The sequence below is a fragment of the Macrobrachium nipponense genome, chromosome 42 (assembly GCF_015104395.2).
Source record: "Macrobrachium nipponense isolate FS-2020 chromosome 42, ASM1510439v2, whole genome shotgun sequence".
Lineage (NCBI taxonomy): Eukaryota > Metazoa > Arthropoda > Malacostraca > Decapoda > Palaemonidae > Macrobrachium > Macrobrachium nipponense.
In genome coordinates this window covers 30,871,244-30,943,332 of record NC_061103.1, presented here as the reverse complement: position 1 = coordinate 30,943,332, position 72,089 = coordinate 30,871,244, and the positions used below count along the sequence as shown (strand labels likewise).

General features: G+C 37.9%; 2 protein-coding genes across 6 annotated transcripts; one reads left to right on the top strand and one right to left on the bottom strand.

The window, feature by feature from the left end:
- Positions 1-20,698: 20,698 nt before the first annotated feature.
- LOC135213045 (organic cation transporter protein-like) lies at positions 20,699-41,387 on the bottom strand. The gene is made up of 13 exons (XM_064246876.1): positions 41,367-41,387; positions 39,856-39,965; positions 36,308-36,467; positions 35,318-35,429; positions 31,408-31,511; positions 30,219-30,373; positions 28,686-28,854; positions 28,048-28,195; positions 27,355-27,437; positions 26,365-26,624; positions 22,315-22,499; positions 21,446-21,597; positions 20,699-20,888 (listed from the first exon to the last, which is right to left on the bottom strand). Exons 2-13 carry the CDS (start codon positions 39,935-39,937, stop codon positions 20,861-20,863), a joined length of 1,638 nt encoding a protein of 545 aa, XP_064102946.1. The 5' UTR covers positions 39,938-39,965; positions 41,367-41,387; the 3' UTR covers positions 20,699-20,860.
- On the top strand, positions 38,128-67,077 carry LOC135213042 (sodium-coupled monocarboxylate transporter 1-like). 5 transcript variants are annotated; one of them, XM_064246869.1, is made up of 12 exons: positions 38,128-39,908; positions 45,623-45,906; positions 47,325-47,458; positions 48,714-48,902; positions 51,589-51,743; positions 53,705-53,845; positions 54,895-55,113; positions 56,860-56,978; positions 57,241-57,395; positions 60,809-61,065; positions 63,419-63,519; positions 64,714-67,077. In XM_064246869.1, the coding sequence occupies exons 2-12, from the start codon at positions 45,693-45,695 to the stop codon at positions 64,905-64,907; spliced, it is 1,878 nt and encodes a 625-aa protein (XP_064102939.1). In that variant the 5' UTR covers positions 38,128-39,908; positions 45,623-45,692; the 3' UTR covers positions 64,908-67,077. The 5 variants fall into 5 exon arrangements, with proteins under 5 accessions (XP_064102939.1, XP_064102938.1, XP_064102937.1 ...); XM_064246868.1 differs by having other exon boundaries at positions 39,864-39,973; XM_064246867.1 differs by lacking the exon at positions 38,128-39,908 and adding an exon at positions 39,926-40,066.
- Positions 67,078-72,089: the final 5,012 nt, after the last annotated feature.

The window sequence follows — 72,089 nt, the reverse complement described above, 5'->3', positions numbered from 1 at the left end:
AGGCCACCAGAAGGACCCTGGAAGGCCACCAGAAGGACCCCAGAAGGCCACCAGAGGGATACCAGAAGGATACCAGAGGGATACCAAATGAGGATTCTGTTAGAATAATCTAGAAGACCGGCTCTGCAGAAAGTTAAGTATGCTATGTCCCTTGATGAAGACTCTTCTAATAGAAGATTTCTGTCAAAGCGGGCAAATAGTCGGATATCTAGATCTATTCTTGCAGATGTCTTCCTCTGGTTATTCTGTTGAAATAATCTAGAAGACCGGCTCTGCAGAAAGTCAAGTATGCTATGTCCCTTGATGAAGACTTCTAATAGAAGATCTCTGTCAAACAGCGGGGCGGAAATAGTCGGATATCTAGATCTATTCTTGCAGATGTCTTCCTTCTGGTAATATGTTGGAGTAATCTAGAAGACTGGCTCTGCAGAAAGTCAAGTATGCTATGTCCCTTGATGCAGACTTCTATTAGAAGATCTCTGTTAAAGCGGTCAAATAGTCAGATATCTAGATCTACTCTTGCAGATGTCTTCCTTCTTGTCATTCTGTTGGAATAATCTAGAAGACCGGCTCTGCAGAAAGTCAAGTATGCTATGTCCCTTGATGCAGACTTCTAATAGAAGATCTTTGTCAAAGCGGTCAAATAGTCGGATATGTAGATCTATTCTTGCAGATGTCTTCCTTCTGGTCATTCTGTTGGCATAATCTAGAAGACCGGCTCTGCAGAAAGTCAAGTATGCTATGTCCCTTGATGAAGACTTCTAATAGAAGATCTCTGTCAAAGCGGGCAAATAGTCGGATATCTAGATCTATTCTTGCAGATATCTTCCTTCTGGTCATTCTGTTGGCATAATCTAGAAGACCGGCTCTGCAGAAAGTCAAGTATGCTATGTCCCTTGATGAAGACTCTTCTAATAGAAGATTTCTGTCAAAGCGGGCAAATAGTCGGATATCTAGATCTATTCTTGCAGATGTCTTCCTCTGGTTATTCTGTTGAAATAATCTAGAAGACCGGCTCTGCAGAAAGTCAAGTATGCTATGTCCCTTGATGAAGACTTCTAATAGAAGATCTCTGTCAAAGCGGGCAAATAGTCGGATATCTAGATCTATATTGCAGATGTCCTTCCTTTGGTAATATGTTGGAGTATCTAGAAAGACTGGCTCTGCAGAAAGTCAAGTATGCTATGTCCCCTTGATGCAGACTTCTATTAGGAAGGATCTGTCAAACGCGGTCAAAATAGTCAGATATCTAGACTACTCTTGCAGATGTCTTCCTTCTTGTCATTCTGTTTTGGAATAATCTAGAGACTGGCTCTGCAAAAGTCAAGTATGCTCTGTACCTTGATGCGATTCTAATAAAGATCTTGTCAAAGACGGGTCCAATAGTCGGATATTATATCTATTCTTGCAGATGTCTTCCTCTGGTTATTGTGTTTGAAATAATCTAAAGACCGGCTCTGCAGAAAAGTCAAGTATGCTATGTTCCTTGATGCAGACTTCTAATAGAAGATCATGTCAAAGTGGGGCAAATAGGTAGATATCTTAGACCTTTCTTCCTTGCAGATGTCTTTCCTTCTGGTCCTTCTGTTGGAGTAATCTAGAAGACCAGCTCTGGCAGAATGTCAGTATGCTATGTCGCCTTGATGAACTTATAATAGAAGATTCTGTCAAAGCGGCAAATAGTCGGATATCTAGATTCTATTCTTGCAGATGTACTTCCTTCTTCGGTAATATCGCTTGGGAAGTAATCTAGAAGATGGCTCCTGCAGAAAAGTCAAGTATGCTTATGTCCCTTGATGCAGACTTCTATTACTTAGAAGATCTCTGTCAAATCGGTCAAATAGTCAGATATCTAGATCTACTCTTGCAGGATGTCTTCCTTTCTTTGTTCATTCTGTTGGAATAATCTAAGAAGGACCGGACTCTGCAGAAAAGTCAAGAGTATGCTATGTTCCCCTTTTGGAAATTTTGGCCAGACTTCTAATAGAAGATCTTTGTCAAAGCGGTCAAATAGTCGGATATCTAGATCTATTCTTGCAGATGTCTTCCTCTGGTTATTGTGTTGAAATAATCTAGAAGACCGGCTCTGCAGAAAGTCAAGTATGCTATGTTCCTTGATGCAGACTTCTAATAGAAGATCACTGTCAAAGTGGGCAAATAGTTAGATATCTAGACCTGCTCTTGCAGATGTCTTCCTTCTGGTCATTCTGTTGGAGTAATCTAGAAGACCAGCTCTGCAGAATGTCAAGTATGCTATGTCCCTTGATGAAGACTTCTAATAGAAGATCTCTGTCAAAGCGGGCAAATAGTCGGATATCTAGATCTATTTTTGCAGATGTCTTTCTTCTGGTCATTCTGTTGGAGTAATCTAGAACACTGGCTCTGCAGAAAGTCAAGTATGCTATGTCCCTTGATGCAGGCTTCTAATAGAAGATCTTTGTCAAAGCGGGCAAATAGTCAGATATTTAGATCAACTCTTGCAGATATCTTCCTTCTGGTCATTCTATTGGAATAATCTAGAAGACCAGCTCTGCAGAAAGTCAAGTATGTTATGTCCCTTGATGAAGACTTCTAATAGAAGATCTCTGTCAAAGTTTGCAAATAGTCGGATATCTAGATCTATTCTTGCAGATGTTCGGAGGAAGGAGGCCCAGCTCTCAGGATGAGACAAAGAAGGTAAACGGGAAGAAAGCTGGAAGGACAAAGAAGAGGACGAACACTAAAGGAAACTAGGAAGAAACGACAAGAGAAGCAGTCCCTGATTAACCAACATGGTGGAGGACTTTGACTTATCAACAGTTGGTAATGTCGCATCGTGTTCCAGAGGAGCTGTGATCTTCTCGGCCCATTCAATGGCTTGACTGCAGGATGGGTGTTCACTGCTGCTCCCCCCAGCAGCAACCAGCAATGGGAGGTCCCCCCCACCTCCCACACCCCCATCCTGCAATCATCCTTATCGACTGGGCCAAGAAGATCGCAATGCCTCTGGAACATGACACAGCTTCATCGACTGGTGACCAGTCAGAATCCTGCACTAGGGCTGTTTCTTTATATCTGTGAAGACAAGTCTTGTGATCGTCCTTTTCATCAGTCATCCTCGGCGATTCTCTCATCTGCTTGATGGAGGAAGGAGGAACAAATCTCAGGATGAGAGCCACCAACAGTTGTTTGGAGGAAGGAGGACAAGCTCTCAGGATGAGACCTAACAACTGTTTGGAGGAAGGAGGACCAGCTCTCACTTTGAGAGCCAACAGCTGTTTGGAGGAAGGAGGAAGTCAAGTATGCCATGTCCCTTGATGAAGACTTCTAATAGAAGATCTCTGTCAAAGCGGAAAAATAGTCGGATATCTAGGTCTATTCTTGCAGATGTCTTCCCTCTGGTTATTCTGTTGGAATAATCTAGAAGACCGACTCTGCAGAAAGTCAAGTATGCTATGTCCCTTGATGCAGACTTCTAATAGAATGTCTCTGTCAAAGCGGGCAAATAGTCAGATATCTAGGTCTATTCTTGCAGATGTCTTTCCTCTAGTTATTCTGTTGGAATAATCTAGATCACTGGCACTGCAGAAAGTCAAGTATGCTATTAGCCCCGCAGCCCGGACCATTGAGATACAACGAACGAGATACCGACTGTAACCCCTACCGGTATTTAGGAGTAGACTTGTAAACTGTGAAACTGACTGTCTGCCGAAAATATATGGGTGGCTTACTTTACAAGCACCACTAATTGCTCGTTAGATTTTGGGTCTTTATCCAATATATGAGATACTAGATGAAACTAATATATAATATATCTGCAGACTCTATTGATAATAGAATGACCAGTGACAGGCATTTTGGAGGGTGGGTTCCCCCTGACAGACGCACTGAAAAGGGCGTGTTAATTGGATCTAGATCCAACTTAGGAGATACCGAGTAAAATTTACACTACAATAGCACTGCACATCCTAGAATACTGTGATGGTAATGCAAGACATTTTAGTGGGTGGTTACCCCCTGACAGATACCCCACAACGAGTGGGGAGGGGGAGACAGGATCTGCATCTAACATGGAGATACCAAGTAAAATCTGTACTACAATAGTTCTGCACATCCTAGAGTACTGCGGTGGTAATGACAGACATTTTAGTGGGTAGTTACCCCCTGACAGACACCCCACCACGAGTGGGGGGAAGGGTGAAGTGGAGGGGGAGACAGGATCTCCATCCAACATCGGAGATACCTAGTAAAATTTGTATTACAATAGCATTGCGCATCCTAGAATGCCAGAATGGTAATACCAGACATTTTAGTAGGTGGTTACCCCCTGACAGACACTCCACAACGAGTGGGGAGGGGGAGGGGGAGACAGGAACTGCATCCAACATTGGAGATACCGAGTAAAATTTGTACTACAATAGCACTTCATATCCTAGAATGCTGTGATGGTAATGACAGACATTTTAGTAGGTGGTTTCCCCCTGACAGACGCACCCTAACAGGTGGGGAGGGGGAAGGGCAAGCCCTGATAATGAATGTCTAGATTAGTATAGTGGGCAACTTTTGACCCGTATTATACATTATTGTGATATTTTTAATAAATATTTTTATCCTTTCTATATCCTTTGTTTTTATCTAACACAGTGTTTCCCAACCTTTGGCACTTTGAGGAACCCCTGAGACAATTTTCCTCATCCCAAGGAACCCCAATACACACACACACACACACACATACACACACGCACACACACACTCACACACACACACACACACGTATATATATATAGAATATATATAATATATATAGATATATAGAATTATATATTATATATATTATATATATATATATATATACAAACATATATATATAAGCATTTGTGTTGATTACCTTTAGTAAAACAGAGGGAAAAAATCTCGCACGATATGTTACCATAAAATAAATTATAGGACTACGATTTCTCAGGCCATATTTAACGAAAAATATATACTTATAAATAACAAATAATTAAATAAAACATGAATTTTTACGGATCACCTGGCGATCGTTCACGGGGTTCCGTGGAACCACGGTTGACGATGGCTGATCTAACACAAAAATTATTTATTTGTTTCATATAAATAACAGTCATCTGTAGGCCCATAATAATTCAGTCATATTATTATTTTGTCAAGCAGGCAACTGACTCCAATTATAGTAGGGGAGCCCGGGGCTAGTTGGCTACAGGGGTAAGTTGGCACACTCAAAATGACTTTAAAGTTTACCAATAGGATGGCTCTAATACATATACTGTGTAATTGCCACGTGGTTCCTCAATTACCGGCAAAATTCTATAGAGATAGAACGTAGGAGATCGAATTTATGAGACAATTTTTTATTTTGATGTTAGTAAGTAAATATTTTAATCTTTCTGTTATTTGCTATAACATCTATACATTCATAAAGATTATTTTTCAATTATAGCATAGTTTTCTTATGGTTTAAAGACTCTATGCCATTAAAATAATTAATTCAAGGCTTCTTGGTGTGGACTGGTAAGCTTTTTTGTACCAAATGGTAGGGATGGGGCAAGTTGGCACACTATTTGATAACAATAGTAAGCCTATTTATTTATATGATTTACGTTTTGTTTCTGGATTTTTGAAGGATAATGAGATTAGTGTCCTATCATTTCCTCCACATTGTTCTCACAAGTTGCAGCCCCTGGATTTTAGTGTTTATAAACATCTGAAGAAATGTGTTAACAGGGCATGTGATTAGTGGATGACTGGTAATCCAGGATCAAGTATGCCCATCTGTGACATTCCTGGTAAAGTTTCCTCGGCTTTACCTCTAGCTGTCCTTATTCTGATGTTTTCAATTGGTTTAGGATTGATGGAATTTCAACTTTGAATTAATGACTATTTCAAGATTTTGATTTTACGGGTGGTTATATAACAGATTGAGAGAGATGTCCGAAAAGATACGTGGGCTTCAGATCAGTCATCAGCGTGGTACAGAGTTTAAGAACTGCTCCTGTTGATCCAGAAGAAAGCTCAGCTGAAGAGAGCCTGTGTTTGGTAAGCCAGGAGATGTGTGGGTCCAGTGCAGGGCATGTAACATGTGGGAGCATGAAGACTATGACGAGGATTTATTTCACACCTGCTACAATTACAACTAGATGATGATCTGAAGTAATACTAATGCCTTATATTTTGTATTTTGGAAATTCAGAGGGTATTTTTGCTATTTGATTTAAATGCAATGTAGTAATTTTCTTTTAATTATCAATGTGCCAACTTACCCGGTGGGGCAAGTTGCCACGAAAAGTTATTTTTTTCTAAAGCTTATTGTTATCTTATGTTGAAGGCAAACAACAATTATTTTGCTCTTTGATAAAGACGAATGTTAATATTTTTCAATGGTGGTGAGAATTTTGCAAACATGTTTGTTTTATATTCGTAATAACCAAAATTGTAAAAAGTGTGCCAACTAGCCCCGGTCTCCCCTACTCGCTTTATTTTTGTTTACGAGATGAAAATTAATGTAGCGGTGGTTGGAAGACTGGCACTATAAAGTAGCATATAAGTTCTTATCATTATTAGAGTTATTGCTGTAAAATGTCTATGTACATAACATTTGTTAAATAGAGTTACGCACCCATTAAATAGATAGTAATACATATGTAATATATACGCTATAGTCAGGGTACAGATCATAATAATTGCGCTATAGCCTACTCGGTTTGTTTTATAGAACTACCTTCTTTTGGTTTCAACTGACTTTCATGCTAATGAAATCATGGATACATTTTTGTATTATCAGTTTTATGAATGAATATTGTTGTTACTATAGTCGATTTTTTTCGGCTGGTGTAAAATTCGTCAGATATAATACACCTGGTTGAGGAAGGACACAGAGGATCTCTGTTTTTTAAACAATCTCTCTACACACCAAGTTATTTCGAACATTTCCATTCTCTCAAGAAGATTATGAATAAATACAAGAGCAAACTAGACCAAAAAAAAAAAAAAAGATCACCTAGCATTAATGTAAAGAAAACAAGAGAAATGAAAAATTAGTGCGATTGTCAATTTTTTGTATCGTTAATGTTTAATGAGTCAGTGTTTACGAATTGTTAGGGTTTAGTGAGTAAGCGTTTAGTGAATGTTTATGAGTAAGTGTTTGATGAATGTTTAGGGTTTAGTGACTGTTTAATGTGTTAGTATTCAGTGAATGTTTCCTGAGTCTTTAGGGTTTAGTGAATGTTTTGTGAATGTTATTGAATGTTTATTGTGTAAGTATTCAGTGAATGTTTTGTCTTTAGGGTTTTAGTAAATGTTTTGTGAATGTTAAGTGAACGTTTAGTGAATGTCTTGTGAATGGTAGTGTTTAGTGAATATTTAGTGTGTAAGTATTCAGTGAGTGTTTAGGGTTTTAGTGAAAGTTTTGCGAATTTTAAGTGAACGTTTAGTGAATCTCTTGTGAATGTTAGTGTTTAGCAAATGTTTAGTATGTAAGTGTTTATTAAGTTTTTAATGAGTGGATGTTCATTCACTGTTTAATATTTAATAAGTATTTAGGGTTTAGTAAGCATTCAGTATTTAATGAGTGCTTAGGTTTTAGTGAATGTTTAGTGTTTAATTAATGTTTAGGATTAAGTGACTGTTTAGTGAATGTTTACCGAGTGTTTGGGGTATAATGAGTATTTAGTAAATTTAGTGTTTTAAGTGTTTAGTGAGCATTTAGTGTATAGTGAGTGCCTAGTGAGTGTTGGGTATTCAGAGTATTTTGTGTTATTGAGAGTGTGTGTGAGTGTATGTAAAGTGTGTGTGTGTGTGTGTGTGTGTGTGTATAGTGAATTTATGCATATGTGAGTACTTACTGAGTAAGTGCATTGTGAGTGTTGGTGTTTAGTGATTGTAATACATTACTGTTTAGTTAGTGCTTCGCTACCATATGCAAAGAAAGTCCTGTATTTACACAAGAACCATTTATGCTTGACACTGCTTAGATCCAAGAGCAGATGCTTAGGCCTAACCACAATGGTTGGAGTACTTAGGTGTGTTTTCGTAAGGTAATTTTTCTCTGTGAAATTGGGTCGAATAATAATAATAATAATAATAATAATAATAATAATAATAATAATAATAATAATAATAATAATAAAGATTAAAAAAAGTAATAGTAATAAAATATAGTACTAAGAGCTGGACCGAGACCTTTCAATATGGCCTTCCAAAGTCACTCTTGGCAGGGAGATCGCTACTCCAGTGATTGACGCCCTATGCCTTGCACACAGCTGACATATTTGCACATTCGGTTGTCCGATTTTTATGACTGTTGGAGACGCGTTATAAATCATATTAACAATGGTAAATACATTGAACAGACGTGAGGGTATAATATGATGTTAGTGCCTGTCTACTGGATATAATGAACAAATAAAGAAAAAAATATTACTAGGGAGAAAATTAGCCGAATAATGGTCGTCAAAGCCAGCATCGATAGAATGTATTGAAACATTACATAGGCTGTCTGTGGTGCGTGCGGGCAGGAAGTTAAGAGACAAACGCACTCAGCTGGCTTTAAACATCAAACCTCGTATCATTTTTATTTGAGTTTAGATTTTCTTCCCTGAATATATATGGTACCTGATACTTGGTGATAGTGTACAGATCAATTTGAGTGAGGCAGCCGAAAATAAGTGAACTATTAGATAATTGACATGATATTATAGGCCAACTTAATTTGGGAGTCAGGATCTCCAAGTTGTATGATCAACTTCGGGAGAGGGAATAAAATAGGGGAAAATGTTTTAATCTTTATAGTTAGCTTATCCTGAACAATTCATTCACATTTCCGTTTCCAGTAATTATTTATGTTGTGATACATCATCTCTTTGTGAATGTGCGGGTGTTAAAACGGCTCTTTCTGATGGGACTTTGGTCTTAATATCAATCGAATTCCCATATCCGATAAAAATTTCATTTCATTCACACGAACCAACAGCAACTAAAGAACAATTCAGTTATGGTAAGACACGTTGGGCTACGAACCTCGACATGGCTGCAGTGTCCTAACTATAGGCAAGAAAAGAAAATGACCAAAGACGCTATTAAAATGAGAATACTTATCTTACATTTCTTTTTTTAGATGAATTGAGAGTGGCACCATATGACTGGTTTAATTATTCAAAAATGGCTCAACACACATACTTGTAGCTGTTGCCACTTGTGACCCCCTCCCATTCAGATAAAATACTTTGTGTGAAGTAATAACTCCAAACCAAAGGATAGTGCCAATATTATATATAGTATATATAGTACATATATATATATATATGTGTGTGTGTGTGTGTGATGAAATTAATGAAGTGAAATATTCCAAACTTCAATAGGAATTTTTAAAAATAAATCCGCAGTAATTCTTATCCTGAAACATCACAATATTTCTTGAATTTTACGCTTTTTACATTTTATCAGGCTCACGATTTTCAGATACTTACCATATTTCTAATATTAATATTGCCTATGATAGATTTTGAATTATTTCAAGATGTCCCATCTCTCCCTTCCAATCGTAGGTTATGTCTGTGAAGGGGTAACCACCCACTAAAATGTCTGTCATTTCCATCACAGCATTCTAGGATGTGCAGTGCTATTGTAGTACAAATTTTACTTGGTATCTCCAATGTTGGATGCAGTTCCTGGCTCCCCTCCCCCTCCCTCCCACTCGTTGTGGGGTGTCTGTCAGGGGGTAACCACCCACTAAAATGTCTGGCATTACCATCACAGCATTCTAGGATGTGCAGTGCTATTGTAGTACAAATTTTACTTGTTATCTCCAATGTTGGATGCAGATCCTGTCTCCCCCTCCCCACTCGTTGTGGGGCGTCTGTCAGGGGGTAACCACCCATCACAGTATTCTAGGATGTGCAGTGCTATTGTAGTGTAAATTGTACTCGGTATCTCCTAAGTTGGATCTAGATCCAATTAACCCGCCCTTTTCAGTGCGTCTGTCTGGGGGAACCCACCCTCCAAAATGTCTGTCACTGGTCATTCTATTATCAATAGAGTCTGCAGATATATTATATATTAGTTTCATCTAGTATCTCATATATTGGATCTAGACCCAAAATCTAACGAGCGATTAATGGTGCTTGTAAAGTAAGCCACCCGTATATTTTCGGCAGACGGTCAGTTTCACAGTTTACAAGTCTACTCCTAAATACCAGTAGGGGTTACAGTCGGTATCTCGTTCGTTGTATCTCAATGGTCCGGGCTGCCGCTCTATTTCTTCTTCGTCCTCTTCATCTTCGCGAGTATTTCTTATAATGTTCCCTTTTCTTTGAAAGGGAGAGTATTTTTCCCAATCCACACCTCTAAGAGGGCGGGCACTTCCCTCACCCAATTTTTGCTTTGAGAGGGAAAACATTTTTTTCTTTAAATGAAAACATTCTCCCAGTTTGTTTCTTTGAGACGAAGAGCTGATCTCTTTTCTACTTCTTAGATAGAGAGTAAATTTTCCTGTTCTGTTTTTCGTCACAAAGAACTTTTCCCCTTCAATGCTTCGAGGGAAAGAACGTTCATGATTTTCCTCTTCTGTTCACCGGAAACAAGAGCATTTGTTCTGCTGCATTTTTAAAAGGGATTGCATTTTGTTCTGCTGTATTTCTAAAATAGATTGTGTTTTGTTCTGCTGCATTTTTAAAAGGGATTGCATTTTGTTCTGCTGTATTTCTAAAAGAGATTGTGTTTTGTTCTGCTGCATTGTTAAAAGGGATTGCGTTTTGTTTTGCGTTTTTTGAAGGGATTGTGTATTCCTCTTCTGATTTTGAAGAATTAGAAGGATGACATCTTAGACTTAAAGGTTGAGCATTTACAATTATATTTCTTCGATAGAAAGACCATTTTCCTATTCTGTCTCCTCTGAGGGAACTTATTTTCCTTTTTCTTAAAAAAGATGAAAAGGATGTTGGGGGGGGGGGGGGGGGGGGGGGGGGGGGACCTGACCCAGACCTTTGGGAAACAACCCACCAATCGGATACTGACAAAAAGAGAATAAATAATAATCGAGTAAAACAGACGAATTACCTCTAATGAATTACCCTCATTAAAGAGAGTCGTTTCAAACAACCCCATTTACCTTTTGATATATTCGGCTTGCAGAAAGAATAAATAATTCCCTTTTTATTCGCTCACTGAAGTCGATCTCGCAAACGGGGAACAGGGCGACGCCGGTGAATTCTGTTAAAAGAGATCTTCCTCGTTTCCCCAAATTGGAAAATTAACCCTCACTTATGGGATGAGCTTGCCAATTAATCTTAATTTTTCTGCGTCGTAAATACATATCCGAAGCGCTGTCATTTAGAGGTGATTCTCCTTGATACAATTGATCATCACGAAATTGACGATGAAAGGCAATGGAAGTGGCGTATAAATACGCTAATTTATCATTTAAACGATGAAGCCGAATTTAAACCATTGTGCATTGAATATGTACTGAATTATGAAAAACAACGGGGTAGTACCACACCTATTCTTTGCTATATACACTTCTCTATAATAACGTTCAACAATCATTTTAATTTCTTATTGCTCGCAGTCAGAAACCATCACTGTCAGTCCATCATTTCGTATCCCGATTAGTCCTGATGGAGAGGCGCAACAAATCAAGGACTCTGGAATAAAGCTGTCATCTATCTAGCGACCAAGGAATAGTGAGCTGCGTATTATTTCAAGCTGGTACGACTTAGGCTATAAAAAATTGTTTTTAAGCACCCTTTCGAAGTTCAGTGGCTCGCATTATCCAGCAGTCCGAGGATAATATATATATATATATATATATATATATATATATATATATATATATATATATATATATTCTACATATGTATGTATGTAAGTATGTATTATATCTATGCATATATATATATATATATATATATATATATATATATATATATATATATATATATATGTACTCGTATATGAATTCACATTACATCACCGTGATTCATATACATACCTTAAGCTACAAATGTCCTTTAATATCCAAATCAATCTACCTCGGAATTGATATATTTTCTGATTTTTAACCGAAGGTTTTTTTTTTTTTTAGCTGATAATTTCGCCCAACAAGTGAGTCGATAATGTCACTGCAGTCCTGATTTCTCCTCTGTTTGTCCGCTGGTTCGAATCCACGGGAGGACGAAATTATTATCAACAAAAAAATTCCCCTTCGGTTTACATATATGAAAATAATTAATTCCGGGGTAGAGCGAATTGGATATCAAAGGACATTGTTAGCTTAATGCATGCGTATAAATATATGTGATATATATATATATATATATATATATATATGTGTGTGTATTTATATATATATATTCTATTTATATATTATATATATTATATAATATATATATATATAATATACTATATATATATCTATCTATATATATATATATATATATATATATATATATATATATATACACACACACAGCGTTCAGAAAAAAACATGGAATACAAAACAATTTCCCATAGTACAGATATTTAGGTATACGTATTGACCTTAATCTTGCACCCACGTAAGTAGGATTAGTCCATAATGAAGAGGGGATTGGGTGGCTTTTCAGAAATTCAATTACGGGAATAATCCCAGGGGCTAGATATTTTTCTTCTCTAAGGGAGTCCACCAAGACCTTCTTCCTCTACTATTGAAATATTCTTATTAGAATTCCGATCCCCCAATTTTTGCGATGGTGTCGTAAATTTTCTGTTATGCTGTTAGCTTACAAAACCACCCCATTGGATATGAATTGTAGAGGCTGAAGGGATTATGTCATTCTCTTTGCATTTTATTTGTTTTCCTCCTCTTTAGATTTCAGTTTATGAGAGATTTGTTACAGCAAACCGCTGGCTTACTTTCTGACTTCATGGGAATCATCTCGTGCTAGAGAATTTATTGAGCTGCCTGCCGTTCAAGGTCGGATCTAAGGATTTTATAATCTCACTGTTATTATTATTATTATTTTTTATTTTTTTATTTATTTATTTATTTATTTATTTTTTTGCTCTATCACAGTCCTCCAATTCGACAGGGTGGTAATTATAGTGTGGGGTTCCGGGTTGCATCCTGCCTCCTTAGGAGTCCATCACTTTTCTTACTATGTGCGCCGTTTCTAGGATCACACTCTTCTGCATGAGTCCTGGAGCTACTTCAGCCTCTAGTTTTTTTAGATTCCTTTTCAGGGATCTTGGGGTCGTGCCTAGTGCTCCTATGATTATGGGTACGATTTCCACTGGCATATCCCATATTCTTCTTATTTCTATTTTCAGATCTTGATACTTATCCATTTTTTCCCTCTCTTTCTCTTCAACTCTGGTGTCCCATGGTATTGCGACATCAATGAGTGATACTTTCTTCTTGACTTTGTCAATCAACGTCACGTCTGGTCTATTTGCACGTATCACCCTATCCGTTCTGATACCATAGTCCCAGAGGATCTTTGCCTGATCGTTTTCTATCACTCCCTCAGGTTGGTGCTCGTACCACTTATTACTGCAAGGTAGCTGATGTTTCTTGCACAGGCTCCAGTGGAGGGCTTTTGCCACTGAATCATGCCTCTTTTTGTACTGGTTCTGTGCAAGTGCCGGGCATTCGCTTGCTATGTGGTTTATGGTTTCATTTTTCGTATTGCACTTCCTACATCTGGGAGAGATGTTATTTCCGTCTATCGTTCTTTGAATATATCTGGTTCTTAGGGCCTGATCTTGTGCCGCTGTTATCATTCCTTCAGTTTCCTTCTTTAGCTCTCCCCTCTGTAGCCATTGCCATGTGTCATCGCTGGCTAGTTCTTTAGTCTGTCTCATGTATTGTCCGTGCATTGGTTTGTTGTGCCAGTCCTCTGTTCTGTCCGTCATTCTCCTGTCTCTGTATATTTGTGGGTCTTCGTCTACTTTTATTAGTCCTTCTTCACATGCACTCTTGAGCCACTCGTCTTCACTGGTTTTCAGATATTGCCCCATTGCTCTGTTTTCGATGTTGACGCAGTCCTCTATACTTAGCAGTCCTCTCCCTCCTTCCTTTCGTGTTATGTATAGTCTGTCCGCATTTGCTCTTGGGTGTAGTGCTTTGTGTATTGTTATATGTTTCCTGGTTTTCTGATCTATGATGCGGAGTTCTGCCTTCGTCCATTCCACTATTCCTGCGCTGTATCTGATTACTGGCACTGCCCATGTATTTATGGCTTTTATCATATTTCCGGCGTTGAGTTTTGACTTGAGTATCGCCTTGAGTCTCTGCATATATTCTTTCCTGATCGTGTCCTTCATCTCTTGGTGTTTTATATCCCCTCCTTCCATTATTCCCAGGTATTTGTATCTTGTCTCATCTATGTGTTTGATGTTGCTCCCATCTGGTAGCTTTATCCCTTCAGTTCTCGTTACTTTGCCTTTCTGTATGTTGACTAAGGCGCATTTTTCTATTCCAAACTCCATCCTGATGTCCCCAGATACAATCCTTACAGTCTGGATTAGGGTATCTATTTCCTTGATGCTTTTACCATACAGCTTGATGTCGTCCATGAACATCAGATGGTTGATTCTGTTGCCTCTTTTCTTGAGTTGGTACCCGGCATCCATCTTCATATTATTATTGTTATTATTATTATTATTATTATTATTATTATTATTATTATTATTATTATTATTATTATTATTATTATTATTTCAGTCACACTCAAAATCCATAAACGGTCAGAATTCGCGTCGAAAGACAATATATTTAAAATTTTTCAAAATTTCAAGTTAGAGTAGGACCATAACAGTCGTCAAAATTGTAACCAAGATCTGTTTTTGGGACCGAAATAAATTAGTTAAACGAAAATTTTTCTTACGTTATTAATCCCTCATTTGTTGCATTTGCATGTTTTTTTTTGTAATATTTCCTTTATAATTTGGGCGACTACTTCTTGCTCCTCGCCAGGTAAACTGGATGAAATTGAAGGAGAATATTTCTGACGAATTCGCAGCACCATTTAAGTTTGTGGGTTTTTATGTTCGCGGGATCTAGAGTCTTTCACGAGGGATTAATAGTTACTGTGTGTGGATTCGGTTGACAGTGCTGGAGGACAAATTGTTCCTGAGAATCTCCCTTTCAATACTGACTAGGTTTATGTTGACGAGACATCAGTTTTAAAAAAGATTTCAAAAAACGATTTCAAATCGATTATATATATATATATACGTATATAATTATATATATATATATATATATATATATATAGATATATATATATTATATATATATATACGTATATATATTGTCAGGTTTGCTGATTGTTTTTTTCTTAAATTACCTTGTTGAGTTGTTTGCCTCTCTCTGGTATTTTGAGAATTGTTCACTTGTAGTTTGTTTAGGGAGGCGAGGTGTCATTCGTCTCTCAGTTGTAATTTCAGGTGGTTAGGGCCGTCAGTTTGTTTGTTTGTATAGATGGTGTTTTTACGTTGCATGGAACCAGTGATTATTCAGCAACGGGACCAACGGCTTTACGTGACTTCCGAACCACGTCGAGAGTGAACTTCTATCACCAGAAATACACATCTCTCACTCCTCAATGGAATGGCCGAGAATTGAACCCGCGACCACATATGTGGGAAGCAAACACCAAACCAACCACGCCACTGAGGCGCTTTTTAGGGCCGTCAGTCAACTCTAAGTCGATGCGCTGTAAGCATTACTTCCTTGTAGCGTCCCTTGGCCCTTAGTTACAACCTCTTTGTAGCGTCCCTTGGCCCTTAGTTACAACCTCTTTGTAGCGTCCCTTGGCCCTTAGTTACAACCTCTTTGTAGCGTCCCTTGGCCCTTAGTTACAACCTCTTTGTAGCGTCCCTTGGCCCTTAGTTACAACTTCTTTGTAGCGTTCCCTTACCCTTAGTGGCACTCTTTGTACGCCCTTGGCCCTTAGTTACAACTTCTTTGGTACGTCCCTTGGCCCCTTATTACAACTTCTTTGTAGCGTCCCTTGGCCCTTAGTTGCAACTTCTTTGTAGCGTCCCTTGGCCCTTAGTTACAACTTCTTTGTAGCGTCCCTTGGCCCTTAGTTACAACTTCTTTGTAGCGTCCCTTGGCCCTTAGTTGCAACTTCTTTGTAGCGTCCCTTGGCCCTTAGTTACAACTTCTTTGTAGCGTCCCTTGGCCCTTAGTTACAACTTCTTTGTAGCGTCCCTTGGCCCTTAGTTACAACCTCTTTGTAGCGTCTGGCCCTTAGTTACAACCTCTTTGTAGCGTCCCTTGGCCCTTAGTTTACAACTCTTTTGTAGCGTGCCTTTGCCCTTAGTTACCACTTCCTTTGTAGCGTCCCTTGGCCCTTAGTTACAACTTCTTTGTTAGCGTCTGGCCCTTAGCTACAACTCTTTGTAGCGTCTGGCCCTTAGTTTTAAAACCTCTTTGTAGCGTCCGCTTGGCCCTTAAGTTCAACTTCTTTGATAGCGTGCCCTTGGCCCTTAGTTACAACCTCTTTGTAGCGTCCCTTGGCCCTTAGTTACAACCTCTTTGTAGCGTCCCTTGGCCCTTAGTTACAACTTCTTTGTAGCGTCCCTTGGCCCTTAGTTACAACTTCTTTGTAGCGTCTGGCCCTTAGTTACAACCTCTTTGTAGCGTCTGGCCCTTAGTTACAACCTCTTTGTAGCGTCCCTTGGCCCTTAGTTACAACTTCTTTGTAGCGTCCCTTGCCCTTAGTTGCAACCTCTTTGTTAGAGTCCCTTGGCCCTTAGTTAAACTTCTTGTAGCGTCCCTTTGGCCCTAGTTACAACTTCTTTGTAGCGTCCCTTGGCCTGTTGCAACTTCTTTGGTAGCGTCCCTTGGCCCTGTAGTTACAACTTCTTTTGTAGGTCCTTGGCCTTAGTTCAACTTCTTGTAGGCGTCCCTTGGCCCTTAGTTACAAACTTCTTGTAGCGTCCCTTTGGCCCTTAGTTGCAACCTCTTTGTAGCGTCCCTTGGCCCTTAGTTTACAACTTCTTTGTGCGTCCCCTTGGCCCCTTAGTTACACTTCTTTTTCGCGTCCCTGGCCCTTAGTTGGCAACTTCTTTGTAGGCGTCCCTTGCCCTTAGTTCACTTCTTTGGTAGCGTCCTTGGCCCTTAGTTTGCAACTTCTTTGTAGCGTTGGCGTTCACATTAGGCCGCGCCGCCCTCCCCTCCCCCGCCTCCTTGGCCTTAGTTGCAACTTCTTTGTAGCGTCCTTGGCCCTTAGTTGCAACTTCTTTTGTAGCGTCTGGCCCCTTTATTTACAACCTCTTGTAGCGTCCCTTTGCCCTTCTTTACAACTCTTCCTGTCTCGTCCCCTTGGCCCTTAGTTGGCAACGTCTTGTAGCGTCTGGCCCTTAGTTTCCAACCTCTTTTCTAGCGTCCTGGCCTTAGTTCAACTTCTTTGTAGCGTCCTTGGCCCTTAGTACACTTACTTTGTAGCGTCCCTTGGCCCTTGAGTTACAACTTTCTTTGTAGCGTCCCTTGGCCTTATTAAACTTCTTTGTAGCGTCAGCTTAGGCCCTTAGTGTACAACCTACTTTGTAGCGTCCCTTGGCCCTTAGTTGCAACTTCTTTGTAGCGTCCCTTGGCCCTTAGTTGCAACTTCTTTGTAGCGTCTGGCCCTTAGTTACAACCTCTTTGTAGCGTCTGGCCCTTAGTTACAACCTCTTTGTAGCGTCTGGCCCTTAGTTACAACTTCTTTGTAGCTTCCCTTGGCCCTAGCTTGCACTCTTTCAACGTTCTATTTGTACTGTCAACTTTCATGTTCTGGCCCTTAGTTGCAACTTCTTTGTAGCGTCCCTTGGCCCTTAGTTACAACTTCTTTGTAGCGTCCCTTGGCCCTTAGTTGCAACCTCTTTGTAGCGTCCCTTGGCCCTTAGTTACAACTTCTTTGTAGCGTCCCTTTGGCCCTTAGTTACACTCTTGGTAGCGTCTGGCCCTTAGTTACACTCTTTGTAGCTTCTTTGCTAGTTTCCCAACCGCTTTGTTAGCGTCTGGCCCTTATTACACTCCCTTGGTTACGTCTGGCCCTTAGTTACAACTTCTTTGTAGCGTCCCTTGGCCCTTAGTTGCAACTTCTTTGTAGCGTCCCTTGGCCCTGAGTTACAACTTCTTTGTAGCGTCCCTTGGCCCTTAGTTGCAACTTCTTTGTAGCGTCCCTTGGCCCTTATTGCACCTTCTTGTAGCGTCCCTTGGGCTTAGTTGCAACTTCTTTGTAGCATCGTGCTGGAGTTAACACTTCTTTTGTTAAGCGTCCCTTGGCCCTTAAGTGCCCACATTTTTCTTTGGTAGCGTCCCTTGGCCCTTGAGTACAACTTCTTTGTAGCGTCCCTTGGCCCTTAGTTGCAACTTCTTTGTATCCCGTCTGCTGAGTTCAACTTCTTTGTAGCGTCCCTTGGCCCTTAGTTTGCACAACCTCTTTGTAGCCCGGTCCCTTGCCCTTGGTTACAACTCTTTGTAGCGTCCCTTGGCCCTTAGTTACAACTCTTGTACGTCCCTTGGCCCGTAGTACAAACTCTTTGTAGCGTCCCTTTGGCCTTAGTTTACAACCTCTTTGTAGCGTCCCTTGGCCCTTAGTTACAACCTCTTTGTAGCTTCCCTTGGCCCTTAGCTGCAACCTCTTTTCAACGTCTCTTGGTCCCTGGGTCCAACCCCTTTCATGCCTTTACTGTACGCCTTTTCATATTCTTTTTCTTCCTTCTTACTTTCCAACCCTTCCTGAAAATTGTTTCATAGTGCAGCTGGGAGGTTTTCATCCTACTAAACCTTTAAAACCCTTCTGCTCTCAATTTCCCTTTCAGCGCTGGACGACCTCGTAGGTCCCAGCGCTTGACCTTTGACCTAGATCTTATATTCCATAATATTCTAACGTCCGTAAGGACCTTTGCTCACGAGGCGGATCTTTAAACTGGAAATGGAACCCAGGAAATAAAAATCACCTGATATTCTGAGGCGTCAATTTGATAGTCAAGGCTTTGCTGTGCATAGTAGGTAGAGCGCCTCAGTGGCGTGATCGGTATGGTCTTGACCTGCCACCTCTGTGGCCACGAGTTCGATTCTCGGCCATTCCATTGAGGGGTCAGAGATGTGTATTTCTGGTGATAGAAGTTCACTCTCGACGTGGTTCGGAAGTCACGTAAAGCCGTTGGTCTCGTTGCTGAATAACCACTGGTTCCATGCAACGTAAAAACACCACACAGACAAATAAATACATAGTAGGTAGAAAATTACGGGGGCTTTCAATAATCCGCAAAAATTAATCAGAAACTAATTATATTTGCGTTGTATAACTTATGTTGCCTTCATATACCTTACAACATGAGTCGGCATATTTGATTTGGCATCACCGATCACCGCCGATGCCCTACTTTTTTCGCCATTAAGGAACCGACCGGGACATCAGTTCACCTGATGTATTTGAAGGGTTATCTCTCTCTCTCTCTCTCTCTCTCTCTCTCTCTCTCTCTCTCTCTCTCTCTGTCATGGCCACTTTTTAATGTGGCATCAGTCGTTGCTTCATGAGGAGAATTACTATAGCATCTTTGGTAAAGCTATTTCGTTTGCCCGGTGGAATAAATTGCTGTTAACTTAAATCTCCTGCGGTAGATGATTTGACGGAATTGGACTATGATCAGCTGGCGTGGTCGACAGCTCATTGTAAGCTTCTATGAATATAAAGGACGATACCTAGCTTTCTGTTTTTAAATTAAATATGAATAGTAACAGGCATCGTTACCTCAAGTTTCGATATGAAAGTTATGATCATATCTAGAGAAAACAATACTGAGTTTTGGCTGTTAACGTAATCCTAACGCGGACAGGTCATAGTGCTCTACTCATCATGAAATGGTTAAATGTCATTACTGTGTTTTTCTGGCGTTTTTATTAGCTTCAGCCTTATGACGTCAATTGATTTGTTCTGTGCCTGGCACTGAAAATACAGTTTTACAGATTACATGCCTTATATACCCCTCATATTGTTCTTATTCTTTCCTTTCGATGGGAAATGAAGAAGCTGTAAGTCGTAACAATGACATAAAGTAATTAAGTACTGCAATTAATACTGTGTAATTATATATTGCATTTAATTTTGCATAATTAATATTGCATTTAATTTTGTGTAAGTAATTAAGTATTGCAACTCATCTTGTTTAAGTAATTAAGCATTGCAACTCATCTTGTGGACATTACTCACAAAGTAATCTCATACTTGATGAGTATGAGAGCTAGACAATACTTAGCTTTACCCATGAATACATCATCGTCGTGATTCCATTGAGGTTAACTCAGTATTCTCTTCCTGGCTTACAGCCTGCCCTCTTCCAAGAGGCGGGTCTATCTCCCCCCAAGGGCTTACACCCCAGTCTTGTCCTTCTCGCTCCTCTTTAGCATTTTCTTCAGGCCTGGGCTAGTTAAAGGATTCCCATCCATTCAGCGGCTGCCTTTAGAAATAATGTCAAGCTATGGAGCTTTTATCTTATGTTTTAGAAGCTCTTAAGTTTAGTGTCAGTAAGTTTGTCTTAAATATTCTCATTCATTAAAGTGATTGGCTTTTTAATTTCCATAATTCATCGTCATTTATGGGCTATTATCATATCATCTTCGACTTTATTTCATTTCGTTTCTTCCCTTATATACGACTGAATCTTTTCATATTCTTTTCTGACTATTTATACATAAGGATAATTGAAAACTAAGATAACCACAAATGTTGATTTAATCAACGGAACAAAATGTTTCACGTATCGTACATGGGATAAAAAAATTGTCTTTCATTATATCTTTTTGCAATTTCATTTTGCTCGGTAAAAATCTATTGTAAAAATTCTGCTTTTCAGTAAAACTTGGTGTTTGAAGACCAGATCGTTCTCATGGCGCTGGTGCCGCTCTCCAAGACCTGAAATAAGCAAAAGATGGAATGATGACGTAAGAACACCGAACTACTACTTCTTCTTCAGACTGGGTCTCCAGACCTTTGGTCCCAAGAGGTGAAATTCGAGGCTTCAAGTGATACTTTGTGAAATTTTGTGGTCGTGCGAAATATCAGGTAATTTTGATTTATATATATATATATAATACACACACACATATATATATATATATATTTATATATATATTATATATATATATATTCATTTATATTTCTTAGTTTGTAGTTTGGTTTCTTAAATTGTTTTTGCCGCAGATTTATTACATACTCATATCCTAAGATATCTGCTGTAGCATTTTGCTTACCTTCTGGTGGGTTTGTGCATTATATATATATATATCATATATATATATAGATATATATATATATATTATATATATATATATATACACGAATGTCATGCCTCATTTCATAAATCAAATTTCTTATGTGAATACACAACAAAGTTCAAGTTACCGAGATCAAAGCAAAACTTAATCAAACGCAGGCAACGCTCAGTTGAATACGATACAAGATAAACCTACCTGGAGTAGGCCTTGTCCGCCCTCTCCTCCAAACTGGCAACGGTGTCCGGTAGGGCCACGCCCTGCGTCTCTGGGAGAGTCAGCGTGACAACAGCGGCCACCATGGAAGTCGCACCGAACACCAGGGAGGGTGCCCAGGGGAATGCAATGACCTGGAGGAGGTACAATCCTTTTTCAAATTGTTGCGAGGATAATCAATGTGGAAGATGTGATAGTTAATTTCGCTGATCGGACGATAAATGGCTTTTTGGGATGAAACTGCTAGGCCTATGTTCAGCTTCATCCTGGTTAGCCGTTTGCGACAGTCTGTTGTTGTCAGATGTGTAATTCAACGCTTAAGTTGTTAGTCCTATGTTCATCTTCATCCACAACAATTGGCCTACTGTTAGGTGTATAATTCATCGCCTAGGCCAATTTTGATTATATATGATCCGTTTACGACAGGCCGTTTTTTTCAGGTGTATAATTCAACGCTTAAGTTGTAAGTCCTACACCCACAACAATGGGCCTACTCTTAGGTGTATAATTCACCGCCTAGGCCAATTTTGATATATATATATATATATATATATATATATATATATATATATATATATGTATGTATATATACTATAAACCACTTTCTAGTTTAGCTAAAAGGTTTTCCATCCACTTTGTTAGATATAAGTATAGTTCCTCAACCAAATATAGTCCGAATGTTTTAGGAATTGTATGAGATATGCAAGTAGAACTAATATTTTACAATGACCAAAGTTTTCTTGAATGGCTGATTATATACTCCGACTGTAAAATACACGTACACAAACGAGAGAGAGAGAGAGAGAGGAGAGAGAGAGAGAGAGAGAGAGAGAGAGAGAGTTCGACCTTACGAGCAGCTCAGTAATGAACGGAGAGACGATGGAACCGATCCTGCCCACCATGAAGGAAGTGGAGATCCCTCTGCTTCGCACCTCCGTCGGGAAGAGCTCAGAGGAATAGAATACCACGATCTGGAAAGCCGAGGAGATGGCCACCCGCCCGATCATCGCCAGGGTCATGGTGGTGATGACGTAGTCTGAGGAAATGAGTAGAGTATTTAGTATAGTAGATTGTCAGGGCCGGTGTTTGCCGTTTCGTTAGCTGGCTTAATTAAGGAATCTGTTCTAAGGTACTTTCCCGTCATCTCGTCAATATAAGACTAATAGGATTCAGAGCATTTTTCTGATGTTACCACAAAATACTGAGCAGGTTCCGGGGCCGTTTATTATTATTATTATTATTATTATTATTATTATTATTATTATTATTATCAGGATCCATACAGAGAGAGGTCAACTAACGCGCAGATATGGTTGTGTCAGGGCTGGGAGACTGAGATCACGTGAGTCCCCGCGGCTCACAGTCAAGATATCTTCGGGGGAGCATTTGAATGAAAATATCAAAACAAAATATGTCTTCTGCTTCTATTTTATATTTATCCGGTCTCTGAGGATTTCTGTTATGGTTCTGACCCTATTTTATGTTTATCCTGTCTCTGGGGATCTTTTATAGTCCTTAATCCACAATCTGCTTAGGATCTCGGCATATAAATGCCAACAGTCCAGTACAATGTTTCATTCACTAACACGCAGTTTTGAGGTAAAAGTCTCTGTAAATATAGGTTTCTTGTTTAATCACAATTGTAGAAAAGCTAAGTAACCATGCCAAACAATTGCGCAGTTTATGGTTGTTATAATACGATAAAGAAAAAGATAGTTTAATCAGGACATTTGTTTTTTTCGGTTTCCGAGGGATGAATTTTTAAGAGATGCTTGGATACAAGCATGCCGACGCTCAGACAAGATTAATCCAGATCTTGCCGTGATTTGTTCTGTACATTTCTGCAAAGAAGATATTGCTGAAGACATGAAGTCACGTCTCCTTGGCATCGAAAGACCCTAGAATCAACGGATATTGAAGAGGGATGCAGTTCCATCTCTTTCTCTGCCTAAAGGTAATAATTTATTTTTACTGATTTTCATGAATTTTACGTTGAAACCTAATTTTGCCAGGAAAATAAATATATTTCTCTTAGGAAAAGCATAGAAATTAAGTACAGCATACAACCAAAAGCAAATGATAAAATAAAAAAAAATATCCTTTATCAAGTGAATGAACATTAATGCTCATTTCATGATATAAATAATATGTGTAATTCCTAAATGTTTTTCCTAAGAGAAATATATTTATTTTCCTGGCAAAATTAGGTTTCAACGTAAAATTCATGAGAATCGGTACAAACTACCTTTGGGCAGAGAAAGAGACGGAACTGCATTGGGAGGAGACTGCAAAGTTCGTATCATTAGTTGACGAGTGGTTTGATATCATGAATTCTTGTACTGTTTATGGTGACAAGGCATCCCGAAACGCTTTTGGAATTGATTATGAAATACAGAAAAATGTTTTGCATGAAATGATGGACACCATGAGAACCATGAAGGAGGCAAACTCAGGGTTTAATTGCATGTATAAATTTCAAAAGGGAGTGATTTTGTCATGCAAGTCTCTGATAGGCCTATATGAGATGGTAAAGAAATTATATGGTGTTAAATTCATTCCTACAAGAAGACTGAATCAGGATGTACTTGAACACTTTTTTGGATGTGTACATCAAATGAATGGGCCACATGAAAATCCTAATTCAGTAAACTTCAAATTCTGCTTAAGAAAGTACTTACTAGGGAAAGACATTGCGCTGTTAAGTGAAAAAACACCTACCGAATGCATAGAAGAATTTGATATCCTTAACCAGCAAATGCAAACTGCAGCAAGTGCAATGCGAGACAGCGAGAGAGAACTATCTGATAGAAGAAGAATCTCTTCGATACATTGGAGGCTATATTGTGAAGAAGTTTGGATTAAAATATCCTCATTTGGGAGTTGAGGCATCAGAGGCTAACGAAAAAGAAAAATCATGGCTTAGTACTATTAACATGGGCGGACTTCATGCTCCTTCTGATGATTTCATGTCCCAGTTATCTATCATAAGAGAAATTTTCATTGCTGCTCATGGTGATACTTAAAGAGAAGGCAAAGACTGCATAAAGTCATTAATTTCAGAAATGGAATTATCGGGAGTTGATATTCCCAAAGATGTGATAGCATTTTTTGCTAAAATTTCTGTGTTTTTTCGGATGAGACATCTGAACAAAGCAATTGTGATAGATAAAAAGAAAAAGAAAGTGTCGTAGCATGAAAAAGAAATTTATGAAATTGTGAATATGTTAACTATGTTTTTTTCTTTTTTTGTCTTTTGAAACCGTACAATAAAATATATGATTAAAATAGTTTGTTTTTGTGTCACCTCAATTTTCTCATTTCAGTACTTTAACGACACGATAATTTACTTATAACCAAAATAACGAATATGAAAGTCTTAACTTGAGTTGAGTGTCACTAATGAAACATGAATGTAGAAAAGAAAAAAGACAAGTATCAGGAACGAGTAGATAAGTCAAGATAAAAGAGAGAAAGGAATTAGCGTCCATCATATACTGAGTGCCACCCGCCTCACGGGGGCTCACGTGACGAGGTGCGCGGAATAGGCCTTATTTTCGTCCCACTCTTAACTGACCCCTCCCTCTCTGTATGGATCCTGATGATTATTATTATTATTATATCTTCAGTTGTATTAAAAATAGGAGTGAATAAAAATGACAATCATGGCCACTTGAAATCGCCTATAGTAGATTCACATCAACCGTGCATGTGACGTCTAGGCCAGTCCCTTACGGCGCTCCTGATTGGCTGTTGATAAGCCAATCACAGGGCTGGAAACTCTCAGTCTCTCTCGAGAGTTCACAGAGGCAGGATGTATGTTCCACCTCTCCTGAGGGATACGTCTTTCAGGAGAGGTGGAACATACACCCGGCCTATGTGAACTCTCTCGAGAGACTGAGAGTTTCCAGCCCTGTGGCTGCCTTATCAACAGCCAATCAGGAGCGTAGTAAGGGACTGGCCTAGACGTCAAATGAGATGAGCAAACCAGCCAGATTTTAGCAAGGCGCCTGTGATGACATATGCTCTCATACATAGACCTATCGTTAGAACTTGTATTATAAGTGAATGAATGGTGGTCGAATCTTAGATAAATGCTTTTATTATTAATCTTGAAAAGCGTAAAATCTACTATCTCAATAATTTAAATGACCAGAAATAGCAAAGGTGTCAAATAGCTACCTTCTGGAACCCCACCAACAGCAATAACTCTTTGCTGTCAGCTTGAGCTGTTTGAATTACAACTGAGTTGTATTGTTCAGACTCAAGTATTGTATTATCATAATAGTTTGGAACATTACTTCTAAAAATGTGTATTGGTTTGCTTGAAGTTACGACTTGGGGAATTACGGCAAAAGGCCTAAAGCTTGTTTTCAGTCAGATCACACAGAAAAACCTAGTGATATCTATGTCATCTTCGTTTTGCGAGGAAGCACTCAGTGACACCAGGGAACTTCTTGAAATATGTTTCCAGACGAACACAGGAGAGATAAGTTTGAATAATTCGGTGTATTGGTTAAACGTATTTAGTCAGAGAAGGATTAAGCTGCATCGAGACAATTATAGAGTGTTATAGGGAGCTTGCTTTCAGTCCGAGCGTAAGAAAGACTAACGAATGCCCGCCAACTTTTCAATTCTCAGGTGTCAGGTAAAATCTTCCTTGACTAGTAACTTGGTAAAAAGAAATCTTTTGTAAATTGACAGTTAACTGTAAGCCTTGTTTTCAGTCAAAACAAGAGAAAACTGGAGGGTAACTTACAACTTGTTCACAGAAAGGTCTCAGGCGAAAAAAGTTTTGAGACTCCTTGTTATTACTCTGTTATCAATCAAAATTCAGGGTAAAACTCAAGAGAACTCTAGTAAAAGGCCCACTCTCAACCCACAAACAACGAATAAAACCAGACCTTTAGGAGTAGGAATTAAAGACAGAAGCATTAATCCACTGAGAAGGAAGCTGCCAACCCCTGGGATTCTTCTGCCGAACCTGGACACAATAGGTATGGTCAGAGAGTACGCTGGAATCTCCATCAGTCCTGAGAGAGCCATGAAGACGTAAGGATCGTTGCTCAGATTCCCGCCGCTCAAAGAGAGGCCATAGTAGACCATGTTGAGTACCAGGAAGTTCACGTACATGATGGCAGTTATTTTACGCAGCTTGGTTGTTCTGGAAGGGAAAATAGTTTTTACGAACGACATGGTCATGTTTACATTGAATGATGTCAGTTTCACAGGATTGTTACCATTGCTCCTGGGAACATTTAAAGATGGAATTGCATAAATTTATACCAGAGCAGGATGTTGTTTCAAATCAAAATTGATTCTGGAAGAAAGGAAATAAAATTCTTACCAACTGCATGGTCATGTTTACATCAAGCTCTGTCAATTTTACTGGATGGTTACCATTACTTTTGGGAACAATTTAAGATGAAATTTGCATAAATCTGTAACAAAGTAGAAGTGTTTCAAATCAAGTGATTCCAGAGGAGAAGACCCCAGTTGGTACCGGCTGTGTGGTCATGTTTACATCAAACTGTCTTATCTTCCCATGATTGTTACCATTACTTTTTAGGAACAACTAGAATGAAAATGGCAAAAATTTATGCAAAATCGGAAATGTGGTTCAATTCAATATTCCAATTGTCACTTTTGAATTTCAAGGTTCATTTCTATCACTGACATGGCTGGGAGCCTTCATGCGTGGCACTCTATGTTGCCTGTATTCAAAATACCATTTTGCTGAATTTCAAGGTTCATATAGCAGTGTGGTAGCTGTGCCTGCATGCAGAGGACTTATTACTGTTATCCTCTGGCAACAATTTAAGATGAAAATTGCACAAATTTATACAAAATCGTAACTGTTCCAAATCAAAATTGAAAATTGCGAATTGATTTACCTGAAGAGTATCACAAAGTTCTCAGTGGCGGCTCTGAGTCTCTCTTTAACTGTCTGATGTTTTGTTTGTTTAGATGACGTTTCCTAGAAAACAACAGAAGAATTAAAAAGTAATTGAACATTTACATAATCCACAAGAAATAATAATATGTTGTTAGTCTCAAAAATTGGCTTAATAATAGTTTATGGATATTTCACATAATTCGTAATTGTCAATAAAATAATCCACAAGAAGTAACATACATTCAACTCAAACTATTATCAATCTCAAAATATGGCAAAGACCTGAAAAATAATTCTGTTAACTATTCAATCTCCAAACGATTATTTGGGTTACAAACAACAGAAATGCTTCCTCTTAGTTTACATAACGTCATTTCAGTGAAGTAACACAAGGCGTGATCAGACCTCCAGCTTACTTAAGACATGCGCGAGATTTTCCTCTAACACATAAGTTGTAAACATTATATTCCTAACTTAAAGTAAATTAGAACGTGCTAAAATCTTCGGTTAAATAGAGCCTTCTTTCACCAACGAAAATCAAAATAAATATGCTATACTTTATTAGAAATAATTTCCTTGTACTGCTTAACATGCACATTATTTATATTTTACATTTTCATTCTAATAAATAAATCATAAATCCTAAAATTCCTGTACCTAACAAGCGAAACACTTTTTTTAGAAGACTTACGAGATCTTGGCACTCTTTGAAAATGTTCCTGATGACGTCATCACTTGGTAGCGTGGTACCGTTCCATCTGGCGGCTTTCCTCAGAACTTCCAGGGCTTTGTCGTGGTAGCCAGCCACTGCCAGCCATCTTGGGGATTCGTCCATGAACCTTTGTAGAAAATTCGCTAAAATTTTTTTAATTATGTCTGTTTTTTTTTTTAGAGATGATTTTCTATGTTTATTGATTTTTGTAAATAGTATGTAATGCATATCTATGTCTGTACATTAAAACACTCTGGTTTAAATCTTAGTTTTAAACCAGAGTGTATTAATGGGCCTTTTATACTTGAGACGTATCCTGTTTTAACAGAAGAATTTATTTACATATATATATATATATATATATATATATATATAGTATATATATATATATATATAGTATGTGTGTCTACAGACATACATATGTATATCTATAATGTCTATTTTAGCCTACTTAAAATATAAATCTAGCTCAGCAGCTGTTACCCATCTCTCATGCACCTTCGCACGCTATTAATAGGCTGCTAAATCGACAGAAATAGTTTTGTAAAAAAAAAAAAAAAAAAAATATGAACGAACGTATTCGTAGAACCAACGATTAAAAATCGTACAAAACTCACAGTAACCAAGGAATCAGAAATACACCAGGCAGTGACGATACTAACTGCAGCCACCTCCAAGACCTGATGAGATACCCGTCGCCAGCCAGGATGAGGATGCCAAATGCCCAGGGCAGGCCGGCCAGTACCCCCATGACTGGCCGGAGACGGGCCTCGGTGACCTCGATGACTGTGGAGATGAACATGTCAAATTTATGTAAAAATGGATTAATATAAGATTCCCTAAGCGTGCTAACGTCATGATACAAGCAATCTTTTTTACCAGAATGATAAAAGAACTCTGCCGTAGGAGGGTAGTGCCGTCAGTAGACCTCCTGCGATGCACTGTAGGCATTGCTTAAGGTTCTTTGCAGCGTGCCTTCGTTCACCCTAGCTGCAACCACTTTTGTTCCTTTTACTGTACCTTCTTTCATATTCGCTTTCTTCACCTTACTTCCCACCTTCCCCTATCATTTGATTCATAGTGCAACTGCTTCGAGGGTTTCGTCCTGTTACACCTTTCAGACCTTTTACTGTTAATTTCCATTTCACCGCGGAAAGACCTCACAAGTCGCAGTGCTTGGTCATTTGGCCTAAATTCTATATTTAATTCGATAAAAGAACTTTCTGTGAATATCACCAGGTTAATTTAGAATGCATGGCGTATTTTCAGCTCCGTTCGCAATACTCAGCTTCTTCGTTGTTTGTTTGTTTGTATGGTGTTTTTACGTTGCATAGAACCGGCGGTTATTCAGCAAAAGGACCAACGACTTTATGTGACTTCCGAACCACGTCGAGAGTGAACTTCTACTACCAGAAATACACATCTCTAATCCCCTCAGTGGAATGCCCGAGAATCGGACTCGCGGCCACAGAGGTGGCAGGCCAAGGCCACACCAATCACGCCACTAAGGCGCTCAAATTCTAAGATAACATCGCCCTATCTGGTCTTTGACCTATCTCGATCGCAGTCGATTTAGGCTACTTTTCACATCTATTACATATATATATATATATATATATATATATATATATATATATATATATATATATATATATATATATATATATATATCTATATATATATATATATATATTAAAGGCAAAAATCCACGAAGGAAAGTGAAACAATGGAGTACCGCTGCAAGGCCTCCGATTCTCGTCCTTACTAAGCAGACTGGTATAAAAATGAAGGTAAGTTTACGAAAACAAACTCGTATAAATGACAGAAAGGGATTATAAAGGGAAATATCTATATCTCTCAGTCAATCTATCTATCTATATATATATCTATATATATATATATATATATATATATATATATATATATATAGATAGATAGATAGATAAAAAAGGTAGCACATTTTAAGTTTTAGTACCAATTCATCGCCGAAATTCTAACATAACATCGTATTAGTCTCAGTTGCGTTCAGATTACTTCAACGTATTCTCAATGAGTCCGCTAATCCCTTTACTGATTTTCTATGTCAAAACCACAACTCCCAAAGCGGTAAATAATAAAAGAAGGTGAAAATAACAAAGAAATTGACTCACGAAGCACATAAGCGATGTTGCCACAGAAAGGCATCATGACTCCCATCACGAAACGGCAGAAGAGGAGCGGCGACAAATCCCTCAACCAGCTGGTCAGTAGACCTAAGGAAACGTACACCATAAGCCCGAACACGATGATTCTCTTGCGTCCATACCTGGGGGGGAGGGAGGAAGATTTTCTGCTTTAACAGAAATGCAGAGAGGAATGAGGAAGATTTTCTGCCCTAACAGAAATGCAGAGGAATGATGATTTTCTGCTTCAACAGAAATGCAGAGAGGAATAACGAAGATTTTCTGCTTTAACAGAAATAAAAAGAGGAATAAAGGTATGATGGTTTTCTGCTTTAACAGAAATGCAGAGAGGAATGAAGGAATGATAAAGATTTTCTGCTTTAACGGAAATGCAGAGAGGAATGACGAAGATTTTTCAGGTTTAACAGAAAGGCAGAGAGGAATGACGGAATGATGAAGATTTTCTGCTTTAACAGATATACAAAGAGGAATGAATGAATGACGAAGGTTTTATGCTTTAACAGATGTGCAAAGAGGAATTTCCTGCTTTAACAGATAAGCAAAGAGGAATAAAGGAATGATGAAGATTTTCTGCTTTAACAGAAATGCAGAGAGGAATGACGGAATTATTAAAATTTTCTACTTTAACAGATGTGCAAAGGGTCAGCTCCCTAACTAAATTGTCAAGTTGCTCGTTCCTTCGGCTTTCCCATAAATAATGTCTAGTATAACGAAGCCAGCAATCAGTTTCATTGTCTTGAAGATGCTTCTCATGTTGTTGGCTTTATATGGGACAGAGAATTCCTTACAATCACGAAATATAGAAAGTGTTCATAGCTTATAGCCTTCCATCAAATGCTAATCATTTGGTGGATTTTTTTTTTCGTTGTTTCATGAAAATTTGTCGCGATATTTCGCTAAAAAATTCACACAGACACTGACAAAAAAAGGCTGCTTAACATTACCTAACATCTTTGGCTCGATTAATAAGAGAGGAAGCAATACAGATTGAATTAGATCTAGCACTTAAGAATTTATGTTATCATGCAAAAATAAAAAAAAATAATAGCTTCTAAAAACAGCTTCTTGCCCGGAAAAGATTGTAAGATTCATCATAACTGAAAAGTCTCCTTAAACTTAGCTCGCTTGTTAAGTATGTAAATAAATAATGACTTACTTGTCTGCTAAAAATGCACAGCATAAACCACCTATGAATATTCCTGACATGTAGATGCTCTGGTACCAAGCCCGTAGATGCTGCCTGTCACAAGTCAACTTGAACTGTTATAGAGAAAAGTTAAGTATATCTTAGTTTTACCAGACCACTGAGCTGATTAACAGCTCTCATAGGGCTGGCCCAAAGGATGAGATATTTTTACGTGACTAGGAACCAATTGATTACCTAGCAACGGGACCTACAGCTTATTGTGGAATCCGAACCACATTGTTTCGAGAAATGAATTTCTATCACCAGAAATAAATTCCTCTGGTTACGCGTTGGCCTTGCCGAGAATCGAACTTCGTACCACCGGGTTGGTAGCCGAGCGCGAAATGCACTCGGCCAACGTGGAATTACTGTTACAGAGAAGATACCATCGTTAGAATAAATTTTATTTTTATTGGACATTATCCCCTCAACATTAGAACTGACCTCTCTAAAATAACTTTACATCTTCAAATCGCAACTGTAACTGTAATTCATGAGTTGTAAAATTACTCTATTACCATTACAATACCAATTTACTCTTTTACAATTTAGTCAAAAGTAAACTTTAACTTTATGGCGTTAATCAATTATCTTAATTCAAAATACAGCTGGATAAATTGATAAATTGCATTTTGTGTACTGATGAGTTTGTATGATAACAAGAATAAAAAAAAAAAAAAAAAACAATCGTATTCAGGACAAGGCAGAGTAAGGGAATGTAACTTGGAAACTTTCACTAGAATATGTGATAGTTATTATTATTATTATTATTATTTATTATTATTATTATTATTGATTATTATTATTATTATTATTATTTTATTATTATTATTATTTTATGATTATTATTATTATTATTATTATTATTATTATTATTATTATTATTATTATTATATTATTATTATTATTATTTAGAAGAGAAATTATTATTATTATTATTATTTAGAAGAGAAATTACAGAAGATATTGGGAAATGCAGAAAAAAAGAGATCGTTTCTTAGCAAACCAAGATAAATGAACAAAATGATAAATGAATAGATAAAAATGCCCAATAAATTATTCAAAAGTACAATACAGCAATCTATTTAATTTTCAAAGAGATGCTAGTTCCACGTTGACCGAGTGCATTTCGCGCTCGGCTACCAACCCGGTGGTCCGAAGTTTGGTTCCCGACTCGGCCAACGCGGAACCAGAGGAATTTATTTCTGGTCATAGAAATGCATTTCTCGATACAATGTGGTTCGGATCCCACAATAAGCTGTAGGTCCTGTTGCTAGGTGACCAATTGGTTCCTAGCCACGTAAAAATATCTAATCCTTCGGGCCAGCCCTAGGAGAGCTGTTAATCAGCTCAGTGGTCTGGTTAAACTAAGATATACTTCTTAACTTCATAGAGATGCTTTTCACGTTATTATTGGTTATGGAACAGTGACTTATTTACAATTATGAAAAACACACAATCAATGAGAATTGTTTTGGGGTAGTCATGTATTAAACTAAGGTTTTAGACTACATGAATATCTTCAAGAAATAATAGTAAACAGCTATTAAATTGTTAAAACAAACCTCAGATTTATGTGTAGTCCAAGTCAGGGGTGGCCAGACTTTTGGACTCCGAGATCTACTCTAAAGACTGAAAATCTTTCACGATCTACCATACTACATAATCATATATTATTACGTGGGGGAAAAAATCAAATAGCGCCATGGTACGATAAAAACATGAGTACTATTGCTTCACTCACTTATATACATATATATATATATATATATATATATATAATATATTATATATATATATATATATATGTGTGTGTGTGTGTGTGAGTGTTACGCAAAATGTGGATAATTGCCAAATGTGTACATTTTGCAATTAATTTTGCATATTGTGTACAGTTTGCAGGCACCAAGCGCTGCAAATTGTACACAATAGGCAAAATTAATTGCAAAATGTACACATTTGGCAATTATCCACATTTTGCGTAACACACACACACACACACACACACACATATATATATATATATATATATATATATATATATATATATATATATATATATATCTATATCTATATATATATATCTATATATATATTATATATATATATATATATATATATATATATATATATATATATATATAGGGTCTGCTCCCGAGGAGGTACTAAAACCTATCCCCGCCCCTTGTGAAACGTCATCAGTTACAAAAGGACCATATCTTTATGAAACTATTTTTAAAATAACATTTTCACATAACTATTTTTGCGATGGCGTTTTTATATATAAATTTTCCTCTTATTGCATGTTGCCGTATACTACATTAAAGTACAAAGAATGTTCTTTCAAATAATATATGGCACATTACAATTACGATTACTTTCAAACCCACAAGCGCGCACAGAAAAAATTATCTACGCACACAAAAATGTGCAATTACTTCATCCGTCAACCTGCATACATCACGTTTCGTAGCGTATCTGACTAAGGGATGATGATAGAAAGATACTGAATAATGGATTAGAAAGCTGATAAAATTTACTATATAATGCATAAATAAAATTGATAGGTGTTCTCAGAAATTTTCGAGGAATTATAGGTCAAAGACGGACCAAAATTTTTATATTTTATGTAAATATTTACCACATTTTTCTTACGTAATTTTCCATCTTATTACATTTTGCCATATACCATGTAAAAGTACAAAGAATAACCTTTCAATTGGTATATGACACATTACAATTACAATTATATTCAAACCCATAATAGCGCACAGAAAAAATTATCTTCGCACGCAAAAATTATAAAAAATTAAGCGTTCGTAGTTCTGAAATCTAGCCCCGCCCCTTGTGAAACGTCATCAGATACATCCAGCCAGACTGACTAATACCTTTTTGTACTTTTTTCGAAAATATTTTAATCGTTTGAGGCATGCATAATTAATACCTTTATGTATACAGTTTGTATTATATGTAAACTTACGTGTTCGGAAGTATATTTATGTGATATGAAGTGCTAATGAGAAATTTGCTGGAAATGTGTTCCCTGTATCATTTTCTTCATAATAAGATTTGGAAAATATAATTAATCTGTCATTCTAATCTTTAGCATAAAAAAAGTTGCTTTTCAAAGTGAGGTATGAACACAGTGACAGAAATAAATACATTTCTTAAGAATTATTTAAAATCTTGATAATATTACCTCTTGAGAGAGAGAGAGAGAGAGAGAGAGAGAGAGAGAGAGAGAGAGAGAGAGAGTGATCATGTTATAAAAAATGGACTTGAAGAGAATATAGCAAACCAGTATATAGGTAAGTAGATAAATAAGTAAAGAATAAACATATGAAGAAAGCTGGAGTAGCTATGTGTGCTCAAACTGGTATATTTTGTGGAATAAAACAAGGCTTGGTGACTAAATGAGAGAATGGGTATTTAAAAAATCAAATATGTGACCTCTCTACCGATTTTATCATCAAGATTTTATGAAAAACACCATGTGATATGGATTAAATGTATAAAAACTAAGGGTTCTTTAAGTAATTCAATGGAAAAGCACAGAAAGTGTTACATTTGTGACGTCACAATATTAGCTCCGCCCCCAATGCCGAGTTGAGCAGACCCTATATACTTTGACTCTGCATTGAACGACCTGTGTCGCAAGCCAGCAATCTGGTCGTGACAGATTCACGCTGAGATCGTTCAGACACGAAGCTCCGCCCACTTTTGCATTCAGACAAGCCCATACACAGTGTTTTTGCGAACGATACGGGCAGTCGTTCAGTGTATAGGGCCCTTAAGTCTTAGACTCTAAGACACAATGTTATGTATTATTTTTGTATATCTCCATGAAATAGCCTTAATACTAAACCCCTCAAGTTATTACTTCAGATGTGATGGTGCTGCTGAAGGTGGAGTTATCGAAGTGCCACTCACTGCAGGGGAATTCGCTGTAGGTGCCATTATTCGGGTTCTCCACGACGAAGATGCACTCATCTCTGAGGGAAGGTCAGTGGGAAACTTTTATCGGAATAGAATGGAATACGAAATCGAAGCCAAGCGTTGTGACCTATGAGGTCATTCGGCGCCGAAAGGGAAATTGATAGTGTAAAGGTTTTGGAGGTGTAACAGGAGGAAAACCTCGCAGTTGCACTATGTAACAAGGCGTGATCCAACCTCCAGTACTCGGGACGTGCACATTTTTTTCCCCTCACGCACAAGTTGTAACTTTTATCGTAAATTGAAACGTGCTAAATTGAAAAAAATATGCTATATTTCATTAGAAATTATTTTTCTGTACTGTTTAACATCCACATTATTTTCCATTTTACATTTTCATTCTAATGAATAAATCATAAATATCCTATCTTAAAATTCCTGTATCTTTTACTCAAAGGGAAACAACTTTTTCAGACCTTTTTAGGTCAACAACAACAAACAACAAAGTAGTTTGTAGGCTAACTCCCCGAGTACACGAAAATTGTGAGGACAGGGTATAAGGTAAGCAGGACGAAGGAATGTGAAGAGAAGTGCAGGAAAAAAACATTAAATGGCAATATGTTTAAATTCACTCGAATTTTCATTAAAATCTTACAGTAAGAGACATGCTACAGTATTCGAAAGGCTTGGGGTTTAAGTATTTAATACACAGTATCTCAAATCTTTGTAATTTTGCATTCTGCAAGAGGCCACTACTTCTGGTAAAAGTACCATATCTACATAGAAAGATAAACAGACAGACGGACTGATAAGCTGAAAAATCCTTAGGCCAATACCTTTATAATATAGAAAGATAAACAGACAGACAATACCTGTACTACACAGAAAGATAAACAGACAGACGGACTGATAATCTGAAAAATCCTTGGGCCAATACCTTCTGCTGTCATTGAGATACCCAATGTCTTTCACGACTCCCAGGTGAATGGGCGGTCCCCCCTCCTCTTCTTCACCTGTTAAGGCTGATATGCACGTGTAGTCGACGTTTGGCGTCAAAAAAGCTGCTGCCAGTGCGTGGTAGGTAGTGAGGCCCATACCTTCAGGAGGAAAAATGGGTATATTTACTTGTAAAAATAGGATTAAGTAAGGTAAATTCTCGCAGTAGCACGAGTCTTGAAATGGAGAAACAAAATAAGAATGTTATGTATGGGCATACATAGTTTTAGAAATCAATTTCACCGAGAGCTTTTGGGAATCTGTTCGATTTCCCCTCTCAGATTGAAAAAGAGAAACATAGTATATTCTAGGTACTAATCTCCTTATAATTCTTATCTGTCACTTATACTACCCTTCCTTGTTCTCTCAGTTTCTCATGTATGTCAGTCAGTCTGCTAAGTAGAACGTTGAGTCGAAAGATCTTGCAGATACTCCAGTGTTTCACTTTCCTTCGTGGCTTATACCTTTATTTATGCATTTATCACGTTCCAAACTTTCGTGATTCAGTTATACATAGTATATATATTTGTACCCATGCATAACTGTAGATTTGTTTCTCCATAAACAGAATTAATAGGCTTGTTACTATAATCCACACTCCCAATGAACATGTTATATTGTTATATTAAGAAGAATTCTGTAATGGACAGAAACCTTGCTTTAGTGTCAAATTTTTCTGACGTAAATATTCATATTGAAAGGAAATTATACAGATGACTGATCTCAAGAGAAGAAGGGAAAATGTTAGTAATATAAATGAACTTATTGACTAAAAAAAAAATCTAGCTCATGCATCTTAGATTCTGGATAACTAAAAGAAATTTTAGACGATTGTTGTTTGAGCTGATTTTATCGGCTCTTAAGACCCAAGGGATAAGTTATTTTACCAATACTTATGCTCATATTTTTGTATATGTATAGCTACTAATTGTATTCATATGGATAAAGTCTTGAATGATTACTAGAACATATTGCGCCGTATATGTAAATCTTTTCTAATGTGATAATGAAATTATTCATGTGATTTGTACTATGACCTGGACTATAAAAGCATGACTTCACAGGCAAACTGGAATTCGACAGTAGAGAGCTGTTTGGAGGTTTTTCCTTTTCCAAAATTGATGGAAGAGAACAAACCCCTGGTAATTCTGGTTCATGACAGACTTCAACGAACGAAATGACCGAGTAATTCGGAAAGCCAATCTCCTCATTTAACTTCCGGTGGGCCAATTTTCGCTAATCTCACTAAATGACGGACTGACATGCAATTGTGAGAGTACTAGTCGGAGTGTTCGGCACAGCGTAAAACTTTGCATTGCCCAGTGTCCGCCATGAATAAACATGTCTCTCTCTCTCTCTCTCTCTCTCTCTCTCTCTGCGGTGTTTGCTTTACTAGGGGAAATAGTGAGAGAGGATGTTGAAGGGTAAATGAATAAATGAATGAGAAGCACAGAACAGAGGCATTCTGGAATGACACAAGACCAAAACGGATAAATGTAAATGTGAACAGACATAGGATATTGAAAGCTAAAGACTTAACTGGATTCAAACGAGATGGTCCAGTGGTCCAGATGTGAGAGTGTGAACGACGAGGGGCTGACCAGAGTGTGTAAGGTGATGCGGGTAAACTCTAAAGATGACCGCACATCTTCTACAGTCCTCAAGAGACTGGAATGCCCTGTCATTTTCGCTTGCTCGGGGAGTAAGCCTACAGTCTACTTAGTTGTTGTTGTTTTTGTTGTTTTTGTTGGGGGAGAGGGTTAGGAAAGCCTATAAAAGTCTGAAAAAGGTGTTTTTGCGTTGAGTTAAAGATACGGGAATTTTAGGATAGGACATTTATGATTTATTTATTAGAAAAAAAATGTAAAATATAATGTGTCTGTTAAACGGTACAGGCCAATTATTTATTTATAATAAAATATAGCATATTTATTTTAATTTTCGCTGATGAAACAATGGTCTATTTGATCATAGATTTTAGCACACGCTCCTAGTAAGTTGGAGGTCGGATCACGCCTTGTTCAGCATGTAATAAATAGGACTAGAATGTCGAAACTCCTATCTCAACATTTAACATCAAATTAATGTTACTTTTTAGTTTAACTATTACGCAAATTTACATTATTTCCTTAACTCTTCCTTGCTACCCAGCAGAGGTACACAGCAGGCTGTAAATAAACCCAGTGATGCCAAACTAATATCCACCAATGATCTTTTATTCTTAACCATGACGTGATTACTCTCCTTATCTCTATTAACATATCGAAATGCGTTAAACTTAGTACTGCTAATGCGTATGGAAGTTAAAATGTATTTCCGGTAGGGCCTTATCGTTGAACGTGAGTACTACACGTATGTATGGATGAAGTTAAAAAGACCATTAACTGATTACCAAGCTCTTAAAATGTTCAAGTGAAGAAAGGTAACGTAAAACAACATTCAGATGAACCGAATCACTCGATAAGAAAGACCTTGTTACATTACTACCTTTCTTTGTTAGTATTAAAGACAAGAGGAAAACAAAGCCTCAGTCAGTGTCTGATAATTAAGGTAATCTCCCTGTTTTTTCATCTTTAGTTGGTTAATAAAATCCTATGAGAAAATTTTGTCTCTTTCCTAAGAAGGTATTTGCCCACAACCCCATGTTTTCCCTTTCAAATCTCGTGTTTAATAGGGGCTCTTGTAGTAGTAGTAGTAGAAGTAGTAGTAGTAGGTAGTAGTAGTAGTAGTAGTAGTAGTAGTAGTAGTCGGTACATGCCTTTGGAACGGTTTCTGGCTCTCTGTATTTTCATGATTCTATTGTAGACGTTGAGATGTTTACCGAGTGATAGATTAGTCTTATGTTATCTGCCCCCTTGAAATAACCGTGGAGCAGGCCTTTGGTGGCGGGGCGGGCGGGGCAGTGGGGGGAGGGGGGGTCATTACTTGGCCTAGAGGGCGCAATAAACTCAGAGCCGTGAACCATAAGTCAGTCGTGTAGGCATAATACAAACACAAAGGAATAATTGACAGAAATGATTGTTTCTTTGGTGCATGGCGAAGGAGACGATTGCAAGCATTATGACTACAGAACTCTGCTTTTACATAAAATCAGACTAAATACAAAGCAACGTGGATTCATTATCTTTTCTTGTGCCCATTAGGAACCGCCTTCGAGATCACGCAATCAGATCATTCACCCTCTTTCAGAATCCATTCAAAAATGGAACCTCCTATCAATAGATCGTATCAGTGCTAATGAACTACATTGTTTCTTCTGATATCCGCTGTTGTCGTAGCTTTTTTCACAAACAAATCGATGCCTATCGTTGGAGGGCCCGTTATCTCACTGATACGATGTTTCCTAGACGCAGTGGGCATTTCGTACCCAGGTGGGGGTCATTTGAGCCGCGTTGTCGTCGTCGACGTCCAGGTGCAGTTATACCCACCGTGAGTGCCCCACGACAAAAAGTCTCAATTGCCTTACACAGGATGCTCGTCAGTACTTACAATACCCCGTGATGAAGAAGTGCAGGGCATTCCATCGTCCTGTGCCCAGCTGGGTCAGTAGGTCGTCTATCTTGTTTGTCATGTGGAGCTGAAGTTGGGCGCTTCTCCGCCTGAAATGGTGATTTGATACAAAAAGAAAAAAAAAGTTACAGGATTTTGCAAATGTTTAGTTTTGGTGAAGTGTTTCTTAAGTTACAGATTGCTGAAAATGGCAAGTTAATTATTTATTTATTTATTTTCAAAAGATATACGTAGACTTCTGAAAATTATATATTTTTTAAAGTTACAGGTTTCTGAAATAAATATTTTTTCTCAAAAGTTACAGATTTTGAACATTATATTTTTTTTTTTCAAAAGTTACAGGTTTCTGAAAATGACGTTTTTTTTTTTTCGAAAGTTACAGGTTTCTGAAAATAATCAAAAGTTTACAGATTTCAGAAATTTATATTTCTTTTTCAAAAGTTATAGATTTCTGAAAATGATATTTTTTTTAAAAAGTTATAGATATCTGAAAATGATATTTTTTCAAAAGTTACAGGTTTCAGAAATTTATATATTCTTTTTCAAATGTTATAAATTTCTGAAAATGAATTTTTTTTTGTCAAAACTTACAGATTTCAGAAATTCATATTTCTTTTTCAAAAGTTATAGATTTCTGAAAATGATATTTTTATTGTCAAAACTTATAGATTTCTGCAAATGATATATATATTTTTGAACAGTTACATTTTCTGAAAAAGTCAAGTTTTTTAATTTCAAAAGTTACAGATTTTTTATATTTCTGTTTCAAAAGGTTCAGATCTCTGAAAATAGCAAATTTGTTTGTTTGAAAAGTTTAAAGATTTAGAAAATTGGGTAGTTTTTTTTTTTAACTAGATAGTTTATTGCTTCAAAAGTTACAAATTTCTGAAAATGGCCTTTTTTATTTATTTATTCTTTAAAAGTTACATACGTCTGAAAATGGCTAGCTTCGTGATTTGATTCGAAATGCTATCAGTGTTTGTCATTCTCGAAAATTTACAATTTTGAAAACCTATTTAGTGAAAAATTAGGTTGCTTTTTTTTGGAATCGTTCTTCAAAAAGCTATTTCATCGAGTGCTCGTTTTTCAAAGCTCAAAAGAAACAGAGATCGTTCAAGCACTTTTGTGTAAACACTGCACAATGTTCTTTGATCTGTAATGTTTAATCTTTAGATCTTTAAGATTATTCCTAAACGACAGTCAGTCACATGCGCGTTTGAATACACTGTCACTTATGATTGCCACATGATTCTTTCCTGTGAGGCGGAAGATCCGCAGGATTGATTGAACGATGCTTTTTAGCGTAACGAAACACTGCTCGCGCAGACGCGTTCGCGGTACGCGCGCTGACACCCACCACCAATCGCGGGTGAAGAACAGCCACAGAAATTGCTTGAGAGGGATAGAAATTGCTCGAGAGAGAGAGAGAGAGAGAGAGAGAGAGAGAGAGAGAGAGAGAGAGAGAGAGATGAATCCGTAGTAACACCAACCTGCAGAAGTGCCTGGGCTTTTTTTGTATGTGTGCCTCTGAAGGCCCGAATCCATCAAGGGACTCAATGTATCTCGACGTATCCTTATCACTTTTGTAACTCGATTTGATGACGTCACGGAGTTCGGGCCTGAATTGATGAAGACTACTGCAGTGTCGCCAGTGTAGACCAACGATGCTAAGGGTTGATCGACTAGTCTGCTAAAGCGAGAAATTTAAGATTCTCTCGCCTGCCAAAGCAAGAGGTTCAAAATTCCCAGTCTGCTAAAGCGAGAGGCTCTATTAGATTGTCTAGTACGCTGACGCCAACATTTTCCAAAATAACGTTTTCAGATGGAAAGGATCTCAGATACAGCAAAGAATTCTAATTTCATTCAACTACTGCTGTCATAATCTATTTTTCAAAAAGTTGTTTGGCAGTATTTGTCTGTAGCTCAATTGTTTTTTGAGTGTGCAGACCTAGTACGACACTTTTCTTTGCGTCCACAATGCGCATAGTAACTGAGAGCTGTGTACTATGAAGTTGAGATTTGGACACAACTCATGCAGTAGCATGAATAAGGGCCAAGGTTATAGGTATAGTACAGACCAGAATATAAGAGGAGACTTTACCAGGTCATGAATGGCTTCATTTCAAAGTTTGTTGCAGACGCTTTGTGAGAGACGCCTTCGATTGACCTTCTTCTCGCATCCAAGGGAGCTTAAATGAGCGTGAGAGTTGCAACCAGTGTTGCAGCTTCGAGGAATTTCGTCTACCAATGTGGCTTTCTAGTGACATTTGGCAATCCGCTGTGGATATTCTGACCACAGCCACGGCGCTGAGGAATAAAATTCTTTACTTCACCTTCTAAATATATTGTGAAAGTATGAAACTATTTTATATAATCCATTTTGGGGTATTAGCTTAAAAAGAAATAGAACTGAAGGATCTAATTTGAAATAGCAAATTAGCTTACCGTAAACAACGTTTTCTTTGAAGAGACAATGTCAAAATGAAAACAATTTAAAGTATACTAGTCTACCATAAACTACGATTTCTTCGAAAATCAGAAGAACTGCATATGGTAACTGCTAAAATCCAGTGTTGTGAAGAAAAAACGGCAACGCTGGTTGCAACTAAATCCACTTCCGGATGCTAGTCGATAAGTAACAGAGAGTGAGAGTGGAAACTCGCCACTCCTCCTTGTCCCACTCGATTATGCATTCGATTACAAAAGTAATTTCATCTAATACCTTCTTCTCTCTGTTAAAAATTTTTCTTTATCTAACTTATCTACAGTCAGCCATCTTTATATCCAAGTATCAATTTTTACCTTCATCCTTCCTTAAAGCTACTGGGGAGACAAGAGAGGATAGAATCAGAAATGACTACACAAGGGGGTCGACTAAGGTGGTGGAAGTATCAAAGAAAGTGCAGGAGGGGAGACTGAAATGGTATGGACACCTGCTGAGGAGAGATGAGGACCACGCTGGGAGACATACTATGGGGATGGAGCTTCAAGGAAGAAGAAGAGGGAGACCAAGAAAGAGATGGAAGGACTGTGTGAGAGGAGACTTACATGAGGAGGGAATTGATGAGGCAGGAGCGCAGGATAGAAATAGATGGAAATGGCTCTTCCGAAACGGCGACCCCATATAAAAATGGGAACCAGCTGGGGAAGAAGAAGAAGAAGAAGATCCTACCTTAAAGCTACTGAGGTCAGTCATCTCTGAGCAAACTCCTCAGTGAGGCATATTCTCCACCTGTTTAGACCGGCACGGTCTAGATAGGTGGAGATTATGCCTCACTGAGGAGTACCTATGTGGTACTAATGTCACATTCGTAGAGTCGAGATGCCACATGGCTACAATTCCCTTGTTCATGGTATTCTGAGATCGCGATGTCCATAACTAATACCTTAAGTTAATCCATTTTTGTTCTATTTCATAAAAAAAGTTTGTGCAAGTGTGTCTGTGGTGGCTGGCCAGTTATCAAGGTAGGTAGACCTATGGGAAGTGATATCGAGTCTTGTCTGTACGACAAGTTGGGAGAGAGAGAGACCTTGCGTAGAAAAGCACCTAATAAATTACAATTACACTGCTACTTTTAATTAGATTCATATAACCTACATTCGTTAATATTTCTAGCGTTGTTATTGTAAAGGGGTTTGAGCCATTTCGAACCGGTGCCTAGATAGCTAGACTCAAGCCTGTAGAGTCCACCAACCCTTCCTAGCCTTTTGGTTAATTTATACTCTTGCACTGCGATTAATCATTTTTATAGAATGACCGCAAATTTACCCCCATTTTGACTTACTAATCTGTTTATGATAAAGAATCTCTTGAAAACAATTATATATTACGACAAATGCCTGTAGCAAACAGGAAGGAAAACTATAACATAAAAGAGTTTGCTGAATATTTGCAAATATACTAAGACTAAAATTATCAGGCCAGTGTGCAGAGATGCCAATTTCCACACCATGACTTCCACGCTCATCTAAATTTGATATTCATTCAGCCGTTGGCAAAATGTAAAGTATATAAAATAATATTCGCTCTCCTTTACCGTCTAAAGATAATTTTGGTAAACATACGTTAACCGGAACACCAAAATGTTTATCATTATTTATCAATACACGGGTATCTTCACAAGCTTCAGTATTAAATGATAATGAGACTATGATATAGCTCCAAACATTAACTGCATTTACAGTTATCACTTGGAAAGAACGTCCCATACCAAGTTAACCACAATCACTCTACATTTATTATAACAATTCTCAATTAATTTTAAGTTTCGACTTCCGATTTCATAAACTGGCGCGTAAGCAACCAATCTTTGGTGGTTCTTTATGCAGTCATTATTGCACGAACATATACATAAATATGCAAGTGACCGAGAATATAGGTAAATGAATCACACAATATAAGAAAATAGTATATTCGATCTCCTGCACACATCAAAAAGCTTTCACACCGGAGGCCAAATTTCTACGTTTCGGCCTCCAGTCTTATCTGGCTGCTTGTTGATACCTTGTCAAGATTTTGTGAGGAACTTTGGAATCCTACTCTGAAAATAGGCTTTGACTGCACAGCAATCTTATTAGGCTGTGGCTGTGTCCAGGAATGACAAGGACCACTTCGAGATCCCACTAACCGGCTTTGGTCAGCGTCTTGGTCCTGTCACAAGAATTTATTGGTTCATTAATACAGATATTTGAGATTATACTTGTAGTCTGAACAACCACATCAATCGACTAAAACGTCTGTTAGCGATCATGTCCTCCGACTGTCGAAAGCGACGTAACTTAAGTGTACGGCTTTTATTTTTTTAACGCAATTGGCCCTTTTGTTGCTGATGATATTATTTGATCGGATTTGAGCCCACTCTGTGGTAGTATTCCTGCTTGAACCATGTGCATGCCATTGGAATATTTTAGCTGAGAAAGTGGTTGAAATATTTTTACTCTATTTACAGTTGTGCTGTATCTTGGTTCTTGTTACCTTTACAACTTATATAGAGCTGAGAAATGAATGGATGATGTTTAAGGTTTCTTAACGCAAATGCGTTTGGTGAAAACAAACTATCTGGCAAAAGTTTTCTAAATTGTATTTAAGGGAGCGGAAGAAATAAAGTATTTACGAGCAAACCTATCAACCATTTTATGACCAAACAACCTGAAAAAATAATGATAATAAGCAAAGAAAGCATGACAGGGCTGAATTCGTCAGTTGTATAAAGAGTGCACTGACTCATCTTTGAAATGGAAAAAATCATCCCTTTATATACTAGCTGGCAACTCCAGCGCAAGTCTCCCAGTTTAAAAACAGCAACGGTTGTTCGATGGCCCCTTTCTCCAAGAAGGGGTATCATCGCACCTCCGATCAAATTCTGCGTGTCTGCGTCCTCTTGTTTCAAGAATTGGCTCCCCTTCCGTAAGGAAATTAGAAGAAAACTAAAGCCAGCAGGTGTATAATCTGACTGTGATCTGCTATCTCGTTTCTCATTCATGGAAGTGAAGAGTGACGTATACACAGAATTCCTGTGAGAACTGGTAAGAAGAATTGTACAGAAAAATAAGCCTGCCATAGTTACGATAACTTAGTTAATGAATGAACTGAAGTTTTAGTGAAAGAAGTAGCTCATTTGGACGTATGTACTTTTAACGCATGATGATGTATTCACTGTAAAGGATTAACGAATACACCATCGTAAGTTACGATTTTTTTCCACCGAGGAAACGTCACTGAACCTGGAAAAATATCTATTTTCAGAGAGACCAAGTCTGATTAGCCGAGACATCTGAGAGCAGTCATTTACAACTCCCCACGATTCGAACTCGAGATGGAGACCATAAGATCGAAGACCTTAGGAATCGTAGACTGGATATTCTTCAGTTTACTGCTGGTGGTGTCGTTGGGCATTGGCATCTACAGCTCCGTCAGCGGGCGAGGGAATCACTCGACCCAGGAGTACCTACTCGGCGGGAGACAGATGCCTGTGGCACCTGTGGCCATCTCTCTTTTGGGAGGAGTCATCTCGGCCATATCTATTCTAGGTGAGTTGTTAATTATCCTAATTATCTGAGGGTTTTTCATTTCTGTTTTAAAAATTTATATTCTTTAAACAATAATTACTGACACTGAAGTTCTCTAATGACTTTGCACTATAGAAAGAATTCGAGATATGCGATTTATAAGTTTGAATAAATGTAAATAAAAACGTAATAGCTATGAAATAATTACATTAATCAATAAATAATTAAAGGATGATGTGCCTGAATATGAACTTTAGCAAGGGAACTGAAACACAAGACTAGGGAAAGCTTAGTAGAAGGTGACTAAATGGGGCGCCGTAGAAAACTAAACAACAGCTAACACGTAGGAAAACTTGTAATCGTAACGTGTAACATCCCGATCGAAGTTTAAGTATACAGCGCAAATTTCATAAAACCGTGACTGAGAGGAATCTTGTTAAGCTATAATAAGTAGAGCTATCTAAAATTCATAAAAAATATTCCTCTCTATCGTTTTGTAGTGCTCAATACCGTCGTATCATTGCTCGCTAGAATCCCGAGAGATCTTACACGTTACGTTCAGCAATACGTCCCTCTTTCTTTCGGTAATGAGACACTCAAAGTATTACAAGCGCCTCAGCGGCGTGGTTGGTATGGTATTAGCGTCACACCTCGGTGGTCGCGGGTTCGATTCTCGGCCATTCCATTGAGGAGTGAGAGATGTGTATTTCTGGTGATAAAAGATCACTCTCGACGTGGTTCGAAAGTCACGTAAAGCCGTTGGTCCCGTTGCTGAATAAACACTGGTTCCATGCAACGTAAATGCACCAAACAAACAAACAAAACATTACTGGTGCTACTTTGTTTGTGTGGTGTTTTTACGTTGCATGGAACCAGTTGTTATTTAGCAACGGGACCAACGGCTTTGCGTGACTTCCGAATCACGCTGAGAGTGAACTTCTATTACCAGAAATACACATCTCTGACCCCTGGCCTGGCGCTTCTTTGGCTGGTTATCTACGCGTCACCTCCAAAGCGCTAGTACTAAAGAGGGCGGAACCTCATTGGGAAGCCGTGTTTAGTACTAGTCCCTCAGGGATCAAAGATATCGTTTACTAACATAATTTTTCGACCACACAATACAGAAATGGGAGTATATAAGACTTTGATCACCGAGGAGCTAGCACTAAACACGGCGCCCCATTAATGAACTTCCACTATGTTTGGTACTAACACCTCGGAGGTGCCGCGTAGATAACAAGCCAGAGTAGCACTACATTTCCTTCACCATGTTTTGGTAGAGTTCATTATCCCCGCCCAGTCTGTTATTTTCATTTTCAATTCCTGCTAAGTCGCTACTCTTTTTTTTCTCTCTCTCTCTCTCCATGGCATTGCTTGATTATCTCTAGTCTTAGCGCAGTCTTGCTAACCCTCTAAGTAGGATATCCTCGTTCCCACAGGCCTGGCAACGGAGATGTACTTCTTTGGCACCCAGTTGGCTTTGAACTTGGTGGGATTCATCTTCGGAACCTTGGTTGTCCAGTACGTCGTCTTGCCTGTGATATATCCTCTGAAGATCGTGTCGCTCAACGAGGTATGTTTCGCCTGCGGTTTTACAACAGCTACGGTTAAATCATTTTAAGTCGTACATTTCACGAGGTATGAATGAAAACGTTCGGAACGCAATGGAATGCAAGATGAAATAGAGGCCGACGGCCAAGCGCTTGGACCTATGAGGTCTTTCAGCGCTGATAGGAAAATTGAGAGTATACAGGTTTTAAAGGTGTAGCGGGAAAGTAAACGGGAAAAAAGAGAATATGAAAGGAGGCACTGTAACAGGAATGAAAGGTGTCGCAGCTGAGGGCCGAAGGAACGCTGCAAGAACCTTATGGAATTAAAGAGAGAATTGAAGAGAAAGATACAAATAGCGCAAGAGGTAGCCATTCTGACCGTATGGATACACAAGTACTACGAGAGTATGTGAGAATCTGGTTTGAACTTGTTGAAAGGCAAAGGAAATACCCCTAGAAAATACGATTGAGGAAGTGGCGTCATCGCTTAGTAGACCATTCGGACGAGCTGTGAGTGGAACGAAGCATAACACCGATCTGCTAAGTTTGTTTGTTGATGCTCGAATATTAACCAAGACGTTAATATTCTCTTTGTGTCTTTTTATTCTTTATGAATTAGAGGACGAGTATTTTTTTTTTTTTTTTTTTTAGAAAACTATGAGCAATCTTAACACAGGTGTACTCCTTATCAATGCAGAGACCTCAATTAGATGGTTTCTTCGTTGGTAAGGAACAATTGTGGTGAGATTTGCTTGGTATTGAAAAAGAAAATAAGGATCCTCTAATTTAACAATTATCAATAGCACAAAGAGAACGCTCATGATATGGTTATTGTTTTGGCATGGTTTCTTATTATTATTATTATTATTATTATTATTATTATTATTATTATTATTATTATTATTATTATTATTATTATTAATCAAAAGATAATAAACACTTATTCATATGGAACAAGTCTGCAGGGATTGAAATTCAAAGCTCCAAAGAATGTGGTGTTCATTTGAAAAAAAGTTACAGCATGCAATACGAAATACAGAAAGAACAGATCTGTTATTAGAAAAAAGTGAAGAAGATGAATTAATATGTCAACAAATAGAAATATAATTAAAATATTAAGATACAAGATGGATTGTTTCAGGGCAGCAATGCATAGCATCTCCGCCTGAACTCTTGAGGTGGTTCTAATCTCCCATCCTTAGGGAGCCTGCTCCAGAATATATGACATGTTTATAACGTACGTACTCACTCTCTCTCTCTCTCTCTCTCTCTCCCCAGTACATATCAATGAGATACGGGTCGAACACCTTACGTAAACTGGTCACGATCGTGTCTCTAATCTGCAGCTTCATATACATGGGCATGTGCCTCTACGCGCCCTCGCTTACCCTCTCAACGGTGACGAGCCTGCCGTCGTGGGCGTCCATAACCATCATGGGCGTCATCTGCACCTTCTACATTACGATCGTAAGTTCGCCCAGGAGCTTCTTAAAACCTGGAGATTTGATTGCACTTTGTTATTGTTTGCTCTAAGTATATCTTAGTTTTACCAGACCACTGAGCTGATTAACAGCTCTCCTAGGGCTGGCCCGAAGGATTAGATATTTTGACGTGGCTAGGAACCAATTGGTCACCTAGCAACGGGACCTACAGCTTACTGTGGGATCCGAACCACACTATATCGAGAAATGAATTTCTATCACCAGAAATAAATTCCTCTGATTCCGCGTTGGCCGAGTCGGGATTCGAACTTCGGACCACCGGATTGTATTGTTTGCTCTAGACCAGCGGTTCTTAACCTATGGGGCTCAGCAATTTCCAGGGGAGGGGCGACCCCTAGGGAAAAATGAAAAAAAATCTAATTATATTCGTTATCCTCTTAACAAGAGTGAGGAACTAGTATTCAGAAGTTTACGAAAAAAGGCAAAAGTATCGCCTTATAAGGTTACTTTCCTAGAGTCTGCTACTCTAGTTAAGCTCGTTGGGCGGACCATGTTTTGTATTGACCTCCCTTCGTATCCCTCGAAACCCCTTCTCTTTCTCATTGTTTTTTTTATTTTCCTTTAAATCTGGGAGGGAATTTTACTCATAGATGCAAGGGAGGTGGGGTAGGGGCGTGAAAGAAAGGACCAACTCTTAGAGGGGGCGTGATAATAACAAGGTTAAGAACCGCTGCGTCTAGACTAAGTTTTACAATTGCAGTTCACAGTTTCGCACATCTGTTTTGATTTCATAATTGATTGTCTGCAGCAGCTAGAGAGAGAGCGCTCATGCTCGCCTCTTGAGTGTTCTAACGAGGGGGTGTGCTCATTAGCCTTGTATTGGGGAAACAGGCAGTTTTTTTTTTTCGTCAATAAATGTATTATTTTAAGGAATTTTTCAGGTGTCTTTCATCTATAACAGACAGTCAAGGACGAGCAGTGAGTGGAACGAAGCATGACACTAATCTGTTTAGCATCAGTCCGCCTATTACATGTTTGTTTGTTGATGCTCGGATATTAACCAAGACAATAATATTCTCTTTGTGCCTTTTTATTCTTTTTGAATTAAAAGATGTATATTTTTTTTTTAGAAAACAATGAGCAATCTTAACACAGTTACTCCTCATCAATGGAGAGACCTCATTAAATGGTTCCTTCGTTGATAAGGAGCAATTGTGGTGAGATTTGCTTAGTATTTAAAAAAAATAATTGATCCACAAATTTAACAATTATAAATAGCACCAAGAGAAAACTTATGATTTGTTTATTATTTTTAGCAAGGTTTCTTCTTCTTCTTCTTCTTCTTCTTCTTCTTCTTATTATTATTATTATATTATTATTATTATTATTATTATTATTATTATTATTATTATTATATGTTCAGAAGATCAACTGACTTGAAATTCAAGTTTCCAAAGAATAAGGTGTTCATTAGAAAGAAGACAAAGAAGGTAATGGGACGTACAGAAAGAAGAGATCTCTTAATAAAAAAGGGAAAAAAATTTGCAGATTGATAAATGAATAAAAATTTTAGCTTAAAATAAGCCGACGGTATCCTGCAAAACTCTACGGGATAGTCTACCCGGACTTCACTTCCAAGATTTTGCTCTCGTTCCAATAATATTTTAAGATACGTTTCCGGGTAAAAAAAAAAATGGATGAAGAATAGCAGAAGGAAATGAGCTTATATACTGCCATGCAAGGTTTTAACCTACAAACAGCAAAAAGAGCCAATCCACGTCATAAGCATTGCGTCACTTGGTCTCGTTCCAATAATAGAGCACCGTAGTTTGATGCAATCAACACCGTTACCTGGACCAAATAGTGCCTCAGTGGCATGGTCGGCCTGGTGTTGGCCTGTCACCTCGTTGGCCGCGATTTCGATTCTCGGGCATTCCATTGAGGCGTCAGTGATGTGCATATCTGGTGGCAGCAGTTCACCCTCGACGTGGTTCGGAAGTCACGTAAAGCCGTTGGTCCCGTTGCTGAATAACCACTGGTTCCATGCAACGTAAAAACATAAAAAAAAAAACAAAAAAAAAAAAAAACCTGGACCACTTGTCTCTTTTCGCTCTTTGAGAAATAAATGGGGTCGAATTTGAAGCTGCCAGAAAATCGTTAATAGAGAAAGTTAGCATTGAGACCCGTATATTTTGATTCAGAAAAATACAAATTTGTACAATAGCATGTTTTTCTCTATAGTAAGTTCCTTTTTCGTTTGTTTATGATTTGATCTTATATGCTTATGTTATTTTTACTTGATGTTGCATTTTTCTTTGTAGGCACTTTGCAAGAACAAAAGAGATTACTATCTACTTTGTATATTTTGCATTATGTTTCTTTATGGACAAATTTATACTAATTATTGTATATTTTTGTCAATAAAATAACTAACTAAAAAATATTTGTTGATCATCAAAATATTAAATGACAACTAAGCAATACATTTTATATAACGGTATATAAATATATATACATTTTTCTTAATCAAAGTATGTGGGTCTAAATGCTAACATCCCTAAAATAACGGTTTCATGAGTGATTCAAATCTTGGCCTTTTTGGATACTTTTCCCAGTTGAAGAATATTCGATTACGAATCCGGTAGTAAAATAAAGAGGTTCATACACAGCCATTCGAGACTTTAAAAGTAATTTAATTCTACACTCTCCAGGGAGGCGTGAAAGCCGTCGTGTACACGGATGTCGTGCAGACGACCCTCATGTTATTTGGAGTCCTCGTCGTTGTCATCATCAGTTGCAGAGATCTGGGAGGTGTTGGCAACATTTTCCGCTTGGCGCATGAAGGAGGCAGACTGGAGTTCTTTAAGTAATTACAAAATTCATTCAAGTAATATATATACATATATTTTTATATTTACTGTATGTGTATGTGTATATACGCACGAATAAAAAAAAATGCAAATGCCACGAAGGAAAAAGTAACACAACGGAGTGGTTGCTTGGAGGCCTTTCGACACCAGCTAGGCCAATCCCTTACGACGCTCCTGATTGGCTGTTGATTAACTAAGTCACAGGGCTGGAAACTCTCAGTCTTTCTCGAGAGTTCACTTAGGCAGGATGTAGGTTCCACTTCTCCTGAGGAATACTTCTTTCAAACGTAGAGGTGGAGCATACATCCTGCCTGTGTGAGCTCTTTCGAGAGACAGAGTTTCCAGTCCCGTGACTGGCTTATCAACAGCCAATCAGGAGCGTCGTAAGGGACTGGCCTAGACATCAAATGCACGGGAGATGTGAATCTACGATACAAGACATCGTGCGTCGAAAGGTCTAGCAGCCACCCGTTGCTTCATATTTTCCTTCGTGGCATTTGCCTTTACTTCGTAATTCAATTACACACACACACACACACACACACACACACACACATATATATATATATATATAATAATATATCTATTGGAATATATATATAGATATATATATATATATATATATGTAATTAATATATATGATAATGTATTGTGTGTGTGCTGTGGTGTGTGTATGTATAAATACATTCACTTACATATTCACAGTTCATGAAATTTTTAAAATTCAGATGACCATTGTTGATTGGTAAATTATCAGAGTATGGCGGTATGTTGGGGTGGGGGTGGGGGCAATTTAGAATATATTCATAATAACAGTCAACGAGCCATCTCGTGCTGTATGCCTATCATACTCCCTCAAATCTAAAATCAGTTAACCTTTTATGAAGACGACATATCTTAATTACAGTATTGGGAATCAGATATGTTTCTCAAGTTTCGCTTACTTTGCTGTTGTTCTTGTTCTTGTTGTGGGGGTAAGAAAGCCTGAAAAGGTCTGAAAAATGTGTTTGGCTTTGAAGTTAAAGACGCAGGAAATTTATGATGGGATATTTATGATTTATTCATTAGAATGAATATGTTAAAAAAAATAGATAATGAGCATGTTAAACAGTACAGAAAAATTATTTCTAAGAGAATATTGCGTATTTATTTTAATTTTCTTTGGTGACACAAGGATTTATCTGACCGTAGAGTTTAGCACGTTTTTATTTACGTTAGGAATATAATGTTTACAACACTTAAGCGTGAGGGGAAAATCTTGCACGCGTCCCGAGTAAACTGGAGGTCGGATCACGCCTTGTTTATGAAAACTCCAGCAGAAGAGCGGGTGAAATTATTTTTTGTGTTTTTGTTTACTCGTAGCTCAGAGAAGAAAGTAACTATTTGACAATTATTAATATAGCTTCTTTGGTGAGAGAGAGAGAGAGAGTAAAAATAAACCAGATCCCTCTTGTGAGAGAGATTGGAGCCAGTTGTTTTGGATACCTATAATATTCGCGCGTCTTCGGTGCTAAAGATAAGTTTGAAACTGTTTATATTCAGAAAATACCCCCACTGTACCGAGGTAGTGCCCTCAGTACACGTCATGCGATGCACTGTAAGCATTACCTAAGGTTGTTTGCAGCGTCCTTCCATGGCCCCTAGCTGCAACCCCTGTCGTTCCTTTGACTGTGCTTCCGTTCATATTCTCTTTCTTCCCTCTTTTACAGTAACTGATTCAAAGCGAATTTTTCTTACTGTTACATCTTTCAAAGCTCCTGTGCTCTCAATTTCCTTTCCAGCGCCGAGTGACCTCATAGGTCCCGGCGCTTGGCATTTGGTCTAAATTCTATTCTATTCTGTTCAGAAAATACCTCGAATCAAAATATGTACGTATAACATAAAAATCTCTTTAACAAAGCCGATGAAAAGTATGAACTAACTTCATAACCACGTTCCAAATTTTTTTTTTTTTCAGCTTCGACCCCAATCCACTGGTTCGCCACACGTTCTGGTCAGTGCAGATTCAAGGATTCTTCTCGATGCTGTCGTGGGTAGGCTGCAATCAGGCTTGCTACCAGAGATTTGCCTCTGTCTCCAGTATGACGTTATCCAAGAGGTATCTACACTGCGCGACTTGTTGTAGTAATGATTCTCTTTTTTTAAGAATCAGGGCCAATGAGTTGCTAGGCCTACATACTATAGGCCAGGATGAAAAGAACCTCAAGTAATGCCTGCAGTGCATCGCATAAGGTGCACTGACAACACTTAACCCCCTACAGGATCTTATAGTAGATTCACATCAGCCGTGCATCTGATGTCTAGGCCAGTCCCTTACGACACTCTTGATTGGCTGTTGATAAGCCAATGACAGGGCTGAAAACTCTCAGTCTCTCTCGAGAGTTCATATAGGTAGGATGTATATTCCATCTCTCCTGAGGGATACTCTTTCAAAAGTATCCTTCAGGAGAGGTGGAACATACAGCCTACCTATGTGAACTCTTGAGAGAGACTGAGAGTTTCTAGCCCCGTGATTGGCTTATCAACTGCCGATCAGGAGCTTCGTAAGGGACTGGCCTTAGACATCAGATGCACCGGTGATGTGAATCTACTATAAGATCCTGTAGGGGGTTAAGTGCCGTCAGTGCACCTTATGCGATGCACTGCAGGCATTACTTAAGGTTCTTTTCAGCCTGCCCTCGGCCGCTAGCTGCAACCCCTTTCATTCCTTTTACTGTACCTTCTTTCATATTTTCTCTCTTCCATCTTACTCTCCACCCTAACAACTTCACTGGGAAATACAATACTGTATTGACATTAATCTTCCATTTCATATTGTCAACAAAAACAAAATATCTTTTCACCTGCTGGAACTCTTTAGAAACAAGGCTATTCAAATGTACATCTCTGTCATTTTCTTAGCGCCCCTTTAATTATGTTCGTGATCCTTAAAAATTAATTTTTCCGATGCTAAATCAATTTTTTTTCGTTGAAATCAGTCAAAACGAACTGATTTTAAAGGTAAAGGCTCCTACGTTGTGTAGAGTTTGGGATGAAACTGTAATTCATACTTATAAACGTCCGCGTGCGCAGTTTCAAAAGCACAGGTACTTCCCTCTTACTGCAACACGCTCCAACAGACTGAACTAAACTCGCGTTATCTTCCAGGCTATGCACCCTCTTCATAATAGGCCTCTACGCCCTGTGGCTCACCTTCTACTTCTCGGGCATCGTAGCCTATGCCACCTACAAGGATTGCGACCCTCTCACCTCCGGAAGGATCGAGAAGCCCGATCAAATTCTGCCTTACCTGGTGTTGGATAAGTTGTCGCACCTCACAGGCATGGCTGGGATCTTCGTCGCTGCCGTGTATGGAGGTGTACTAAGGTAACGCATGTCTTGAACCCAGATTCCGGAAAGGTGTCCTTAAAGTTTTAAATTTAGATATATGTACATTTACATAACTGCGCATTTGTTTCTTCATTTGAAGTAGTATCGTTAGTGCTAAAAATATTTCAGAAGGAACAGAACAGAAGAGCATTATATTTAGGGAGCGCCTCATTGGCGTGGTCGGTATGGTTTTGGCGTGCCACCTCGTTGGCCGCGAGTTTGATTCTCGGGCATTCCATTGAGGTGTGAGAGATGTGTATTTCTGGTGATAGAAGTGCTCTCTCGACGTGGTTCGGAAGTCACGTAAAGCCGTTGATCCCGTTGCTGAATAACCACTGGTTCCATGCAACGTCAAAACACCATACAAACTAAGAATTATGTTTAGGCCAAAGGCCAAGCGCTGGGGCCTGTGAGGTAATCCAGAGCTGAAAGGGAGTTGAAAGTAAAGAAGGCTTTCAAAGCGTAACAGGAGGAAAGCCTTGCAGTTGCACTATGCAACAATGCGTCCCTTTTTGGCCCTTCTGAGAAAATAGGCTTCAGAGATTTTGATATTATTCAGAGCTTTTAATCAGCCCATCTTCTGAGGAAATTTGGTTGGAAAATGTGACAACGCTGGTAGCTGAAGTTTTGATATGTTATAGAGTATCAAAAACGAAGACATTGAGCCTGGGGGAAAAAAAATGAAAAAATGGGCTACGTTCAGTTCATCAAAACAGGGACGAATGTGAACGGAGGTACAGTTAAGGGGATGAAAGGGGTTGCAGCTAGGGAGCGACGGGACGCTGCCCGGAACCTCCAGTAATGCCTACAGTGCACCGGAGGCACGAGCTCCTTGGACTAAGAACATATGACCATCTAATTTGGACTAAGACCATATGACCATCAGTAGAAATATCTTAGACACGAACAAGTGTGCAAGTCTCAGTGAAATATTCGGAGCCTGAAATAGACCATTTACGTTTTAGATTTCTTAGCATAAACATGAAGTGAATTCATGAACTTTATTAAAGTAACCAAAATCTCGTGAGTTAAAAAAAAAAAAGCAGCTGCTTCTCGATGGTCAACCGAAGGAACCTAAAATGACTTAGGCCTAGATGTCAGTTACTCTAAAATGGCTTAAGCCTAAATGTCAGTTACTCTGAAATGGCTTAGGCCTATATGTCAGTGAACCTAAAATGGCTTAGGCCTAGATGTCAGTTAATTTAAAATGGCTTAGGCCTGTATATCAGTTAATCTAAAATAGCTTAGGCCTATATGTCAGTGAACCTAAAATGGCTTAGGCCTATATGTCAGTGAACCTAAAATGGCTTAGGCCTATATGTCAGTGAACCTAAAATGGCTTAGTTCTATATGTCAGTGAACCTAAAATGGCTTAGGCCCTAGGGCAGTTAATCTAAAATGGCTTAGGCATAAATGTCAGTGAATTGCATCTCATCACTTAAGGCCGAATTGTGAGGTTAGGCGCTGCCTGAACATCGTCTTGTTTCTGTGAGTTCTTGAATACAAGATTGATTGATGGTGTTCAGTAGACTGGCGATGACCAACAATGGTATGAACATCCGCGATCTGAACTCGTAATCGTAATAACTTTATAAAAGCTTGTTCTTTTCCTTTGTGTCTCTACTTGAAAGTTTAAATGACATGAAAGTATGACTGGCAAAAATCATTCGAATTTTCTTCCAGATATTATGTGTCTGTGGTGACATGACTTTCGTAACTTTTACGTTATTCCGTTTGCTTCAGTTCCCTCTCCTCTACGGGGAACTCCGTGGCGTGCATCTTATGGGAAGACCTACTGAGCGATCTGAAGATTTTCAAGGACATCTCTGACGCATCAGCTACGAAAGTCATTAAGTTAATCTGTAAGTTCAAAATACTCTTTCTTAGACATTTAACATACTTGATGATAAGAGACTCTCCAACTGTTTGATGTACTGAATTATCCAAACATCTTTCCAGAGCAATAGGTTTATAAGTATACCAATGATGACAGTATTATGACTGAGAGAAAGCCATTAGCTGCTAAACGATATCATGATACATGACGTTAGATGTTATTCACAATGGCTGATTGGCAAGAAAATATATTCCCAGGTTTGTCATTCCCTTTGCTTCTCTTCCTAGCTGCTACAGCCGGGGTCATTGGCATAGGGCTAGGACTAGCCGCAGGCAAACTGGGAGACATTTTCCAAGTCTCAGTGAGCATCAGCAGCACTTTTTCAGGGTCCTTCGTCGGGATCTTCGTGGCTGGAATTTGTGCTCCTTGGATCAATAAGAAGGTCAGCACAAAATCTCAGACATTAGTTTAATTTTAGGTGTCTGCAAAAGAAAACTCTTGTGACGGCTTTGTCTGCCCGTCAGCACTTTCCTGTCCGCCTTCAGTCTTAAAAACCACTGAGGCTAAAGGGCTACAAATTGGTACGTTGATCATCCACCTTCCAATGATCAAACATACCAAATTGCAGCCCTCTAGCCTCAGTAGTTGTTTTCATTGTATTTAATTTTAAGTTAGCCATAACCGTGCGTCTGGCAACTATAGGACATGCCACCACCGGACCGCATATTTCCCAAGTCTGGAAGAGTATAAGGATGGGGAAAATTAGGACCAATCAAAGCACGTGGAGCTGATCCATGACGTCACAAGCCCCGCCTTTTAGCTACACTCGGTCTCATAGCCATTACTGCCAATCGTGAAATATACTAAGCGTTATTGGCTTCTTCCTCTTGGTAATAGTGCTCAGTACCTCTTAATTCCTGCTCATAAGGTCGATATTTTCTGCATAAATAATATTTTCATCACGAGTTGCTAAATCATATACTTGAAAATACGTGTTTAATGCCATTTATGAAGAGTTGCGATAACTCGTGGGATGAATCAAACAATATACAAGATGGTAAAATTGATGGTATGGTAAAACTGATGGTATATGACCTGTAATTAGCACTACAGAATACAGACCGGAGGCCAAGAACTTCGCGGCACTTCGACTCCCATCAAGATGAATTTAATCTTCGACTTTGAAAGTGACGACTTTAAAAGCATGGAGCATGGATCGTTTTTCAGGTGTTCCTGGCTGTTGTTTCAGGATATAAAAATGTATTATTACAGTACTGAAATAATAACTGCCTAATGCTTAAATGAAATGTGGAGGATACAGTTTTTATGACAAATTTATGCACTTTGTAGGAGGATAGTGCCGTCAGTACACCTCATTCGGTTCAATGTAGGCATTACTTGAGTTTCTTTGCAGCGTCCCTTCGCCGTCTAACTGCAACTATTGTCATTCATTTTACCGTTACCTCCGTTCATATTCTCTTTCTTCCATCTTACTGTCCACCTTCTCCTAACTATTGTCAATTTCCGTTTCAGCGCTGAATGGCCTTAGTTGCCCCAGTGTTTGGCATAATTCCAAAAATCTATATGGAAAAAAAGAATCTATGAACTTAATTCAAGGCATACATTTTGCCATTCAGTGTGAGCTTGTTTGAAAATAGTAGTATACTCATATACTACCGTTATCTCTGGCTTTAATTAATACATGTTGAATATTTGTATAAAATTTTCTGTAGAAAGAAAGATGGAAAATAAGTGTCATCCATATTTATTTTACAGCATATAGTAGTTTTAATAAATTTATGCATCAATTCTGCTTTAGTTCAGCTCAGTAAAAAGTCTACTGTAACTCATTGTAATTTTTTGCACACAATGAATGACAAGTACGAAGGGTTTGCTAAAAATATTGAATAAATTAAATAATGAGTGTTTTCTTTGTACACAATGAATTTTAAGCAAACATCACGTAAGGGATTGCTAAAAATATTCAATACTGAATTATGTTATCACTTTTTATTTGTCTGTACACAATGTATGAAAAGTAAGAAGCAAAAGCAAAAAATATTCAATAACAAACTTTTTATATATTTGTACACAATGAATGGCAAGTACCAATCAGGTCAGGACATCTGGAGGTTTTATCAAAACGGAATTCACCTCAAAAAGGCAATTTTTTACTACAGTTTATCAAGTACACCTGAAAAACAGCCTTATTCAAATTAACCATTGACAGGATGAGTTTGTCAAGTAACTATATTTGGTTACAGTAGGCTAACTTGGATCACCAAAATAACAATACCGTAGGTTTCCTTAAGTACACATTAGCCCTTGAAATAATTTAATGAATGATGCTGTGTCCCTGTAAATAGTAGGGACTATATCAGTCTGATTCCTGTCCATGGCCCAGTAATGACCAGTATATTCGTTTTATATTACAATGCACGGTAATGTGCATTACCACGAAATTGAATATGTCCATAGACATCCTTAGTGTAAGCTCTACTCCCTCTCTCTATTTTCCCCTACAGACAGGTCAGATACCATCATTTTTACCATCTTGTATATTGTTTGATTCATCCCGTGAGTTATCGTAACTCATTGTAAATGGCTTTAAACATGCATTTTCACGTCTATAATTTAGAAATTCGCGATGTAAAAATATTATTTACCAGGAGGGAGGAGCCAATAACGCATAATATCTTTCACGGTGTATCTCATTTGAACAATATATTGTTAAATTAGTGTTGCATTTATGTTTAGATATAGCTGACTAAACTGTATATGCCATACATGCCGTAAACGGTGAAATTGAGTAGTATTTCTTCGGCATCGTGACTGGTGGCAGTAATGGATATGGGACTGAGGAGGGAGCTAAAAGGCGTGGCTTGTGACGTCTGGATCAGCTCCACGCACTTTGATTGGTCCTAATTTTCCCTATCCCTATACTCTTCCAGACTTGGGAAATATGCCACCGGGCCATGGCTGAAAGCATTACACGATGTACAGTAAATAAATTCTTCGGCGCATTTTTTACTTGTTGAGTTTCTTATTTAATTTGGTCTATTAAATTACTTTCATTCCAATGGAAAGACAGAGTTCAAGAAACAAAAATCCAAGAGGGGAAGGATTATTGCAATGAATACCTGGTATTTGTAAATAATTCGTAACATAATTTTCTTGGGGGACCCTTTGATAGTAAACGACTACATAAGTTGACTTACAAATTAACTTAATCTTAATTCAAACCATAAACGTTCAAAATATCTTGTTGGAAACATTTCTACGACAGCCAGAATTAACGATGAAAGGCTATTATTATTATTACTATTATTATTGGAAAAGTAAATCCACAATAATATGTCTGATCTTGTTATTTTAAATAACAAGATCAGACATATTATTGTGGATTTACTTTTCCATTTTATTTTATTAACTCATGTGATTATGAGGTTTCTTTGTATTATTATTATTATTATTATAAGGTTAACTAGATTCAGATCGGTTAGCAGGACTAATATTTTCTATAGTGGAAAATGACCCTATCTAGATATGACACAGAGAGAATAATTCAGGTCTAACTATTCTTTCTTATGGCAGACGATGTTCGTTGAAGGAGGGTCGGATCTAGCAATAAAAATACAACGTTCTTGAAATGTTTTATGCAGTTAATATTTTTTGTCTTATCTCGACAATAAAAACTTCAATTTATCTGATTGAAGTAAAGAATCTTATTATATAGATATGGATAAGAAAAGGTTAAGTTTACTGTGAAGAAAAAAAATCTACTCCCTTTAACCGTTGCACAAACAAGACCTCAGCTTTTCCCGCCTTTTTTTCTTTCTTTTTTTCTTTTATCAGGGAGCGTACGTTGGTCTCCTCGCCAGTCTCTCGTTCAACTTATGGTTGGTGATAGGAAAATTCATGAAAGGTCTCGGGTCTCCGGAGAAATTACCTCTTTCTGTCGATGGATGTCCCGAGAACCTCCTTCACCTCGCGAATACGACCCTGGGTTCCTTCGGGAATCACACAGCCGCCGGGATTTCGATCAGCTCAATCACCGGGGACGATGCAATCACCGATTTCAATACCGCAACGTTTCCAGAGGAGGAGCCCGAGTGAGTATATTAGACCGACGACAGATGGCGCTGAGAGCGTCCTCTCCTCCTCTCAGCCTCTTCTTCTTCTTCTTCTTCTTTGCGTTTTTCTTCCTTGGATTCTCTGCCATGCTCATTCAAAACGTCCCGTGTTTTTTTCCACTAAATTAGTAAATATAATAAAAACCGCTCATAGGTCGCTTCCAGATAAAACACTGCTCTTTTCTCTGGTTCCTCTGCTGCTTCAAATATTTTTTCCAATATGCGGGGCCGATCGTTAGAAAAATTCACGCGTCGAGCGCGTAGTCGTTGAAGCATAGTATTGTCTACCCGTGGGTGATGTATAAACACACTACATTTCAAGTCTCTCTCTCTCTCTAGTGTACGGACGCATATGCACATACATGAACATAGTAGGACAAAACGTGGTTAGGTCTATATGTGTCAGTTTTTTCGAGCAATATTATGTTGAACGTGATATAGTTTTGTAATTCTTCACATTTTATCCGTTCGATTCTTGGGAATCTTATAGAAATATATTACTATAGCACTGCACTGCAGTCTTTCATGGTTCTTCATATGAGAGACATCTCTCTTCAGCTCATTTCGGTTTCAGAAAAGAAGTAATCCGGTTCTGTCAGTGATGTCTTTGAGACAAAAAGGACAGCATTCAATGGAATTTTTTCGGATCCTTGGCTCCGTATGGGGATAGTGCCGACAGTGCACCTCATGCAGTGCGCTATATGGCATTACTTGAGGTTCTTTGCCACGTGCCTTCGGCCCTCAGTTGCAACCCCTTTCGTTCCTTTTGATGAACCTCCTTTCACATTCTCTTTCTTCCATCTTACTTTCCACCCTCTCCTAACAATAAATTCATAGTGCAATTGCGAGGTTTTTCTCTTCTTACACCTTTAAAAACCTTTTACTGCCAATTTCCCTTTCAGCGCTGAATGACCTCATAGGTCCCAATGCTTGGCCTTTGGTGTAAATTCTATGTTCAGTCCAATTCAATGCGAATTCTTGCAGTTACAGTATATGAGAAGTGTGTGGCTTCACTTGTTAATATATATATATATATATATATATATATATATATATATATTATATATATTATTATATATATATATATATATAAAGGTTTTTGCCACGAAGGAAAAAATGAAAAAGCGAGATAGCCGAGTACGATATGTATACGTATAATATATATATATATATATATATATATATATATATATATATATATATATATATATATATATATATATATAACATACATACATACATACATATGTACACACACACACACATATTTATATATATATATATATATATATATATATATATATATATACATATATATATATATATATATATATATATATATATATATATATATATATATATATACACTTTCAAGGAAGTATTCACAAATTATCATTTTGTAAAACCAGGTTTCTGAACGATGTAATTAAAACACACACAATAAAAGGAAGAGAGAGAGAGAAAAAATCTTTTCTTTGACTTTCATTACCATGTGCATGAAAAAATTTTATCGATCTAAGAAAAAGATATACGTATATATTATAGATCTATATATATATATATATATAGATATCTATATATATATATATTATATATATCTTTTATATAATATATATTATATAATATATATATATTTGTTGGTAGAGATAGAGAAGCTACATTTCTGTTCCAGTTGCTGAAGGTTCTGGAAAAATGAATTCTTTAGGAATATTGCTTAATCTTTTCATTGCAGTGGCTAAGTTTTCCTCAACCTGTTACGTTTTTGACAAAGACATTGATGTCTTATTCATGGTATTTTGCGCTGAAAAGAATCAGTTTTTACTGAATGCCTTATCTGCGAAAAGAAAGATTAATATAAAAGGAGTAAAATGGTTTTGAACTTTGCAAGGAACATTACTGCTTTCCATACTTGATAGTTTTCAGATTTAATAAGTTATTTGACTTTCTAGAGCAATATTAGGCCGAGGAAGCAATGTTTTATGTTGCACAAGTATTCTTTTGTGTGGTCAAAGATGCCTCAGCAACTGGTGCATTTGTTATTTAAGCTCAAACGCAATCGTAGACTGTGCGAACGAGGTTTTCATAACTTAATCTTTTTCTAACAATGATAATGTCTTGGCAACTGGCGCATTTGGACTTCAACGAATGATTTCGTTACAATGAGGAAGTTACCCTTACAGCGTACCTTACAAGATCTTGCATTGAAGAAAAACACTCCAGTTTGATTTAATTATCCTCCTGTGCTTTCCTTGGCTTTTTTTTATTTATTTTTTAAATTTTTTTTAATCCTGTGACCTTCCTTTATCACATTCTCTTTTTCTCCTCTTCACAGGAAACTGGCAAAAGATATTTACAACCTCAGTTACTGCTACACAGGTGCTCTTGGCATCCTCCTCAACCTCCTGTTTGGTACCATCGTCTCCTTCGTAACAGGTAAGAGCGAAACTCTTTGGCGTTACTTGAGTAAGTGATTTCTGATTCCCCGCCCTTTAATAAATGCAAACGTTCTTAATCATTCATGCAACGATGGCACAAGTATTTTCTAAACGCACACGTGCATGCATACAATCTATCTTTCTGTATATATATTATATGTACAGAAAGATAGATTGATATACACACATAATATACATATTTGTATATATATATATATATGATATATATATATATTATATATATATATTATATATTATACATATATTTATACATATATATATATATACTATATATATATATATATACACCCCATATATATATATATATATATATTAATATATTCTATATAATCTATATTAATATCATATTCTATATATATATTATATATATATATATACATCATATATATTATAACACACCTATATATATATATATATATATATATATATATAGTATATCTTATATATACTTTTTCACTAACACCCACAAAAATTGCTCAGTGCCTGTGGATTTTTGGGGCCAACACTAATTTCTTGATATAGGGCTTTTAATTAAGTTCTCAAGTATCTCTAGAATTTCGTTTGATAAGGTTTCTCAATTCTGGGGAGACTTCTCTTGCATGTGAACAGCTAGTCTGTCTTAACTAAAAGTAAGAATTAACGATAAACACAACAAGTAAAACTTGCGCTGAGGAAATCGAGTTTCCTGTATGAGCGCACCATACAGCTTTCAGCTGTGGCCTAGTGGCGGTCTGCCTTATAGCGTTGCCAGACGCACGAATATAGCTAACTTTAACCTTAAATAAAATCAAAACTGCTCATCTAGAGGTCTGAAATTTGGTATGTTTCATGATTGGAAGGTGGATGATCAATATACCAATTTCCATCCCTCGAGCCTCAGTAGTTTTTAAGATCTGAGGGGGGACAGATAAAAGTGCACACGGGCAGACAAAGCCGGCACAATAGTTTTCTTTTACAGAAAACTAAAAATGAACATCAGATCCAACTTTTTTCATTACAGGCCCCAGCCATTTTTTAGCCTTTTATTTCACCACTATTCCTTTCTCCAGTCTTCCTGTTCGACCTTCCAACCATTACTTCAAGGTGCAACTGTGTGTAGCTTTTTTTCTGGTTCCACCTGTTGATGCTTGTACTTAGCCTTAAATCTCATGAATCCTCATCATCATTGCAGGGCCAGTCTCCCCGAAGGATGTGGAACCTAGACTGGTAAGTTCCAGATGCCTGTATCTGTATAGAAGGATCTGGAAGATCCTCGGACCCAGCGAAGGACTGACGTTATCGAAAGATGATCATCTCATGGACAAGATGGCTGCTGTGCCAATGCTCGTCCTCGAGACACCGAGAAGTGCCGACAAACCTGAATGACCGCTGTTGAGGTCAGCTTGTTTACATTCACTTCGCGGCTGTGTTCGCCCGTAGGCTACCTAAAGCCCCGTCCACATGGGTGAGCTGTGCCCGACAAACTTTGTTCGATGTGACGTCAGAAGCGGAGATACAGCGGGAGAGTTCTGACCAGTGCTGCCAAACCTGGGGGAATTCCCCCAGATCTGGGGGAAATGGGGATCGTCTGGGGGAATTTGGCAAACATTGCTGATAATCTGGGGGAATTAAGCAATAAGATGAATATATCGCTTAAATTACGTTATTTTTAAGAGATAGCCAACAGTTTTGAAATGGATGTTGAATTATTTAAACATAAAATTCTCAACGAAGAATGGTACAACTATTTAGGAAATGGATGCAGTCGGAAATTCCAAATGCATTCATCTCCTTAATAGTATGTACCATTCTTTCAGATATTGATCCAAGTAATAAAAATAATCGCAAAAGTCATGATAACATTTACCTGGGAGGACTAGCGATGACACAGCTAATACATGAACCATTACCAAGTGATATTGTGAAAAGATTCAAGAATGACTGCCTGAAATTCCTTGTCGAGCTCTGCATTCAAATAAGGGAGAGATTTCCATTTGATGAAGACAGTGTAATTACCGAGCTAAATATTCCTGATCCAGCTGTTGCATCAAACGTAAGTCTTTCGTCATCATCAATAACTGGGATTGCAAAGCAATTTCCCTAATTTAGCACCGCTAGCTCAAGTGAATGAACTTGACGATCAGTGGAGAAGTTATCGGCTCACAGCTAAAGAGTTTTATCTATCGCAAGTGACAACATCCCACAATACTGGTATATTTTACGTTCCATCAAAGATGCCATAGGCAATTCCAAGTTTGCACTAATTTCTGAATTTATGACAAATCTATCGTATTTACCACAAGTGAACAACATTAAAACTAGGAACACTAATTCATTAAAAGCACAAACAGTAGCTGATAGAATTTTGGCCAAACAATCCATCACGAAAAACAATTCAAAATGTACTAATTGGGAACCAAGCAAGGCATTAATCAGTGATGTAGAAAAGGGAATAACAAGTGCCAAGTACATTAAATGTATGAAAGAAAATAATATAACAATGAATTTAGGGGCAGAAGAAGAGCAGGAATAGCACTCGGATCAACCATTGATATGAAGGCCTAAACTTGATTAAAATGGACTTCATTTAACTAAATTTTATTTTTATTGTGAATTTAGAGGCAAAAGAAGAGCAGGAATAACACTTGGATTAACCATTGATATGTAAACTTGATTAAAATATACTTCATTTAACTAAATGTTAGTTTTATTACGATCTGGGGGATTTTAGTTGAATCTGGGGGAATTTTCACTGAGGTCCTGGGGGAAACTGAAAAATTTCATTGGCAGCACTGGTTCTGACGTCAGAAGTGGGGAGAGTTCTACTTTAGTTCTACTTTCCCCGCAGGGAAAGGCAGAAGTAGGGAGAGTTCTGACTTTCCCTGATTATGACGTCACATCAAACTAAGTTCGTCGAGCAAAGCTCGACCGTGTGGACGGAGCCTAAAGGTGCGTCCACACGGTCTAACAATGTTCGACGGACAAACATTGTTACCAATTAACAATTGTCTGCCGGTCTTTGCCTCGTGAGCAGAGTAAAAACACTGGTAAACAACCTCATCTGGTACCATTGTTTGTTGCCAGATCTACTTCATTCGTTTCAACGCTTATGACGTCATCCTGCTTCGCCTATGGTAACAATGTTTGTCCGTCGGACATTGTTCGACCGTGTGGACGCACCTTTAGTCTAACCCTGGATGGGTTCTGTAACTGCAACACCCGCAGTTCAGGTTTTTGTTAACGTAACGCTTCTATTCGGTCTACAAAAGGTCTCCCTACTGAAAGTAGGCGTGAGGAGGTAAATTTTTACCTGTAAATGAAAGACGAAACATTATGATAACAAAAATGAAAAAAATAAAAACAAAATAAGCAACAGGGAAGTGTTTAAAGAAATGTGTCATGAATAAATTTCTACCTTTGTGTTTCTCTTACGAACGTTCGAACGCAATTCATTAAAGTTGAATAATGCGGGAGCAGGCTGCGCCTCCTGCAACGGTGACGATCATAAACGAGAACATAATACACGAGAAAGATAAAAATTGTTCAGATTTTTTTTCCTTTACCGGATTTATGTCTCACATCAGTGTGTTTGTTGATGTCTTTGTACCAAGCTAAGCTTGTACAGCACAAGTTGTTTACTTCGTGATCAACCCATGGTATATATATATATATATATATATATATATATATATATATATATATATATATATAATTATATTATCATAAGCTGCGTGCCGGGTAATAAGTTAGAATATGAGACATACAAGTTTTGACTCTTCTCAAAATATACCTTGTGCAGACATGCCTTTTATACTGACTGAGGGAGATGCACACAAGCTATGAGAGACAAGTATATATATAAAAAAAAAACTAATAGAAACACCAAAATTACTTTTCAAAAGGATTGAATGTAAACGTAATTTGTCCACGAAAATAATATAATTGCCATAAGGTGATCAGAAGATATAATCTACAGGAGCACTATCTGGCTCCGTGGCAAAACAACCTTGGTGGCCGCGAGTTTGATTCTCGAGCATTTCCACTGAGGAGTTAGAGATATGTATTTCTGGTGATAGAAGTTCACTCTCGACGTGGTTCGGAAGTCACGTAAAGCCGTTGGTCCCGTTGCTGAATAATCACTGGTTCCATGCAACATAAAAACACCATAAAAACAAAAACATGCCGCCAAATTGCAGGCAGAATCACTTGACCTCGCAGGAACATGAGATACGGATCCAGAGCTTAAACTAGAAACATTAATAAACACTAAGCAGTGGATCATCCTCCTCCATTCTCTCCTAATGACCTATTCATCTCAAACCATTCTGATCCTGCCATTCCTGTAAATTCCTCACCCCTTCATTACTTCTTATGCGCTTTCTCATGTCATCTATTTAAAATATCAATTTAAAAATCGACTTCTTTTAGTCATCATAGCATCTGAATATCTGGGGTAGCGCCTCAGCGGCGTGGTTGGTATGGTATCAGCGTCGCACCTCGATGGTCGCGGGTTCGATTCTCGGCCATTCCATTGAGGAGTGAGAGATGTGTATTTCCAGTGAAAGAAGTTCACTCTCGACATGGTTCGGAAGTCACGTAAAGCCGTTAATCCCGTTGCTGAATAACTACTGGTTCCATGCAACGCAAAAGCACTATACAAACAAACAATATCTGAGGTCTTATAATAGAGAGATGATTTTTTTTTTTTTTTTTTTTTTTTTTTGAGACAAGGTGAGCTGAAAGGGCAGCACCATTTGAATGAGAATGTCGCCATAAAGACGTTAGAACAGAGGAAGGAAACTTGAGGACCTCTTTCTTCTTCATGCGGATTAGATTATAGTCGTTGCCCGTTAATTCAATACAATAGTGTTTTGTCGACTAGTCCTAAACTTTTTGAATTATTTAATAATGGTCTTTAATATTCACAAAAGCATTTTCCTTCGTACAAGAGAGCTATATATTGACATCGGAAATTGTTATGTTGACTGCTTCAACAGTTACAAGTGCTCAGTGAAAGAAGAAGGTTCAGCAAAATGGAAATCTCAAAAAACTGAAAATTTTTCAATCAACAATGTTTGACGATAAGACCAACTTCCTGCTCTTGGTGTCATTTCATTAAATGGTGTGGAGACTTACAAGAAAGCCATTTTCATATATGAATGGAAAAAAGTTAGAAGAGAGGAGGGAAAATGTTTCCCTGAGAATAAGCTGGGAAATATAGCTTCACAGCGAATTGTTAATGATAGACAAAGAAAAATGGTAACAGCCAATGTTAGCAATATTATTATGAAAAGGAAGATGAACAAAAGAAAAGTGGGACACGTAGAAATGGTATATAGATCGAGCAAAAGAAAGCGTTTATAAATAAAACAGAAATAACGCGAACTCAGTATCGAAAAACTGAAATGAAATGTCCTGCCGCCAGTGAGAGTACAGTTTGGTAATTTTATTTCAAAGTTCCGTTTTATTGTTTTGCACTTAAAATTAATTCTTTATTGCTGTTTTATCCGTACGTTTATAAAACTATATTTGAGACAGTTACAGATTTCAAGTCAATCTAACCATTATAAAAATACGTCCCACTCATTTTTCTTATTAGAAGTTTAGAACATGGCGTTACCAACCCTTCCAGTTCTAAGACGCTATAATTGGAAGTCATCGGTGCTTACTCTCTTGCAAGAAGACAACACAATTATGATATTGCACTAGCACTATATTTTCAGGGTGTGACTGGACAGGGTCATGAAATTTTAATGTGAAACTGGCTTGTGTGCTCTCAAAGCAGGGCAAATTAATGGTCTGTGATTAAACACAAACACTCAAATGATTCAAGTCCCGAAAACGAAAGTAAATATAAAGACAATTAAAAGTCGCATGTATATAAGAAACAATAAATAAGAAGTCAAGTCATTGCTATATGGAAGAAGGAATAATGAAACGAAAGGGAAAAACTAGAAAATCAGTTTGAGTTTATGGATCCGTGGCTATACATGCTGGTGTGTACTGTGCACTTGAATGTGATTATGATGTTAAATAGGATCCCTTACGGTAGATCTAGGGTACTTATCCGCGGCGGCCTAGACTATGGCAGTTGCGGTTTTTCTATGCAGTTTTACCTACTGAGCAAGAATTTTAAGTAATATTTATTTGGACGACTGTAATTAACCCTCCAGGGGCCAGTACTAAACACGGCGAAATACATTGGACGGCCCCCAATCCCTAGTGGATGTCGTATCCACGGTTACGTTCCTTGCAGTCCGTGCGGACTGCTTCTGTAGAAACACCGCTAAGAGGCCTGGTAATAGGGGAAGGGGGGCCAGGGTGTGTGTGGCGGGCAGCCACACAAACCCAGATTGCTAGCTTCGGGTAGGATAAATATCTAAGATAATTTTAGTTTTTGCAAAAATTGGCAACTTTTTTTTTCAGTTTTCATGATTGTTGATTACACAACCACTTATCCACATTTCCTTCTTATTTGTTGCACACACAAAATTTTGTATGCATAATAAACGATGTTTTGTTTGGGTTGGCCCTCTACCAGCCTAAGTTAGGATAGGGTAGGTATATAGATGGTAAGGTTAGGATTCATCCATGGTGTGTTTTTAAGCATTTCTTGTGCAATAGAAGAAAACTTGCACAACTTAAACCGCAGCCCAATAGGAAACTAGTCAGTGCTACTTTGAACTTGTTATCTATGTGTCACCTACTGCAAGGTGCTGTTACAGTTAGTCCCCCGTGTTACTTAAGCTGAAAACAGCATAAACTGAGGTAATCATAAGAAAACCATACTTCTAATTTTTTGGGTGTCTTCAAAATGAAGTAACCTGCATTTTCATTGAGCTTTTTGTAAAAAATAAAGCATCCAAATTTGGACCATTCAGCCATTTTGAAGCCTTATTAAAGTTCTAGTTTTCCAGCGAACTCGACTAAACACTGTATGGTGAATATAAAGTAAATGGCTGTATGAAGATAGCATTTATTAATATAATTTATTGACCACACAATATAGAAATGGTGGTATAGATACTTTGATCCCCGTGGGGTTAATAATAAACGCTGTGTCCCAAGATCTTCTGCTATGTTTACTATTAGCACCTTTGAGTAGGTGACACTTAGATAGCAAGCCAGGGCATCACCAACTATTGTGTTTAGATGGTGGGATCCAGAAATGAAGGTATGCTTCAGGAGGAATGGCCGTAAGAGTATAAAACACAGGATAGCTAGTCAGAAACATAGATAGTTTTGTGTGTATAGTAGTCAGCAATAATCCTGAAATAAATTACGAAATTACTTAGAAGTACCAAAAATACTGTAATGACAAGGATACACCCTAACCTAACCTAACCTAGGGTATTGAGGTGTAACCTGTAAGCTAAAATACCTGGGAATATCCAAATCTAACCTAATGTACAGTGGCAGGTCCTACCTGACCTGCTTTCAAAAACCTTCCAACCTAATATGATTCAAAGCATGCTCAGTTCTATTAGGGCTAACTTGGAGTGGCTTTGTTCAAATTTTGATATCATGTAGTAATGTATTCTAGCTAAATCTTATCCACCCCACACTCCAAGCCTAAATTTGGCAAAATTATGCAAACATACACATAGTCAAGGAATATACTGAATTTGCATGCAGTGTGAAGTAGATGAGTAATAAACAATACATATTGTCAAAATGCTCCCAATAAATAGGGCATATTATCATGTGAATTGTTCCAGTTCCATTGAGACCTTTGTCACATTAAACATCCCAATAAAAGCACAATGTCCACAAAAGATAGTTAGTCATGTCTGCCAGGTATTTCATTGTCTAACAACCGATTTCTGTGGATTGCACCGGGGGCCAGAGGTAAGAGTAGTAGTTGTAGAATAACTTCTCTCACTTGTTTTGACATTGATAAAGACTACCATAAGTAATTTGTGCGTCCATACAACCAGTACCTACAATGGTAAGTAGCCCACATTGCATAAGTACATATAAACTACTGAACTGTACTTATGTACTTTTCTCAAAGTACATAAGTTTCTAAGAGACTAAAACCAGAATGATTATACCTTTCTCACTCATATGTGTCCCTGTTTCGTAGCCTAGGAATGTACGTATATTTTGACACCAAATTGGATATTGTGATGTGCTCATTTCAAGGAAGGTGGCTAGTGGTATTACTACACCTCACTATCTGCAGGTGACCTTGTGTCAAAAGTTTGAATCGTTAGAGAAGGAAAAGGTGTGATGCCACCAGGAGTAATTCGGAGGTGGAGAGAGATATCTGATTACTCAAGTGAACATGGATGAAGAGGTGAAGGACCATGGCAATGATGTATTCATGTCCAATGCAGTAGATGGAGCTTCTTGAATAATCTGGTGAATGAATTTGGTGATAAGAGGGGAGTTGGAGATGGAGGGCAGAAGTAATCCTTGAGCCTACTCTGACAGTGGGATTTCTGCTTATAAATTTTGATAATTTGTAAAACTTGATAAGGAAGTTATGTACTTGTTGAGAAGTGGTATCAACCCTGTTGTCAGTGTTGTCATCAGCATCCTGGATAGCAGTCTATAGTGGCAACA

Bases quoted from the DNA above. Each gene is read 5' to 3' on its own strand.
- LOC135213045 (XM_064246876.1), bottom strand. From the start codon at position 39,937: ATGACAAACAAGATAGACGACCTACTGACCCAGCTGGGCACAGGACGA. The intron at 36,468-39,855 runs GTAAGTACTGAC...TTCCTCCTGAAG, and splicing joins CTTCTTCATCACGGGGTATT to GTATGGGCCTCACTACCTAC. The intron at 21,598-22,314 runs GTAAGGTCGAAC...TACCTCCTCCAG, and splicing joins CGTTCATTACTGAGCTGCTC to GTCATTGCATTCCCCTGGGC.
- LOC135213042 (XM_064246869.1), top strand. From the start codon at position 45,693: ATGGAGACCATAAGATCGAAGACCTTAGGAATCGTAGACTGGATATTC. The intron at 51,744-53,704 runs GTAATTACAAAA...TTTTTTTTTCAG, and splicing joins GGCAGACTGGAGTTCTTTAA to CTTCGACCCCAATCCACTGG. The intron at 53,846-54,894 runs GTATCTACACTG...GTTATCTTCCAG, and splicing joins AGTATGACGTTATCCAAGAG to GCTATGCACCCTCTTCATAA.